A 72,089-nucleotide genomic window follows, 5' to 3' on the forward strand; every position below is an offset into this window, starting at 1 on the left:
CTTAGCCCGTTAGAGACGGAGCACTACTACATTTAATAGGCCATTGAAAGTAGTGACCACTGCCTTTCTTATTTTGTTCCATTTATGTTGCAATGTTCTTACAAACAAGGTCCAGCGACCAGGTCCGTTTCATATGGCTAAAAACCACTGATCTAGATATCATTCCATGTTGCACTTCGTGACATTTGACGTGTATTGATTTTTTAGGTCAATAATTTTTAGCTAAGGTTAACATCAGTGGTACGCCAGTAAAGAAGTTTTAACTTCTGTGTAATATAAAATGTCAACAGCATGATACTAAACGGGCACAGCTACCGTTGCTCAATCGAGGAGGCTGCGACCCATCGACAGCCTCATGCTGAGTGACTGGTTTCAAATAGCCCCGGGGTTGATTAGAAAAAGTGGCCACCTTCCAGAGCTTCATCGCCCAAGGCCTGCTGCTTGCATGCCGCCTGTCTTCGTGGTCCCCAAACCTCAGTTTATAAATATGGCTCAAGTATCGTTTGAAGGCACACTCATTTTTGTAGATAATCCTCTGAATTTCATGAATCTACCCGGAAAATATTTCAAATTTTAGCTTCAATCATAATCCGCCAAGTTGCTGTGGAATTTGAGTTACGCTAGTTTGTTCTCCCTTCTTCGGTCATAAAATATGGTATTAATAATACTGAAATTTTTACCAAGGAAACTTTGCTGATGGCATGAGTACTAATGTCAAATATCTCGGCAGCTGTATTAACAGAAGATCAGCTGCGACCTTCTTCCTTGAAATCTGTAATCTCGGTTTTTTTTTGCTATTTGCTTTACGTCACACCGACACAGATATGTCTTATGGCGACGATGGGATAGGAAAGGCCTAGGAATGGGAAGGAAGCGGCCGTGGCCTTAATTAAGGTACAGCCCCAGCATTTTCCTGGTGTGAAAATGGGAAACCACGGGAAACCATCTTTCAGGGCTGCCGACAGGGGGGCTCGAACCCACGATCTCCCGATTACTGGATACTGGCCGCACTTAAGCGACTACAGCTATCGAGTTCGGTAATCTGTAATCTCTTGAAGTATTTGTACTGTTCTTAATATTCCTATCTTTTTGGATGACATACTGTGCAAATAAGCTTTCTACAACAAGACAGAAAATGATCTTCATATCCAGATAGAAAACCTGCATACTGACGTGAAAAGTATAATTGAGCTAGTTTACGAGATAGAGACATTGTCAGTATGCTCTGTTATCTTGGAGAGTATGGCCTTTGCTGGTGAAACAAAGTGTTTACAGTGCACTGTGTCTTCTGGTTTGGGCTAGAACAATTTTTTTACCTATTGTCATTGACCTCTCTCCGTCTCAATCTTAGATTTGTCAACATAAAGCTGACTGAGGTATTAGTGATGCTGGTAATGCCACTCCTTTTGCAGCCAGTCCCTGCTATGAATGGTGTGAAAATGTCGCCCATGCATGGTGCATGCATTTCAGTGGGCATGGTTGTGTGACATGTAATAGCAACTTCTGGCTCAATGAGAAAAGCAACGGGAAACTACCGCACACACCATTTGCGTAATATGCCTCTTCAGTGATGTCTAAGCCATCTATGACAGCTGATTGTGGAGCTGTTGAGGACCCAATCAGCCTTCGGGCTGATTACTTACAATACTAGCTAGTTGCTACCAAGGTTTGTAGAAGTTCCAAGTCAAAACACGTAGACTTACAGTTTAGCAGGAATTCGTGTGTTTGTATGTAGCTGATGAGAGTTCAAAATATAACCAAAGAATCATGTTGTACTTACAGTATCGTATGGAGTATTATGATAATCACTTTTATCATCGTCCACTTCCGTAGCATAACGGTTAGTTGTTTTAGCTGTCATCCTCGGATCCTGTGTTCGATTCCCTGTACTGACAGGAATTTAAAGATGACAGGAGGGCTGTTATGTGATTGAAATGGTTCATGCAGCTCACCTTCATTGGGGTGTGTCTTGAAGAAGAGCTGCACCACCTCGGGATCAGGACAAGAGTTTATTTTTCTTTTATCGTCGACGTAAAATATCGTTGAAATGATTTATTTCTCAGTAGACATCCATACAATTGCAACTGAAAGCATAAAAGCAATAATTCAGAACCATTATCATGTTGTCTCCTTACACCTTCAACGTACTTTATAAGTTATATTTTTAATTTGAGTCGCATATAGGCTACTGTACTAATAATTTATACCGGTCATATTTTTTACAATCTCGCACGAGGATTTCAACACAATGATAAAGCTAGCAGCACATTCACCATGACAGCGAACGTCATAACTAATTGACACACTTAACTAACAGTCTATCTTATTTTTGTATCTGTAGTTGAAGTAGATAATCCACTAAAGTCATCTCTGTACAGGCTATGAAGGCCTTTGGAGAAGGGACGTTAGAAACCCTCACTATCCTTCACTTTAGAACAGAGTGGTCAGACGCCTTTGTCCCCATGAATTAACCTGGCACTCATTCTTGGTGTAGGCTGTGTGAACTTCAGGGCCATTGTACCTCTCCGGAAGTGGAAATATCGTTTCTACATTTTCAACTACATTACGGGGATTCGAACTCACGTCCCTCCAAGTGAAACGAGCACACCTTTACCGCCTCAGCTAGGGTTTGAAATAATGCATTGTCCCAACATTTTCGCGAATCTTGTGCAGGATGGTCATATTCAGAATATTTACCGAGGGCCGATGACCTTCGATGTTAGGCCCCTTTAAACAACCAGCAGCAACAATATTTACCGAATATCTCTTCACCCGTGGTTGAACCATCATACTTTGGTTTCGTGGCCCTCTCATGGTGAATGTCGCTATAATACACATATAAACACACAGCTTCACATCCAGTTGGCCTCAGTTCTATTCCTAGCTGTCAAGAATTTATGACTGGTTTACAGGCTTGGAATGGGATATGCCCTCAGCCTAAGGAAGGCAACTTAGCAGGACTGGTAGCTTAGTGCTGCTTTCTATACTCGAAATTGTGGGGTCGAATCTCATCCCAGTCGGTTGAAAGAGTGCTTAAATATGACAGACCTGTATCATTAGATTTATGAGCATGTTAAAGAACCAGTTTTCTGGATAAAATGTCAGCACTCCGGCGGCTTTTAAAATCTGTAGCAATCGAAGGGGCGTTAAACACATAAATAGCATTCTTGCTATTGATGTAGGCTTTAGCGATTAGTTGAGTAATCTCTAAACCAGGCTTTCAAGTTGTTAGGTCATGTCGATTTTTTTATGTATACTGAAATATTCCCACTAAGTGTGGCTGGCACCTTCGGAGTAAGTCATCCAGTTATTGGTTTTACGCCCCACCAACTACAATGTAAGGTTTCCGGAGATGCAGAGATGCCAGAGTGTGGTCCCGCAGGAGTCCTTTTATGTCCCAGTAAATCTGTCGACAAGAGGCTGACGTATTTGAGCACCTTCAAATACCACCGGACAGAGCCAAGATCGAATCTGCCAAGTTGGGCTAAGAAGTCGACCGGCTGAGCTAATCAGCCCGGCAACAACCCGAAAGTCGCTATAGAAGTACTATTATTATCATTGTTATTCTACAACTTGTTTTACGTCGCAGTGACACAGATAGGTCTTATGGCGACGATGGGATAGGAGAGGCCTAGGAGTGGGAAGGAAGCCGCCGTAGCCTTAATTAAAATAGGACATCATGGAAAAACATCATCAGGACTGGCGGCAGTGGAGTTCGAACCCACTATATCCCGGATGAAATCTCACAGCTCGCGCGCCCCCTAACTGCACGGCCAACTCGCCTGGTATTATTATTATTATTATTATTATTATTATTATTATTATTATTATTATTATTATTATTATTATTATTATTATTATTTACGACTGAGGAGACAAGAGAAACTTCCAGTTTCCGACTTTGTAGAAGTGGTTTATCGTGATTTCTCTGTTCGACTTCAACGTCAAGTTTTCATGAGAGCTTCTTTTCTGACGGAGCTCCAACACACTTGCACAGACATTACAACAACACAGGTTATCTGACAGACTTCACATTCATTAAGTCCATTTGGTTGGATAAATGATGTTTCAAGCTCTTTATATAAAGCAACTACAACAACAAACATAACAGTAAAATACCTTAACAAAAACAATAACTTTTTCTAGTACATATATTAGTGCACGCAGCCAGTAATATGACAGACAATTTAAGAAATATTAGAAAACGACTTATGTTCCACGGAGAAAACTAATAAGAGTTTGAAGAGCGACGGATTCGTAAGATGGATATTTCACCTTTGCGTTGTGCGGAAAGCATCTGGCTCTCAATATGAAGGTGAAGTAAGGAGATGGCAGTTACATTTTACGAAGTGGCTATTGTTAGAATTCACAAAATTACTTGCATCATGAGCAGCGAATGATTAACGAGTTACTACACAGATCACAAAAGACCGCTCTTCTGTCTAAATCAAAAAGTGTATTCCCGTAGAGTGGTAAAATGTTCAGGGCGATCATATTTGTATAGCGAGGTTATTGAATAAGCCGTCTTCAAGAGTGGTAACACATCTGCTTGTCTTAAATAATTTACCATACCGAAGGAGTCTCCTTTGATTTTGATGATGAGAACTTTTGTGATCAGTACATTCGCTGCTCGTGCTGTAATTTCGTTAATTCATTTCCCAGTGGATCAAATAATGCTTGCCAGTGTGTAGTAAGCCACAGCTTTAATGTTAGCAGCCATCAGGTTTTCCCTTCAACATGTGTTCCTCATCAAGGAGGAGACCAATAAGTGATCTGGCGCTATAGTAGTAATATTGAAATATGCGTTCTGACTGTTCTTAGAGAGGTTGGTCCGTTTACTGCCTGTCTGGGCTGGGAGAAGGGAGTATGGTTACCATGGAAACGTGGGCGGACCCACCGCAGTTGCCATGGAGATAGGCCTGTTGGTCGGCTGGTGTTGCTTGGTGTTGCCAAACTTCTCACTTCTGAGTTACGTACAACAGTACACAGTGGTCTGAACAAACAAACAAGTGAGCCGGAAGAGAAGGGAAGGATATGTCAACACCGTGCAATGGCAATGCTCCTCACTCCAGCTCTATCTGTCAAAACGCTTCTTTTAATATTACGGGTATACAACCTGTGACAATAAAGTTCGGTGAATAGTCCTGTACTATCAGTATAGATGAACAATGCACGACAGTGATCTTACTGTCCTTCGAAATAGTCCCTTCCCATAACTATGCACTGCTGAGATCGGCGATACATGTCCTGGAAACTTTGCAAGAAGGCTTCCTTTGGGATGGTGTTCAAAAGCCTCGTCACGTTTCGTTGGATGTCAGGAAAATCGTCAAATCTCTTTCCTTTCAAAGCGAGTTTGATGCGTGACTTTTCGGCTCTGACCTTTTTTCCGACGAGAGGATCCCGGAGAACGCCATTCCATGCTTTGCCATTTCGTTTCAGGGTCGTACCTGAGACACCAGGTTTCATCCTCAGTGACAATACAGTTCAAGAAATTTGGTGTCTCATCCGCAATTTCGACAAAATCCTGTGAAGCCTCTAAACGTGCCTGCTTCTGATCGCCAGTCAAGTGATGTGGCACAAGACGAGAACACGTTTTCCTCTTCCCTAACTTCTGGGTAACGATTTGTCGCACGGATTCACGGTTAATCTGCAGTTCATCCGCTAGCATGCGCACAGTTAATCGCCGATCGCTCGTGATTAATGTCCTCACCTTCTCAATGTTTTCCTCACTGACGGCTGTCGCCGGTCTTCCGATACGGGGGTTGTCAGAAACACTTTCCCGGCCTCCCCGAAAACGGGTGAACCACTCGTACACACAGTTCAAGGACAGTGCTTCATCTTCATAAACACGTACCAGCATCGCATGCGTTTCTTTCGGTGTCTTGCCAAGCTTAAAACAAAACTGTACATTAATTTTTTGGTCGTTCATGTTCCTGTTCGCAGTTCAGAACCAACGCACTAAACACGCACAGTTTCACAGGTCTTACACAGCACACACACGTTGCTTAACTGAACAACGTTGGGAGCAGGTGGTGAAAACCTGCTGCTATGCAGGTGCAGTGTTGTGTGTCGCCAGTGTAGCCGGCTCGACCGTTCTGACTTCATTTGCCAAACTTTATTGGCACAGGTTGTAGTAAGTCAACCGCTGTGGCAGAACCCATCCCTACTGTCTAGCATATTCCACACATTCGGGTTGATTTACAGCGTGAAACTCCCGTTTTTCAGAAGGACAAGTAATGTTCTTGTCTTCTTTCTTCCATATCTTCACACGGCCAGCTTTCTGTGAGACCCGGAGAGCTGCAATTCTTCTTGAAGTGCTGCTTCCAGACTCTGTCCGTGTCGGGCGGGTTGCTGGCCAAGAGATGTTGTCGTGGATGAGTTACTTTGCCGTTTTTTCTCAAATGCTACAGCTATGTCTTCGAACAGATACCAGAGCCGCCAGAGCGTTTCCGGTCAGAAGATAGATCCTCTGAAGTTTTGTTTGGTGACATCCAGACACACTCTTTGAAGTTCTATGTCCATCTCTTTAGCATGATAATAAGAAAGCTAAAATGGTGTTTCATATTCAGCAGTTGAGAAACATAGTCGAAGGGAATGGTGCAATTTAAAGGTCAGCTTTGCACATTTTGTGACCACTTTGGAAAATGTAACTTCCACCTTCCCCTATTCAGAGACATGCCCTATGGCTTCCTCCAGAGGTACAATTTTCGTCGTTCTTCTGTAATGTTTTCCATTAGCAGTTGATATTACACATGAGAACGAGATATTGTGTGGCGTACTCAACGATATCAACAACATTGTGCTTTCCTCACCTCGTAATCAACGGATCATCCCACCAAAAGTAGCAAAGTCATTTTGCAATACAAAAATGGTACTACGACGAAGATAAGGGAACAGAACTCAACCAGCGATGGTAACTAATGAAGCATGTGATCGATGAAAAATCGTCTTTTGCAGTTTTCATAATCGAACATCTAGGATTTAGACACTATTTTTTTTTTTTTTGTTAGGGGCTTTAAGTCGCACCGACACAGATTGGTCTTATGGCGACGATGGGATAGGAAAGGCCTAGGAATTGGAAGGAAGCGGCCGTGGCCTTAATTAAGGTACAGCCCCAGCATTTGCCTGGTGTGAAAATGGGAAACCACGGAAAACCATTTTCAGGGCTGCCGATAGTGGGATTCGAACCTACTATCTCCCGGATGCAAGCTCACAGCCGCGCGCCTCTACGCGCACGGCCAACTCGCCCGGTTTAGACACTATTATGAAATGTAGTAAGATTATAAATATCACTAACTGTATGCAATTATCGTCGGCCCTACGGTCTAGGGGTAGTTAGCCTGCATCTTACCACATATTGTCTCAAAATATCCGAGTCTTAACAAGCCAGTTTAACACCTGGATGACGAGTCTAAAAATATCCGAATTTCCAATGGTTTTAAGACACCCTGCAAGTATAGAATATTGTTCTAATAAACACGACGTAGTACAAAAAGTTTCATAACACCGGGACTGCGTGCCCTCTTCTAAAAATGGGACCACTGGGCGAGTTGGCCGTGCGGTTAGTGATGCGCAGCTGTGAGCTTGCATCCGGGAGATAGTGGATTCGAACCCCACTGTCGGCAGCCCTGAAGATGGTTTTCCGTGGTTTCCCATTTTCACACCAGGCAAATGTTGGGGCTGTACCTGAATTAAGGCCACGGCCGCTTCCTTCCCACTCCTAGGCCTTTCCTATCCCATCGCCGGCATAAGACCTATCTATGTCGGTGCGACGTGAAACAAATTGTAAAAAATAAAATTAAAAATGGGACCTCAGTCATGAGGTGTGTCTGCCGTATAGCCTCGCACAAACATAATATACGACACGGGGTCAGGAGAGCCACGGACGCCATGAACCCGCGCAAATTATGCCTAGTCCCGATTTCGCAGATGCACAATCTTGATCATTTACAAATTTTACTATGAAAATATTTACAATTGTTTACGGTGTTCGGAGACGCCGAGGTGCCGAAATTTTGTTCCGCAGGAGTTCTTTTAAGTGCCAGTAAATCTACCGACAGGAGACTGACGCGTTTCAGCACCTTCAAATACCACCGAACTGAGTCATGATCGAACCTGCCAAGTTGGGGTCTGAAGTCCAGCGCCTCAACCATCTGTGCCACTCAGCCCGGCATTCTCAAAGATAACCGATGTCTCCAGTTTCCTCATTTTTAGCTGTGTACGTTTTGATTCTTTCGTCTAACAAATGCAATATTTATTTCTTCTCATCGAACCATCGAGATTCATATCGACCATGGCTATATGAAAATCATATGTTTCAGCTTCTTTTTTTTCAAACAAGATACCAACACTTTTTTAATCAGACGACTGTCCTTAGAATTCCATCTTTCAATGGTATTGTTTGTTCGGTGCCGTTTTCCATGACAATTCCATAGCTCAAGCGGCATTTGGAGATTGTCCAGCCACTGGTCGTCGAAGAAGTCGAAAAATCTTTCAAATGAAGTGAATTTTAAAAAATTCATCCTCGCCGTAGCGAAATACGGGCACCCAACTAGGAAACTTAAGAACGGTTTGTTTTCAAAGCTCCTGTCACTTATGCAGCTACTTACAGTACTCGGACGTTTTGAGATTCATTACCTTAGTTATTTCGGCTACAAATTTCTTGCAGATATTTTAATACTGTTTTCTGTCAATTTCAAGTATGGATATTTTGGGACAGCACCCTCTAACCCATAGGCCGTGGGTTCGATTTTCAGCCAGGCTAAGGATTTTTACCCTATTCTGAGGGCTGGTTAGAAGATGGACGTGAGAACAACTGAGAAATTATCTGACGGTGAAAGAGCAACCTCAGTTTAGAAAGTCGAGAGGATTCGTTGCACTGAGCAAGTGTCACCTCGTAATATGCAGATCATTGGGATGAACAGTGGTCGCCTGGTAGGTCGTAGTGCCGTGGAATTTTACTTTATATGTAGTAAGCATTAATATTCATTAACAGGTACGTATATTGATTCTAAAAGCCACTGTCGTGTCGTACATTTGGTTTAGAATGAACTATTTTTCTCCCTCCACATTTTCCGGTATCTGAAACTAGAGAAATGTAGTATTCTGGCCTAGTGTTCTCTTTTAAGGCAGGTATTAAGCATGGTAATTGCTACAATAAGTCAAGAAGTGGCTCACTTCCCTTACAAAAATATTTCCTTCTATTTCCTTACTATTTGAACCTTAAGATCTCCTCAATGAAAACATATCTGTCCACTCTTCACGGTGGAGGATATGAACACGCTCTCACTGCTGGGAGGTAACTGTATGCGTACGACTGGGCTCGAACTGGAACACCAGTATCAGCTCGTAAAGTATAATTCTCAATTTGCCCCCGTAGTTTTCATTTAACTAGTGCACTGATATAATTCCCTTGAAGCCCTTGCATTGTATTGAACTGGTCTCATCCACACAGAGACACCTACATAATTATGTTTCGTGCTATTTCACGCATGTTTGATAAAGAGTCAAAAGACACGCTCTCTATAATTACGCTAACCCTGGAGGTGCGTTTTCTATGCACTGTTTATAATGAGGCTATTGGTGACGACTCGTCCGTGCTAAATGAATTACTCTCTGACACGACAGCTAGATCTAGATATTTGCAGTGAAGGGAACGGGGAGTCAGAAAAGAGAAGTGGTCTACGCCTCACCGATCAAGTCGTTTGCATCGTAATTGGTTTTTAATGATGATCAAAACTGGCTTTCGATATGCCATTAATGATGGGATGACACAAAAGTTTTCTTTTAATAATAATGTTCTGTTCCTATTCATCAGACCTTCTTGTGCTCATAGTGCCGGCTAATGCTTCTGATGAGTCAGCCATGCTGAAAACTAATCCCCCACTCTCCCAAACCTTCCGTATTGGATCAACGTTAACTGGAGTTATCTTTCCCAACTCGATCAAAAATGCGCACGTTAAAAGTTGCACACATATAACTAGCAAGGAGCAGGGCCGAATCAATACGTTTTTGGAATTCGGACGGAAAGATTTGACGTCCCCTCACACACTTCATAATGTTCAACAATAATAATAATAATAATAATAATAATAATAATAATAATAATAATAATAATAATAATAATAATAATACTGCAAAGCAAAGTCATCTCCGTACAGGCCATGAAGGCCCTTGGAGGGGTGGAAGGTAAAGGCTCCCAGTATCCGTAACCTCGGCACTTCATGGGGTAGAGTGGTTAGCTCTACGCACGGCCGCCTTTGCCCCCAGAAATTAACCTGATACTCATTTGTGGTGTAGGCTGAGTGAACCTCAGGGTCATGTGCACCTCCGGAAGCAGAAATCTCGTTTTTTAAATTTTACGACTTCCTGACGGGGATTCGAACCCACGTAGTTCCGGGCGAACCGAGCACGCCTTTACCGCCTCGGCCAGGCAGCCCCTCAATAATAATAATAATAATAATAATAATAATAATAATAATAATAATAATGCGGCAAAAAACAGTAGCTCACTGGAACGTTGATAAGGAGGGTAGTAAGTCAAGAGACTTGGTCTGATACACATCTACCCTTTGTTAATTATATTTATCAGAGTTGGAGGAAGAATGCCTCCGTGGCTCAGGTGGCAAATCCCGGTCGCTCCATGTGAGATTTATGCTGGACAAAGCGGAGGCGGGAAAGGTTTTTCTCCAGGTACTCCCATTTTCCCTGTCATCTTTCATTCCACCAACACTCTCCAATGTAATTTCATCTATCAGTCATTAATCATTGTCCCAGAGGAGTGCGACAGGCTTCGGCAGCTGGCAAATATTCGTTTAGGATTGGAACAACTTACCAAGGGAATGTTCAATAAATTTCCAATTTCTTTGGAATCATTTAAGAAAAGACTAAGAAAATAACAGATAGGGAATCTGCTACCTGGGCGACTGTCCTAAATGCAGATCAGTAGTGATTGATAAATGATTAATTTGGCTCGGGGACTGCATGTTTGTCAGGACTTCAACATTAGGAATCATCTTAGGTAGGGCCCAATCCTCGCAGACATACAGGTCTCGCAGACGTCGTCTACTAGAAAGAAGACCTACACTAGGCTTCTCCAGAGGCCGTACGCCATTATTATTGTTATAGTTTTAGGAGAATGCACATCGTGTTGCATTGCCTTCAGCGTGCCGACGCAAGTCACTTCGATTAACTGTTGGGACGTTTCTCTCCCCGCCCTGTTACACGAGAAGCACTCATCAACAGTCTGCCCGTAGACTGTAGTGCGACCGGGCGAGTTGGCAGTGCAGTTAGGCGTATACAGCTGTGATCTTGCATCCGAGGGATAGTGGGTTTGAACTCCACAGTCGGCAGTCCTGAAGATGGTATTCTGTGGTTTCCCATTTTCACACCAGGCAAATGCTGGGGACTGGACCTTAATTAAGGCCACGGCCGCTTCCTTTCCGTTTCTAGGCTTTTCATATCCCATTGTCACCATAAGATCTATCCGTGTCGGTGCATCGTAAAGCATATTGTTGTGATAAATAGGGAATGAGTAGTTTCCTACGACTTTCCTCACAGCGCCAGAAAAATTCTCAGAAGTACCTACTATAACCGGCTCTTTGAGTGACATCTCTTGACCATTCGTCACAAGGACGAATTATCTGCAAAATGAGTGAATAATGTAGTAAAATTCAATTTTACAACTTGCTTTACGTCGTACCGACACAGATAGGTCTTACACCGACGATGGGATATGAAAGGCCTAGGAGTGGGAAGGAATCGGCCGTGGCCTTAATTAAGGTACAGCCCCAACATTTGCCTGTTGTGAAAATGGGAAACCACCGAAAACCATCTTCAGGGCTGCCGACAGTAGGGCTAGAACCCACTATCTCCCGGATGCAAGCTCACAGCTGTGCGCCCCTAACCGCACGGCCAACTCCCCCGGTAAATTTTAATTGGGTAAACGTCTGTTCTTCTTACCCGGAGAAGACATCTAGTCAAAACCCTGACACGTTGAATGATTTCAATTCTAGTCTGAGGAATGAAATACGGTTCGCTCAGTCTCGTGAGTACAACTAAGAAGCTGTGTCTCATGAGAGGTGGTGGATCTGGTCATGAGTGCCATGCAATGGGCTGAGTCAGTCGTCGCGCCGACCGCGTATCTTTCTAATATAATAGCCTATGTAGGTCACCGTCGAGGTAATAATCACATCAGCCGGCTAAGGCCCATTGTAATATGAACGAGCCATGGGTTAAATTTTGGAAGGAAGAATCGTTACCTCTATTGATAAATCTCAAATACACCAGTGTCAGTCAAGTGGGTAGGGCACGTATAATGTGCTAATGAATGCTAAAGAGTTGCAGAGTGACGAAGTTAAAGCCATTGTTAAGATGAATCTCAGCCACGTTAGACGAAAGGCAACAGCATTCTTGTTATACTATAAAGAGGAATCATTCCCATTAAAACTGTTTAATTAGGAGAGGGGAAATTCTTAGAACCATCAATTTCACCTCACGAACTAAGATGTGGAGGAAGAACTTTATCATAAAACAAGTTAGCAAGTTTCTCTGCTACCATTCTACATTGGAGCCCGCTTGCTACTACCTTCCTCCGAGTCATGTTTTACCAAATTAAGGTAGTTCATTGCAAACACGGTTTTAAAGTCAAATATATTACTTTTATGACCTAATTAAGTGTTTTATGGCCATAAATATAATAGTTAAGGAAACGAAACCCTTCCATTTGATTATGATCATTATGGTGGTCGACTTTTATTTCTAGTAACTCAGTTTAGTCGCTCGTAATTCATAAGTTCAGCAAGTGAGGTGGTGGAGAGGACTGTCATTTTCTTACACGCAGCACATGGCTAATCGCCAGACACCCTCTAGCTCTCTTATGGGAACTACCGGCTGGTACTAATTGAACTCAGTAATGAGGAGTTACATGGACCTCGCTGAACGCTACAAGACATGTATAGAACCATACATAAAAACGTAATCAGCCGTCTGTGTCGTATGTAAAAAGATGGACGAAAAAATTCTCTGATTTGTATTTTCTTCATTATCATTTTTCCATTAATACATTAACAGGCTTCGGTGGTGTCATGTGAGGCGAATGGAGGAGGGTAGATTACCTAGGAAAATAATGGATTTTATTATGGAGGGTAACAGAGGTAGAGGGAGACCAGGACGGCGATGGTTAGACTCAGTTTCCAGCGATTTAAAGATAAGAGACATAGAACTAAACGAGGCCACAGTACTAGTTACAAATAGAAGATTGTGGCGGCGATTAGTAAATTCGCAGAGACTTGCAGACTGAACGCTGAAAGGTATAAGAGTCTATAGTGAAGATGTACGAGGTATGTATGTATGTATGTATGTATGTATGTATGTATGTATGTATGTATGTATGTATGTATGTATGTATGTATGTATGTATGTATGTATGTATGTATGTATGTATGTATTATCCGCACACTTTATCTTGGTGCATTTACACCCTAGTGCTGAATCGGTCGACCTCGGCGATCTTCGAGATTCGTACTGGCAACCTTTGAAACACAAACTATGAATCGCTTAAGCATCGTTGTGCGACATCTGGCGTACACTTTACGTACTAGTACTGTTGTTGTTTACACAACAAAGCGAAAGTATAGAATTCATGCTAGGAACAAGATTCGCATCGAGAAATGTTTTATAATGTTATATATTGTGTATGTGACATAGTTGTTGGCTTAAGATGATGACGGTTTAGAAATTTCATATCGATCGATCATATTCTCGATTCAATTCAGATTTCATTTTCATTCAGTTGGCAGCACCAGGCAGCACTATCGATACCGGGACAGCTCCCTCCTTACTCCTCACCCCCGTACACAAATGCACCAAGATAAAGTGTGCGGATAATATGTATGTATGTATGTATGTATGTATGTATGTATGTATGTATGTATGTATGTATGTATGTATGTATGTATGTATGTATGTATGTATGTATGTATGGGCTGCCTGGCCGAGGAGGTAAAGGCGTGCTCTGTTCGCCCGGAAGGACGTGGGTTTGAATCCCCGTCAGGAAGGCGTAAAATTTAAGAAACGAGATTTCCACTTCCGGAGGTGCATATGGCCCCGAGGTTCACTCAGCCTACACCAAAAATGATTCCTGGGAGCAAATGCGGCCGGGCGTAGAGCTAACCACTCTACCCCATCAAGTGCCGAGGTTACGAATGGTGGAAGCCTTTACCTTCCACCCCTTCAAGGGCCTTCGTGGCCTGCTCGGAGATGACTTTGCTTTGCTATGTATGTATGCATTAACTTAGTATGGTTTAGGCCACAGAGGGACTATGCGGTTCCTGCTAGTAAATCTACCGTCACGGGGTCTACCACTTTTAGGAATTCTTAAATGCCAGACTGCCCTGAGAATTGATCCAACAAACTTGAACACAGCAGTTGAGCGCGTAGCCAATGTCGGTGTATGAGATCCATCACACGATCTGTGTTACTGTCTGTTTTGTACTGTTTAAATGTGATAACTTCGTGTAGATCGCTTCTAGTACGTTAAGAAACCCTTGCCAAACGAAATGAATTGTCAATTGTTGATACCAAATAAGTCAAAATTTTCTAATTCATTTTCACACTAACGATGTTAAACAATTAACATCTATATTTAATGTTTCTTGAAAACTCATCTCTCTGGATTATAAATAACTTACTTGGCATGTGCTGCATCTCCTACTGGAGCAGGAATCTTCAACAGTGGGCGGATCCTGTTCTTGGCCAGTTTGTCAAGATCTTCTCAATGTTTCCCAATTTAATGGTCATGACGTTGTAGCATCTCATTTTCTTTACGATTTCAGCCAAAGGTCATTCTCGAATTAGTAGTGAGCTTTTCCTTCCATATTGTAATTTCTGTAATCAAATAATTGAGCCTCGAAGATGCAGGTTATTGGCCCACAGTCTCCATGGCATGGCGGAGAGGTTGCCCCCTCGGGACGTCCGTGCGCGCCCTCTGGCTGCTTCACGATTTAGCTTTCCACAATCACGGCTTCCTGAGATGGACTCTGATAAATTTAGAGCCTGGCCAGGTTACAGCCAGATTTCCTCCTCTCTCAAGAGGGTTTTGGATTGACTTTGTCAGAGGTCTAGAGCAAAAATTGGTTATGACAAGACAGAATCATCCATATTCATACATGTTAGATTCGTAGCTCACCTGGCATTTTATTATGATTCGTCGTAACATGATAGTTTATAAATTTGCGGCCATTAATGCAATATAATTATCTACATGCTTTGATCTTGAAAATGGTACTACCGAGCGACTTGGCTGCGCGTTTAGGGTCACACAGCTGTGAGCTTGCATTCGGGAGATGGTGGGTTCGAATCCCACCGTCGGCAGCCCTGAAGATGGTTTTCTGTGGTTTCCCATTTTCACCCAGGTAAATGTACCTTAATTAGGCCCACGGTCGCTACATTCCCAATCGTAGCTCTTTCCCATCCTTGCGTCGCCGAAATCCTTCGATGTGTTAATGTGACGTTAAACCACTAACAAAAATAAATTGAAAAGATACTTGCGATATTGCCAAAAAAATTAATAACAAGGCGAAGAGTAAAAGAAATATACATCAACCATTGTTTCAAACTTATAAACCCATTACGTCGCATGCGGTTCAAAAAATCTTGAATAATATTTTGTTGGAACGAATTGTTTGTGCGATACGTGTCAAGGACTGAAATGCTCACGATTTTATTCGCTACAAAATAACACAAACTTGAATTGCAACTTTAGTATGCGAGTCGCTGACCGACAGGAATATGCAGCTGCTCTAATGTACTACTGTACAATACACTGAGCAAGACCATTAGAAGTATCCAGCTCCGAGGTCAATTAGTTGGTACTCTTACCGTATGCCTTTGCTGACGAGAACTAGTGTTTACAGTGAACTGTGTCTTCTGGTATGGGTTAGCGTAATTTTGTTACGTTCATTGATCTGTCTCTGTCTTATCCTTGGCTTTGGCAATGCGAAAGTGGCTGAGGTATGAGCGATGCAAATAATGCCATTCCTTATGCAGCCAGTCCCTGCTATGAATGGTGTGAAAATGTCGCTCACAGGGTCGATTTGTGCATGCATTTCATTGGGTTTGGCAGACTGATATATAATAGCATATAATAGCAATTTCTGGTTCAGTGAGGAAATCAACGGGAAACTACCTCATTCCTCATTTGCATAGTACGCCTCTTCAGTGATGCCTAGGCCATCTATGGCAGCTAATGCAGAGCTGTTGAGGATCCAACCAGCCTTCGGGCTGAGGACTGAACATTGGTAGGCCTACATACTTACCTTCGGTCTAAGGGGTCCCGGAAAAATTTCCGGAGGGGTCAGGGATTTTAACCTACACTGGTATTTTCTCTGGCTCGGCGAATGGGTGTTTATGGCGTCTTCAGTATTAGTTTTCGTTCTAGATAAGGCCCCATCCTCATTTACGCGCAGGTCACCCAAAGACGTCAGTTCGAATAACCTGCTCCAGGTCTCTTCGGAGGCATACGTTGTTATTTCTTATAACATCGGAGCTGTCAACAACAATTTATTGGAGGAACTCGGAGATACTTTCAGTTCCATGGTCCAATTATGAGAGCTGAGATGTGTTCTCAAAGTCTGATTACGCAAACTCTGCAGCTACATTTAGTTAAATAACTTTTGGCTACTCCTCACTAATTCTATAAGAACATTATGGAATTAATAAATATTATTTTGGAACTCTGAGGCCGTATCATATAACGCAGTCAATTATAACAACGCTGCGGATAACCTGTTTAGAAACCCATTCTGTACAAAAACTGAACTCAGTTGCAACTAGAGGGTAAGACGCTATGCGTTAGATTTCGTTCGCAAGTAGGCTTCAGTACCCAAACTCTAGCTCAGACTTTGTCATAAGACTTATCTATGCGTACCTCGCTATTCACGAACGAAAATCTTTCTATTAATGACTGGCACCGTAACTCAGTTTGTTAGGCGATCGCTTTCTGCACTCGAAGTTTTAGAACCGAATAATAAAAAGACGAACTTGTAGTTTTACGTCATTCTTGTTATCGTTATTATAGCTTTGGGACCTCCGTTTTATGTGGATTTCGAACAACAGGGAAATGTTCTTTTTCTTTTCAGTAATCTGACATTCATTGGCCGGTATTCGAACTGCAACTCTCTTGGTGAGAAGGCAGTGGCTATGCCACTCGACTATTCACCCCCTAAAATCGAGTACTAGCGCAGTTATTTGGCGTGTAAGGGTGCATAAAGAAATTGTCACTATTGTTAATTAAACTGCAATGAGGCAGGCTCAGCAGAGCCGGCTCAGTGTGGTGGCATTTGAAGGTGTTCAGATCCGCCAGCATCGTGTCAGCGCGTAAGAGAACTTCCGTAGGACAAAATTCTGGCATCTTGTCGGCTCTGTAATCCGTGAACGTAGTTAGTGGAACCTAAAACCAGTAACATTAGAGGGGTAGGAAATATAATCATATAACCGTAAAACAGTGAGGCAGGGTTGCAATTAATTTCTTCCTTTCCACGTATTGGTAATCCGATTCAAATAGACATTTGGAAAGGGGATGACATTAAAATTATAAGATTTTCAGTGATAACATTGTAATCACCCATATGAAAATGAAATGACATCGAGTTACCTTTTGGTATTAGGGGCTGATTAGTATGGCTACAATCTCGGAGGAGGGACACGCGTAAATAATAAATTCGGAAACATAGTAGGGCCTAATGTAAATAAGTGTAGTAGATAGAAGTGAAACCAGGTAGTGTGCGAAAGACCACATAAGGAAAGAAAGAAAGATAGAAAGAAAGAAAGAAAGAAAGAAAGAAAGAAAGAAAGAAAGAAAGTTTCGTCGGAACTACGTAGCCCAGGGTGTATTTTGCTGCGTGGGTAGCAGAATAACCGTTGATGACAGAAACAAGAATGACACTCTGACCACAAATATAGATGCATGTGATCAGAAAGTCGTTTATGAAGACATCTGCGAAAAGCATGTCATTTTATCGCAGTGAACAATGACTTCTCCACATAGGAACAATACAAACCGCAAATATATGGCGTTACAGACGAATGTTGAACGTGGTATTGTTTGTGGGATCAGCATCCAACACTGATGTTTACAGGCGGTCGATTAGGCCGGAAGTAGTATTTTCAAAAGACATCAGTTAACAAACCGTGAATGACCACAAGGATTCTGAATTTTTAAAATTTAGACGATGATAATCGAAAATATTATAATTACGGAACCGAAAGGAAGCACTAAACGATATACCATTTAAGAGTAGTATAAGTAATGATTTAAAATAGTCACTGAATCGTTCAAAATTGCCACAACTTGACTTCCTCTTGGCCTTTTCTCAGTTAACTGGTGTCAACACATTTATGGATTCAGTCCAGTTTTACGGCCGGATGTCTTTGCTGATGCCAACCCTATGTGTAGAAATGTATTTATTATTGCGTGTTTCTCTGGTGGTTTGTAGTGTGATGTATGTAAATTAAGACGTGTATTGAGACGAACACAAACATGACCCCGAGCTGGAGGAATTAACTGACGAAGTTTAAACCACCGACCCGGCCGGGAATCGAACCCGGAGCCCTGTGAACCGAGGGAAACTACGATGATCATTCAGCCGAGAAGCCGTACCCAGAAGAAAAGACTGACTGTTGGATTATTTATTATTATTATTATTATTATTATTATTATTATTATTATTATTATTATTATTATTATTATTATTATTATTATTATTGACAAATACATCGCAATTGGGAAATATCCCGGTGGCAATGGTCTCTTAGAGTAGTGTGATTAAAAATAAAGTTAAAACATAATTAACCAACAACAACAACAAAAGTACAACAAGCAGTTCCATGGAAAAAGAATATTACAATAAATGCTATTAGTTCAACGCGGGGGCAAAAATCTTTCTAGATCGACGCCCCGAGCATATAGCATTAAAAAAATCTAGTTCAACATTCTAAATCCAGCATCATCGTATACAAATTCACACACAACGTATGTACTTCCAGTGCTTAACATTACGGCTTACCATACTATTGGTTGAGCCTACTACTAGCTTCACATTACAAAGGGCACTAGGAAAGTTTTGCAATGTGAGTGAACGCTTTAGACTTTTTCAAAATAATTTCCACCACACTCAATACACTTCTCCATACGTCGAAACCAGTCACTGAACCAACTCTGCCACTTTTCTTCGGTTACATTTTCACACTTTTGATCCCATGCTTCCAGAAGTTCCTCGTCGGATGCAATACGCCGCCCTCTGAGCTTCATCAACACTTCTGGGAAGAGTGCGAAGTCACATGGGGTAAGATCAGGACTGTATGGAGGGTGATCAAGCACAGTCAACCCTGATCTGGCAAGAAAATCCATTGTTACATTGGCACGATGTGCTGGAAAATTGTCGTGGTGCAAGAGGCAAGTGTTGAGTCGTGACCTTGGACGGAGCTGCTTGAGAGCCTGGATGACCTGAGGCAGACAAGTCTCACTGTACCACTTCGCAGTAAATGACCTTTGTCAGAATGCCCCGTTCAGTGAAGAATACTGTAATCAATCTTTTCTTCACTGACCTTGACCTTCTCACAGTCACAGGAGTACCCTCATCTTCAAACAGCCTCACCTGTTTCTGGGATTTTGTTGGGACATCGTAAAAATAAAGCCAAGTTTCGTCACCTGTAACGATGCTATTGACTTTACGCGAAATCCCATTTTCAAACTGTTTTAGCATTTCTCGGGACCATTTCACTCGATGTGCCCTTTGTTTCTCTGAAAGTGAATGGGGCGCCCAAAGGGAACAAACCATTCTAACATGGAGATGGTCATGTAGAATTGAATGAATAGCTGGTGCAGGGATGTGGAGGATCTCTTCTACCTGCCGATATGTCAACTGCCTCTCTTGCTGCAACATTTTCCTCACACCTTCAATGTTTTCCTCAGTCACTGATTTAGACGGTCGCCCAGAACGAAGATCGTCTTCAACCCCAAAATTTCCCCTCTGGAACTCCTTGTACCAGTCGAACATTGTTGTCCGATGTGGACAGTCTCTCCCCAGCACAGGAGTCATTTCCTCCGGGCGTTAGTCAACAGTTAATCCACGAGCAAAATTGTAGGGGATAATTGCGCGATATTCACCTTTAGACCACTTAACTTGCTTTCAGTCCCACTGCTTGGTAACAACTGGTATGTAGGTCGCGCCTTGCTGTCTTCTAGACCAGTTTTCACCTCTCTTTTCATCCCTCAGCATAACAGGGGTGTCCAGCCGTTTTGCGTATTGCAAAACTTTCCTAGTGCCCTTTGTACAAGTGACAACAAAGTTAAGTTAAAACCTAACTACCCAACAACACCGCTACAACAACAAGATAACAACAAGCAATTCCGTGCAAAGAAAATACGACATAAACTATACTAGTTTAACATTCCAAATCCAGCATAATCATATACAATTTCACACACAACTTAAGTATTTCCAGTGCTAAACACTACGGCTAACAATACTATAGGTTGAGCTTACTACTAGCTTAACACTACAAGTGATAATAAAGTAAAGTTAAAACATAATTACGCAACAACGTCCGGCTCCATGGCTAAATGGTTGGAGTGCTGGCCTTTGGTCACAGGGGTCCCGGGTTCCATTCCCGGCAGGGTCGGGAATTTCAATCATAATTGGTTAATTCCGCTGTCACGGGGACTTGGTATATGTGTCGTCTTCATAATCATTTCATCCTCATCACTACGCACAGGTCGCCTACGGGCGTCCAATCAAAAGACCTGCATCTGGCGAGCCGAACTAGTGTTCGGACACTCCCGGCTCTAAAAGCCAGGTGCCATTTTATTTCATTTACCAACAACAACAACAACAACAACAACGACAAGAAGAGTACAACCAGCACTTCAATGGAAAGAAAATATTAAAAGAAGTACTACTAACTTAACATTCGAAATCCAGCATCATCAGTAGTATAATAGACGGGTTCGGCGGCCTCCTCCTCCTCCGGCTCTCGGAAGAGGCCTCCTCCTCAGCCAGTGGCCTCCTCCTCCTCCTCAGCCAGTGGCCTCCCAGTGGCCACCTCCTCCTCCTCCTCAGCCAGTGGCCTCCCAGTGGCCTCCTCCACCTCAGCCAGAGGCCTCTTCCAGTGCTGCCAACTTAACCTAACTAGCGCGAGATAAACAAAGCCACGTGCTTTTTGACAGACAACAACGCACCGCTAACCTCAGTACTGCCATCTTGACGGGCCTAAACCTCAGTAGTGCCAACTTAACCTCACAAGCGCGAGGTAAACAAAGCCACGTGCTTTTTGACAGCCACGTGCTTTTTGACAGATTTGTAAACAAAGCCACGTGCTTTTTGACAGCTGTCATCGACAACAACGCATCGCAAACCTCAGTACTACCATCTTGACGGGCCTAAACCCCAGTAGTGCCAACTTAACCTAACTAGCATGAGGTAAACAAAGCCACGTGTTTTTTGACAGCCACGTGCTTTTTGACAGATTTGTAAACAAAGCCACGTGCTTTTTGACAGACAACAACGCATCGCTAACCTCAGTACTGCCATCTTGACGGGAATAAACCTCGGTGGTACCAACTTAACCTAACTAGCGAGAGGTAAACAAAGCCACGTGCTTTTTGACAGCCACGTGCTTTTTGACAGCTGTCATCCGCCATCTTTAAACTACAGAGCGCTGTGCTGCCCTCTTGCGTCACCTGTCATCGGCAGTGCTGCCATCTTGGCGGGCCTAAACCTTAGTGCTACCAACTTAACCTCACTAGCTCGAGATAAACAAATCCACGTGCTTTTTGACAGCCACGTGCTTTTTTGACAGCTGTCATCCACCATCTTTAATCCATAGAGCACAGTGCTGCCCTCTTTAGCTACTTACCTTTGAAATGTGGTGGCGGATAATTTGAAAAATGCTTTTTGACAGCAGCCATCTTGCATCGCAAACCTCAGTGCTGCCCTCTTTAGCTAGATACCTGTGGTAGCAGACAATTCCACGTGACAGCAGCCATCTTTAATCAAGAGAGCACCGTGCTGCCCTCTATGTGGTGGCGGCAAATTGAAAAATTCCACGTGCTCTTGTTTGGAAACAAACTCACGTGCTTTTTTGACAGCTACCATCCACCATCTTTAATCAACAGAGCGCAGTGCTGTACTCTTTAGCTAGATACCTTTGAAATGTGGTGGCGGCAATTTGAAAAATTCTATGTGCTCTTGTTGGGAAACAAAGCCACGTGCTTTTTTTTGACAGCTGTCATCCGCCATCTTTAATCAATAGAGCACCGTGCTGCTATCATGCGGGCAATTTCATCACCTATCACCCGCCATCTTTAATCTACAGAATACCGTGCTGCCCTCTTTATGGCTACTACCTTAAGCATGTAGTAGCGGGCAATTTGAAAAGTTCTGTTAGCTATCATCCGCCATCTTTAATCAAGAGAGCACCGTGCTGCCATCTTTAGCTAGATACCTTTGAAATGTGGTGGCGGCAAATTGAAAAATTCCACATGCTCTTGTTTGGAAACAAACTCACGTGCTTTTTGACAGCTACCATCCGCCATCTTTAATCAACAGAGCATAGTGCTGCCCTCTTTAGTTTGAAATGTGGTGGCGGCAAATTCCACATGCTCTTGTTTGGTAAACATAGCCACGTGCGGCTATCATCCGCCATCTTTAATCCAGAGAGCACCGTGCTGCCCTCTTTATCGCAGTAGATGTAAATTCGTCACCTGTCATACGCAGTGCTGCTATCTTTAGCTAGATACCTTTGAAATGTGGTGGTGGATAATTTAAAAAGAAAAATTCTACAGCAGTCCTCTCTCGACGCTAATTGCATAAGATGGCGGCTATACATGACTCCTTAAGGGTGCTTACGCAAGATGGCTGCTATACACAGGTTCTTATGAGACGCCCTTGGGATGCTTGCGCAAGATGGTGGTTATACAAGGCTCCTTATGAGACACCCTAGTGATGCTTGCGCAAGATGGCGGTTGCTCTTATGAGGCGGCTTAAGGGTCCTTGCACAAGATGGCTAGAGACGCCCTAAGGATGCTTGCGCAAGATGGCGGACACAAGATGGCGGCTATACACGTCTCCTTATGAGACGCCCTTAAGGGCGTGGCGGTTGCTCTTATGAGGCGGCTTAAGGGTCCTTGCACAAGATGGCTAGAGACGCCCTAAGGATGCTTGCGCAAGATGGTGGACACAAGATGGCGGCTATACGTGTCGTGCTAGTTCGATTCATTAAATTTAGGGCTTAAATGCAAAATGTTAAATATCTCGAAAGCAGTGCACCGTAGAGCAAAACGGACAAAATTTTTCTGCCTAATACCTAGGTTCGCAGTATGAGGAACAAGAAAATCATAGTCTAATGATGGGATCAACGGTTCGGTTCCTACTTAGGCCCTTTGGCATTTGCTCTGTTTTAGCTTGTATTGAAGCGAGTCTTCGTAACATGATCAGGTTTAGCTATGGTAGAGAGTATAACGTGCCGTGCAGGTTCGATTCATTAAATTTGGAGGCTTAAATGCAAAATGTTAAATATCTCGAAAACGATGCATCGTAGAGCAAAACGGACAAAATTTTTTTCGCCTAATACGTAGGTTCGTAGTATCAGGAACAAGAAAAAACATAGTCTAATGATGAGATCAACGGTTCGATTCCTACTTAAGCCCTTTGCCATTCGCAGCTATCTATTTCTACAAGATGGTGGCTGCTCTTATGAGAAACAAGATGCCTTGAGACGTCCTAGGGATGCTTACGCAAGATGGCAGACACAAAATGGTGACTATACATAGCTCCTTATGAGACGGCCTAGGGGTGCTCGCACAAGATGGTGGCTACTCTTATGAAGAAGCTAACTTAGAGGCTACTGCGCAAGATAACAGCTGCTGTTATGCATGTGGTGGAGGGCAATTTGAAATTCTATGTGCTTAATCAACAGAGCACCCTGCTGCCCTCTTTAGCTGAAATGTGGTGGTGGATAATTTGAAAAATTCTTTTGACAGCTATCATCTTTAAACAAAGGCGACTATACATAGGCTGTTAAGGCCTTATCATTCTCCTCCTCCTCCTCCTCCTCCTCCTCCTCCTCCTCCTCCTCCTCCTCCTCTACCTCCTCCTCCGCCTCTTATGTCAAGGCATAGCTTTATATCGAACAAGTTTAAACCTGCATCGCGAAGGCAAGCGTGTGCAGCGATAACATTATTGTGCATGTTTAGACTTTCGAAACATAAGAAGAGTAGAATCAAACGCTGTACTCGATACGACATGTGATCAGAACATTGATTGATGCGTTCAGAAAACAAAATAAGTGATCAAGACTAGAATCGAACAATGTACTCAATACATCATGTGTTTAGAATATGTCATCGCTTGTTCTAAGAAGATCAGATTGAAACATAACAAGACTAGAATAGAACACTGTAATCGATGTTGTTAACTTCAACATGTGATCAGAACATTGATTGATGTGTTCAGAACACAAAATAAGTGATCATGACTAGAATCGAACACTGTACTCGATACAACATGTGATCAGAACATTGATCGATGTGTTCAGAACACGAAATAAGTGATCAAGACTAGAATCGAACGCTGTACTCAATACAACATGTGTTTAGAACATGTTAGGGGGTACCCTCGTTCTAAGAAGATCAGAATGAAACATAACAAGACTAGAATCGAACACTGTAATCGATGTAGTTAACCTCAACATATGATCAGAACATTGTTTGATGTGTTCAGAGCAAAAGTACAATTTTGATGATTTGCGCAGCTAACTCGCTCGGTAAACGATATAGCCAAAGTATAACTTCAAATTATTTACCTTCCATCATTCGTCTTGTGTGTAAAAATCAGTCGAACAAGTTATCGCATAAACATGGCTGAAAAAAAATCGTGATAGGGTATGGGACCCAGGGGTTACATCTTATCAGAAGGGCAAAAAGGATGAAAGGACTCTTCCTCCTCCTTACCGCACATTCCTTGGCTAAAGGGCTAATGGGCTAAAGGGCTAATGGGCTAAAGGGCTAAAGGGCTAAAGGGCTAAAGGTGCAACAACCTCATCGATCGCTATCAGCAAGAACGCTTGTACTTTGTTAAGTGTAGAAAATTAATCTTTATTGGTAAATGGTTTTATGTTCAGAACAAGGAATGGAACCTAGGGGTTACGTCTTACCTAATAAAATCCCCGAGGTGCGATGAGTTACGTTTTTCGAACTAGTGTTTGGAACACTGAACTTTTCAAGATGGCAAGAGTGAGGTTAGCAATGTTTTGTTGTTGGATTTTAAATTCCGCGCTACAACATGCATAAGGTGGCAGCCCTTGAGGTTTACTCCCGTAAAGAGGGCAAGAGTGAGGTTAGCAATGTTCCGTTGTTGGATTTTTAAAATTCCCCGCTATAACATGCAAAAGGTGGCAGCCTTGAGGTTTACCGCCGTAAAGATGGCAGCAGTGAGGTTAGCGACGCTCTATTGTCCTTCAAAGTGAGGTTAGGGTTCGTCAAGAAGACAGCTGTCAAAAAAGCACGTGGCTATGTTTACCAAACAAGAGCACGTGGTCGTGACGTCACGGTCGCGTAATCAATCCTTAGCTCGACGTCGCTAAGAGCAGCATTAGGATTAGCTATTCTTAAAAGTCTTGTGAACAGAGCAGCAGTATGAATTGCTATGTTTCAAAGCGTGTACACATTACCTATCGATTTTGCATGCAACAAATATTGTACTAAACTTCTCCCGCTAGATTGTGCTGCTATCTTAGCATAACCTGTACGCATGTACTTAAAGTACAAAGAATAGCCATGTTTCAAAGCGTGTACACATTACTTATTGATTTTGCATGTATCGACTCTCGTACTAAACTTCTGCAGGTAGATTGTGCTGCTATCTTAGCATAACTTATACGCATGAACTTAAAGTACAGAGAATAGCTATGTCTCAAAGCGTGTACACATTACTTATTGATTTTGCATGCATTGACTCTCGTACTAAACTTCTTCCTCTAGATTGTACTGCTATCTTAGCATAACTTATACACATGAACTTAAAAGTAGAAAGAATAGCCATGTTTCAAAGCGTGTACACATTACTTATTGATTTTGCATGCATCAAATATCGTACTAAACTCCTTCCGCTAGATTGTGCTGCTATCTTAACACAACCTATACGCATGACCTTAAAGTAAAAAGAATAGCCATGTTTCAAAGTGTGTACACATCACCTATCGATTTGCATGTATTGACTCTCGTACTAAACTCCTTCCGCTAGATCGTGCTGCTATCTTAGCATAACCAATACGCATGACCTTAAAGTAAAAAAGAATATCCATGTTTCAAAGTGTGTACACATTACCTATCGACTTTGCATGCAACAAATATTGTACTAAACTCCTTCCGCTAGGTTGTGCTGCTATCTTAGCATAACCTGTACGCATGTACTTAAAGTACAAAGAATAGCCATGTTTCAAAGCGTGTACACATTACTTATTGATTTTGCATGCATCAAATCTCGTACTAAATTTATTCCGCTAGATTGTGCTGCTATTTTAGCATAACCTATACCAATGAACTTAAAGTACAATGATTAGTCATGTTTCAAAGCGTGTACACATCAACTATCGAATTTGCATGTATCGACTCTCGTACTAAACTTCTGCAGGTAGATTGTGCTGCTATCTTAGCATAACTAAGACGCATGAACTTAAAGTACAAAGAATAGCTATGTCTCAAAGCATGTACACATTACCTATCGATTTTACAAGCATCGACTCTCGTACTAAACTTCTTCCGCTAGATTGTGCTGGTATCTTAGCATAACCTATACGCATGGCCTTAAGGTACAAAGAATAGCCATGTTTCAAAGCGTGTACACATTACCTATCGATTTTGCATGCATTGACTCTCGTACTAAACTTCTTCCGCTAGATTGTGCTGGCATCTTAGCATAACTTATACACATGAACTTAAAAGTACAAAGAATAGTCATGTTTCAAAGCATGTACACATTACCTATGGATTTTGCATGCATTGACTCTCGTACTAATCTCCTCCCGCTAGATTGTGCTGCTATCCTAGCATAACCTATACGCATGACCTTAAAGTAAAAAGAATAGCCATGTTTCAAAGTGTGTACACATCACCTATCGATTTGCATGCAACAAATATCGTACTAAACTTCTTCCGCTAGATTGTGCTGCTATCTTAGCATAACTAAGATGCATGAACTGAAAGTACGAAGAATAACCATGTTTTAAAGTGTGTACTCATTACTTATCGATTTTACATACATCGACTCTCGTACTAAACTTCTTGCGCTAGATTGTGCCGCTATCTTAGCATAACCTGTATGCATGAACTTAAAGTACAAAGAATAGCCTTGTTTCGAAGCGTTTACACATTACCTAATGATTTTGCACGAAACGACTATCATACTAAACATTTCCCACTAGATTGTGCTAAAATCATGTAAGTGTGCTGCTATCTTAGCATAACCTATCGATTTTACATGCATCTACTATCGTACTAGACTTCTTCCGCTAGAGCATGTAGCAATCGCTTTTGAGTATCCCTAACCCATGTGCATGAACTTAAAGCATAAAGATGAGCTATGTTCTAAAGCGTGTACACATCACCTATCGATAATGTATGTATCGAATATCGTACTAAACTTCTCCTGCTAGAGCGTACGAGTATCGCTTGTGCGTGCACGAACTTAAAGCATAAAGAATAGCAATGTATAAAAATCTTGTAAACAAAGCAGCAGCATTACGTATAGTTAAGATTAAATGCGTGCACACATCATGTATCCATGACGCACACAGTACTAAACTTATTCCATTAGAATGTACAAAGTTCGCATGTGTTTGTGCTGCTACCTTAGCATAGCCTATGTGAATGAACTTAAAGCTTAAAGAATAGTGATGTATAAAAATCTTGTGAACATAGCAGAGTGTTAACTACGTAGGTGTAGACATTGAACTTTACATGCTGAGGCAGCATACTACGTGACCGTGACGTCACGACTACGTGCTCTTGTTTGGTAAACATAGCCACGTGCTTTTTTGACAGCTGTCTTCTTGACGAACCCTAACCTCACTTTGAAGGACAATGGAGCGTCGCTAACCTCACTGCTGCCATCTTTACGGCGGTAAACCTCAAGGCTGCCACCTTATGCATGTTATAGCGCGGAATTTAAAATCCAACAACAGAACATTGTTAACCTCACTCTTGCCATCTTTACGGCGGTAAACCTCAAGGCTGCCACCTTATGCATGCTGTAGCGCGGAATTTAAAATCCAACAACAGAACATTGCTAAACTCTCTGCTATCATCTTGAAAAGTTCAGTGTTCCAAACACTAGTTCGAAAAACGTAACTCATCGCACCTCGGGGATTTTATTACGTTAAGACGTAACCCCTAGGTTCCATTCCTTGTTCTGAACATGAAACCATTTACAAATAAAGATTAATTTTCTACAAAGTACAAGCGTTCTTGCTGATAGCGATCGATGAGGTTGTTGCACCTTTAGCCCTTTAGCCCTTTAGCCCTTTAGCCCATTAGCCCTTTAGCCCATTAGCCCTTTAGCCAAGGAATGTGCGGTAAGGAGGAGGAAGAGTCCTTTCATCCTTTTTGCCCTTCTGATAAGATGTAACCCCTGGGTTCCATACCCTATCACGATTTTTTTTCAGCCATGTTTATGCGATAACTTGTTCGACTGATTTTTACACACAAGACGAATGATGGAAGGTAAATAATTTGAAGTTATACTTTGGCTATATCGTTTACCGAGCGAGTTAGCTGCGCAAATCATCAAAATTGTACTTTTGCTCTGAACACATCAAACAATGTTCTGATCATATGTTGAGGTTAACTACATCGATTACAGTGTTCGATTCTAGTCTTGTTATGTTTCATTCTGATCTTCTTAGAACGAGGGTACCCCCTAACATGTTCTAAACACATGTTGTATTGAGTACAGCGTTCGATTCTAGTCTTGATCACTTATTTCGTGTTCTGAACACATCGATCAATGTTCTGATCACATGTTGTATCGAGTACAGTGTTCGATTCTAGTCATGATCACTTATTTTGTGTTCTGAACACATCAATCAATGTTCTGATCACATGTTGAAGTTAACAACATCGATTACAGTGTTCTATTCTAGTCTTGTTATGTTTCAATCTGATCTTCTTAGAACAAGCGATGACATATTCTAAACACATGATGTATTGAGTACATTGTTCGATTCTAGTCTTGATCACTTATTTTGTTTTCTGAACGCATCAATCAATGTTCTGATCACATGTCGTATCGAGTACAGCGTTTGATTCTACTCTTCTTATGTTTCGAAAGTCTAAACATGCACAATAATGTTATCGCTGCACACGCTTGCCTTCGCGATGCAGGTTTAAACTTGTTCGATATAAAGCTATGCCTTGACATAAGAGGCGGAGGAGGAGGTAGAGGAGGAGGAGGAGGAGGAGGAGGAGGAGGAGGAGGAGGAGGAGGAGAATGATAAGGCCTTAACAGCCTATGTATAGTCGCCTTTGTTTAAAGATGATAGCTGTCAAAAGAATTTTTCAAATTATCCACCACCACATTTCAGCTAAAGAGGGCAGCAGGGTGCTCTGTTGATTAAGCACATAGAATTTCAAATTGCCCTCCACCACATGCATAACAGCAGCTGTTATCTTGCGCAGTAGCCTCTAAGTTAGCTTTCTTCATAAGAGTAGCCACCATCTTGTGCGAGCACCCCTAGGCCGTCTCATAAGGAGCTATGTATAGTCACCATTTTGTGTCTGCCATCTTGCGTAAGCATCCCTAGGACGTCTCAAGGCATCTTGTTTCTCATAAGAGCAGCCACCATCTTGTAGAAATAGATAGCTGCGAATGGCAAAGGGCTTAAGTAGGAATCGAACCGTTGATCTCATCATTAGACTATGTTTTTTCTTGTTCCTGATACTACGAACCTACGTATTAGGCGAAAAAAATTTTGTCCGTTTTGCTCTACGATGCATCGTTTTCGAGATATTTAACATTTTGCATTTAAGCCTCCAAATTTAATGAATCGAACCTGCACGGCACGTTATACTCTCTACCATAGCTAAACCTGATCATGTTACGAAGACTCGCTTCAATACAAGCTAAAACAGAGCAAATGCCAAAGGGCCTAAGTAGGAACCGAACCGTTGATCCCATCATTAGACTATGATTTTCTTGTTCCTCATACTGCGAACCTAGGTATTAGGCAGAAAAATTTTGTCCGTTTTGCTCTACGGTGCACTGCTTTCGAGATATTTAACATTTTGCATTTAAGCCCTAAATTTAATGAATCGAACTAGCACGACACGTATAGCCGCCATCTTGTGTCCACCATCTTGCGCAAGCATCCTTAGGGCGTCTCTAGCCATCTTGTGCAAGGACCCTTAAGCCGCCTCATAAGAGCAACCGCCACGCCCTTAAGGGCGTCTCATAAGGAGACGTGTATAGCCGCCATCTTGTGTCCGCCATCTTGCGCAAGCATCCTTAGGGCGTCTCTAGCCATCTTGTGCAAGGACCCTTAAGCCGCCTCATAAGAGCAACCGCCATCTTGCGCAAGCATCACTAGGGTGTCTCATAAGGAGCCTTGTATAACCACCATCTTGCGCAAGCATCCCAAGGGCGTCTCATAAGAACCTGTGTATAGCAGCCATCTTGCGTAAGCACCCTTAAGGAGTCATGTATAGCCGCCATCTTATGCAATTAGCGTCGAGAGAGGACTGCTGTAGAATTTTTCTTTTTAAATTATCCACCACCACATTTCAAAGGTATCTAGCTAAAGATAGCAGCACTGCGTATGACAGGTGACGAATTTACATCTACTGCGATAAAGAGGGCAGCACGGTGCTCTCTGGATTAAAGATGGCGGATGATAGCCGCACGTGGCTATGTTTACCAAACAAGAGCATGTGGAATTTGCCGCCACCACATTTCAAACTAAAGAGGGCAGCACTATGCTCTGTTGATTAAAGATGGCGGATGGTAGCTGTCAAAAAGCACGTGAGTTTGTTTCCAAACAAGAGCATGTGGAATTTTTCAATTTGCCGCCACCACATTTCAAAGGTATCTAGCTAAAGATGGCAGCACGGTGCTCTCTTGATTAAAGATGGCGGATGATAGCTAACAGAACTTTTCAAATTGCCCGCTACTACATGCTTAAGGTAGTAGCCATAAAGAGGGCAGCACGGTATTCTGTAGATTAAAGATGGCGGGTGATAGGTGATGAAATTGCCCGCATGATAGCAGCACGGTGCTCTATTGATTAAAGATGGCGGATGACAGCTGTCAAAAAAAAGCACGTGGCTTTGTTTCCCAACAAGAGCACATAGAATTTTTCAAATTGCCGCCACCACATTTCAAAGGTATCTAGCTAAAGAGTACAGCACTGCGCTCTGTTGATTAAAGATGGTGGATGGTAGCTGTCAAAAAAGCACGTGAGTTTGTTTCCAAACAAGAGCACGTGGAATTTTTCAATTTGCCGCCACCACATAGAGGGCAGCACGGTGCTCTCTTGATTAAAGATGGCTGCTGTCACGTGGAATTGTCTGCTACCACAGGTATCTAGCTAAAGAGGGCAGCACTGAGGTTTGCGATGCAAGATGGCTGCTGTCAAAAAGCATTTTTCAAATTATCCGCCACCACATTTCAAAGGTAAGTAGCTAAAGAGGGCAGCACTGTGCTCTATGGATTAAAGATGGCGGATGACAGCTGTCAAAAAAGCACGTGGCTGTCAAAAAGCACGTGGATTTGTTTATCTCGAGCTAGTGAGGTTAAGTTGGTAGCACTAAGGTTTAGGCCCGCCAAGATGGCAGCACTGCCGATGACAGGTGACGCAAGAGGGCAGCACAGCGCTCTGTAGTTTAAAGATGGCGGATGACAGCTGTCAAAAAGCACGTGGCTGTCAAAAAGCACGTGGCTTTGTTTACCTCTCGCTAGTTAGGTTAAGTTGGTACCACCGAGGTTTATTCCCGTCAAGATGGCAGTACTGAGGTTAGCGATGCGTTGTTGTCTGTCAAAAAGCACGTGGCTTTGTTTACAAATCTGTCAAAAAGCACGTGGCTGTCAAAAAACACGTGGCTTTGTTTACCTCATGCTAGTTAGGTTAAGTTGGCACTACTGGGGTTTAGGCCCGTCAAGATGGTAGTACTGAGGTTTGCGATGCGTTGTTGTCGATGACAGCTGTCAAAAAGCACGTGGCTTTGTTTACAAATCTGTCAAAAAGCACGTGGCTGTCAAAAAGCACGTGGCTTTGTTTACCTCGCGCTTGTGAGGTTAAGTTGGCACTACTGAGGTTTAGGCCCGTCAAGATGGCAGTACTGAGGTTAGCGGTGCGTTGTTGTCTGTCAAAAAGCACGTGGCTTTGTTTATCTCGCGCTAGTTAGGTTAAGTTGGCAGCACTGGAAGAGGCCTCTGGCTGAGGTGGAGGAGGCCACTGGGAGGCCACTGGCTGAGGAGGAGGAGGAGGTGGCCACTGGGAGGCCACTGGCTGAGGAGGAGGAGGAGGCCACTGGCTGAGGAGGAGGCCTCTTCCGAGAGCCGGAGGAGGAGGAGGCCGCCGAACCCGTCTATTATACTACTATCATCACATAAGATACAATTTCATACAGAACTTAAGTATTTCCAGTGCTTAACACTACAGCTTACAATACTATAGGTTGAGCTTACACATAGCATAACATTACAAGTGATGATAAAGTAAAGTTTAAAACATAATATCATCTAGAGACATCCAGAACTCGTTCAGTTGGTTCTGGAGAGAAGTATTAAGGATTTACGGGAGGCTTTGACATGTATGTAACATTTGAATAAGATTTAGAGTACTGGAGAGGTTGGCATGGAGGATGCATCAAACCAGTCTGCAGACTGATAATCCAAACAACACCAACAGCAGGCTTAATTACAGTTGTTATCTCTCTCTCTATGCACGCGCCATCCGGTGGCAGGTGCTGGCTTTGTGGAAACAGCTCTCCATTTAGCGTAAACAGTAGCGCGAGTTGACAGGAAGTTCCAGAAAGTCTCGCTGGTTACACAGTCATGGTACCCTCAGACTCCCTTCCCGCTGATATTAACCCCTCATCAACCAAGAGGAGAGTAGGGACGAAAAAGTGAATCCTCACTATTATAATATTACAAGAACTGCTTATTTAACATTCGAAATCCATCATCATCACATAAGATGCAGTTTCATGCACAACTGAATTATTTCCAATGCTTAACACTACAGCTTACAATACTATAGATTGAGCTTTCAAATAGGTTAACATTATAAGTGATGATATAGTAGCGTTAAAGACAAAATTACATCTAGAGACATCCGGAACTCGTTCAGTTGGTACTGGAGAGAATTATTATTATTATTATTATTATTATTATTATTATTATTATTATTATTATTATTGACAAATACATCGTACATACAGGATAGTATTTAACTCTGCTCCTCTTTCAATTACATGTGGCTATCAAGTTAGAAAGAACATTCTTAAGGTTAAAACTATCTTAATGGAATTATATTTGTTGGGTTGTCCGAGAAATTCTGAACATTTCCTGAAATTAAATTGAAAACATTTGTACTCTTCGGAGTACTCTCCGTTTGTTCTCCATAATTTCAGTCATTCTTCCTGGCAAATTTAACACTAATAACTAATATCATCCAAATACTCTTTGACAGCGTGGAAATCTCCAAATAATTTTCTGTTCAAAGAATTCTTCATTGACAGAAACAAGTCTTCCTCCCCTTTCACGTACGGAGTATTCAACTTCCGCTCATCCGTTTTACAAATTTGATAGTGTTTTGATTCATCTGTACTGTAATGATCGTATCTGAAGTAAATGAAGTACGGTATCAAATTTATATGAAAACGAAATAAATGGCAAACTATAATTTGCAAGAGGTGCACTGGGTGATTATGGATGAATTTCAGCAGATGAGATATCTGTTCGACGGTTCCACATTCACCTATCGTAGAAGTGACGTAGAAACCCGCATCATCAGTTTGGTTCTGCGCCTGTAAAACACTGGAGTCATGCAGTGTACAGTGAATGTATTGGGAGTGATAGGATATCTCGGTCGATGATGTGCAACATTCAGTGTGTGACCAAAAGTATCTGAAACCTCTTTTTGTCATGGAAGAACTCAACAGGCTTAATTTGTCTAATTGGTTGCTGTTCGTATGTGAATTTATTGTCTGATAGTGGGAGTAGCTCGTAAGGAATTCTTCTCATATCTCACAAGATATTCAAAAGTAGACCTAATCAGCAAATTAGTTCTAAAAGATTGATTCGCTAGCATCACTCTTTCCATACCTCTTAACAAAAGTTTTCTCTGTGCAACTCTTTCTCTGAATAAAAGTATCATGCACCTTCCGCTGATCAATTATACAAATTTAAGAACTAATTGTGAAGGATCTTTACATCTGTTTAGGACACATACTGTACTACCGGCATGTTTTCTAAGAGTATGAAAGTTCACGAAATGCTCGAAGAAAACTGACAGTCACTCGACGATTGACGTCGTAATACGACGGGTTAAAATATAGCAATTAAATTTTAACTTTATTTTTAGAAGAGATTCTAGTAACAATGTATTTTCTCTCTCAAACGAGTGACAAATGCTGATTAATTATGGCGCACTCATTAAGTTAGGCAGAAAAACACTTGCAATTTCATACTGAGTACTCTAGACCAGATCCTGTAGTATGGGAGGATTGCACTACTACAGTGCCTTGTTACATCATAAGAATGAAGCGGTCGCTGCTCATGTATTTGTAAATTTATTTTCTAACACTTTATTTAATGCATTTAATGATCCAGCAGCCGAATGTGATATGCGAAAATCTCATCTTTGGCACGTATCTTTCTCTTGCCAAGTCCAAAAAATCTGCCCCAAAACTAGTGATGTTTATACACACTGATTGTGCTATTATAAACATGGAACCTATGACAGTATTCTACTAACACTAAACACATACCAACCTCAATTTTCTGCTCTTAGTGTGGAGCTTTTATGAAAGATGATGTTTCTGTAAACACCGCTATCTACTGTTGAAAATGATCGGATGTTCTTCAACTAAGCCTCGAACTGTGCGAGGAAAACAAACACTGTGAATCAATGAAATGTCCCTTCACAGAATAACCCCCAGGTATGTTATTTCTGACTTAGGAACATGAATATGCTTAAAAGCATGTACGGTAGGTTTTGAGGTGTAATTGACGTATAACATATCTTGAGGGAAATGGAGATTTCAGGGAGTATTTCGCAAAAAACATACGAAAATAAGGTTTCCTTTTAGGATATGTGTTGCTATTCTATTCACTATTTACTCATTCTAATCTTACAGTTTTATAGTTTTGCAGAGGTCTTCGTCTCAGTTCATGTTGCATTCTTAAACATTCTGATTATCATTGATATGGACACGATGTATTTCCTACGGACGTTGGTGAACTGATTTGACTCCATCAGTCAAGTCTTATTAGGGGCATCCTGAGCTGGAGTTTACTTGCGGTAGGTGTTGCTTATCTTGGAGAACTCGCGGGATCCGGTGCTGCAGTGAGCGGAGCCGTTGATACGACGTACATATCGTGTTAAATGTTTGCCGAAGCTCTCACCTTGTGTTAACCAAGGACGTAAACTGAAGTTAGCTGACTGTATGTGTGTGTCAGTGTGTAATGTCACTCCAATAGTGATCCATAGTAATCCGCAGTTAATGCTGTGACTCATTTGGAAACTACTACTAATTAGTAAAAAGGAACCACTTTAGTGATCTCTCTGGTGTCGGTTTAAAGATAATGGTGAAGGATTCCCAACCACATCATCGGCCTTATCGTTACAGTCAGAGGTTTCAATCCTTAGTTAGTCACTTCAATTCTACATAACATTTGCAATTCATGGTTATGTAGCGCATACCTATCTACGAAATGTCACTGTGATATTTGTCCCAAATGGTACACAAATGAAGTGAAAAATCTGCTGTAAACTAAGAAATGCCGTCGTTACTAGAGAAAAACTAGAGAAATATGTATACGTACTTACGGGCTGTAGAAAGGACTCCCTTATGTTGTATTCCGATGCTCTTGCCGTCTTTTATATCTTTCTTGGTGTTCAGGGCTAGCACCGGCGAGTGGGAGTGCCATGTCTGTGAATTCTCATTATCTTTGTCCATACGACTAGCGCGGGCAGTTCAAACAGCAAAATAGCATGATCCCTGGACCACTAAATATATTACCGGTACTGTTTTGTTGAAAGGAAAATAGCATTGTTGAAAGGAAAATAGCATTGTTGAAAGGAAAATAGCATGATCCCTGGACAAATAAATATATCATTTAATGAATGAGTTAGGGCACAAAACGAATGAGCAAGGTGAAGAAAACGACACCTAATTAATGTAAACAACTTCGGTGAGCAAAGACATCACACACGAAAGTGTTAGACAAGCAAAACACATAAGGAAGCGCTGCGACGTAGCAGGAAAAAAAATAGTTGTAAGGTAGTAAAGTATGTATCCATATCATTCTCTGCAAATAAAATATTTCGTACTATTTCTTAATTTACCGCATATTTTCGACTTTAATTGTGTAAAAGCAATTATTATGTTCCATTTAGGACAAATGTTACGATGACACTTCCTAGACAGGTATGCGCTACGTAACCGCAGTTCATAGTTTTCAATATGTTCTTGCAATAAGACATTCTTGATCATCCTCTCTTTTCCCACCTGCTCTTCCTTCAAAGATGTTACGAAGGAAGTTGTTGTGACGCGGAGTGTGACCGAGGTACTTTACTTTCCTTTCCTCGATAATGCTTATGAGTAGGGCTCGTAAGTTGAAATCCTAAAGATTGCCTAGAAAGACCTGTAAAAAGAACTCAAAATATCCAAATAAAAGGACCTAAAACTGGCAAAAAGGACGCGAAAATGCGATCCAAATGCATCCATAATTTTCATTGCATATTTAATATTTTTAAATGTAAAATTTTGGTGGTACGCAACATACAGAAAAGGGAATTCCGTGTTTGTTAAAACAATGTACTTGCAGAATTTAGAATGAAGTGCCACTTCCACCTAGAATTAATTCAGTGACTCCATAATGGACATCCTGGAGAAAGAAATTGAAATTAGTATAACTGGAATCATATTTAGCTTAACCACACTAGGGTTACAGAAATTGGAATTCGGAAACCTTACCTCAGTTGGCTTTGCAGTATGTCACAATAGTCATCTCCAGGTTCTCAGGTGTAAAGGATCATCGGGTTTCAGGCAGCACGTTGCAAAACATCAAGAAACTTCTCTCCATATCAACGGATGTTAAGGGTTCAAACTTGAATCAAGTCAGATCTTCCTCTTCAAAAAACACATCAACATTTTCTCCTTTCATTATTTGACTTACCTTGCACATAATTTCATACACCTGGTTTTTTTGCACTTCTGTTGTTTCATTTTTCATTTCATTTTTTCTCTTACTACAGAAAATATGTTTATGAGGTGATGGATTAACTATTGGTGATTCGAATTAAGAATGGGTGGTACAAATGTAGTCGAAAGAAGGTGAAGTTGCAAAAAAAAGCCGTTAAGACCTTAAAAAAGCTAAAAAGGACCTATAAGCCAAAACCCGCCTAGAAAGGCAAAAAAGGACAAATAAAACCTACCATTACAAAGGGCAGGCACCTAATCAACGTGAGCTTATGACTCGCACTTACTGGGAATTCCTCGTTCATGGGGAACAATTGCAAGCCCCAATCCCTAGCACAAAGGAGGTTCAACGGGTTGCCCGGTCCTTTCGGACTGGGAGGACACGCTGATTCCTTCAGTGTGGCGCACGTGCGGCTCAAAACATCTATGGGCATCACAGACCTGTTATTGTTCACTCTCGTCCGGATAGAAGCCGCCTGTCGCTCTAAGAAGATGCGTTGTCGCCGGTAGCACGAACGGATACCGGATACGACTATTTAGCAGGCTAGAATCTCGTTCGTTATCGGATTTAACCAGACAAATCGCTCCACCAACTAAGAACGCCCATGCACCACCACCCATCGTATCAAGAAAGAGCTCTCAATCTGTCAATCATTCCGGTGTCCGAGCCTGGTGAGGTTTCCCGTGTTGAGTCAAATTAAGCCGCAGGCTCCACTCCCTTTGGTGCCCTTCCGTCAACTCCTTCAAGTTTCAGCTTTGCAACCATACTTCCCCCTGAACCCAAAAGCTTTGGTTTCCCGGGAGCTGCCCGCCGAGTTATCGGAGGAACTTCGGCGGTTCGCTAGTTGGCATCGTTTATGGTTAGAAGTAGGGCGGTATCTGATCGCCTTCGAAACTCTAACTTTCGTTCTTGATTAATGAAAACATACTTGGCAAATGCTTTCACTTTGGTCCGTCTTGCGACGATCCAAGTATTTCACCTCTAACGTAGCAATACGAATGCCACCGTCTGTGGCTATTAATCATTACCTCGGGTTCCGAAAACTACAATATTGGGCCTCTTCTTCGGACACTCGAGAAAAAAAGGACTTTTCCTCAACTTCCGAACCCTACTTATGAGACTCCTCCCTCTTTACATCTACCTCTCTCAGTACTTCATGATTACTTTTGATTTCCCTATACACTTTAATAGTGGGCAGTATTGTTTTAGAGAGTGTTTCATGTACCTACTCCACTAAAGGCCCCCGTACACTATCAAGCCATTTGCGCAACAAAGTGTTCTGCACAAAAATTTTGATGGTGTATGGCACGGATTGACTTGTTGCAAAACTGTTTGAAACAAATCGGGAGAGACCGAAATAATTTGCGCAACAATCTTTGCTTGACAAGCGGTTTGAACGTCTATGGCAGTATTTGACGACAGTTGGCCGTGTTAAGACGCTTTCCTGTACCTACCTGAGTCCTGTTTAGTATGGCGTCAACAAAAAAATGATAATAAAGAATTCAGATGAGAGTTCATCTCAGTTTATCGCTATTTGCCTGAACTGTGGAAAGTGAACAGTGAGGTGTATAAAAATAGGAAGGTACGGTATCTCAAAGTGGCTAATATTCTCTGTTATGCCGATATTGGTTCCCTTGTGACTTTACTTCTTTTTTCAATGAAAGGTGTGATCATTTCTAGCAGCTCACCAAACGTATTTGCATTCATTCGAAGATAGTTTTTGTAGTCTACTGCAGAAATGATTTTTACCTTTGCTACTAAACGGTCATGGCTTAAGCCACTCCCCTTCTTCAACCATTCCTTCATCCATATTCTCTTCTTTGTTTTTCGCTTTGTTGTTTTCTTTGCCGTCAAACAAGCAATAACTATCGCGGCGCAAGCAGCTTCTGTGTCGGACATCCTCTCCTCTTCAAAAATGATCTGAGGTTTGCACAAACCATTGCAACGTGTATGTACAAAAGTTTGCGCAAATAGGACGTTGCACAAACCCTTTCTTGCTAAAATTGTTTAATCGCGTATGGGGACCTTTAGACAACAATTATCCTTCTAGATAGGTTATATCTGAGCAACTCCTGACACAAGGGATGTCTGTGTAGCACTCTCTCCCACCGTTTATTGTTCACACGTATATAATGTATAAAAAATGGAAAGGAACTCATCCTAAACTTGAAAGGGACTGGGTGTGCACATTCGTCTGAAGAGAAAGAAGTGGGAGGTCAGTAGCCACGGATTTCGTCTGTTTACCACGTGATCCTCCGTCGGAATCTGCTTAGGATGTTTTATTTAAAAGTAATTCTTGAAGTGTATCCCACAGAAGATGAATTGAGTGTTAATGCTCTCTGCTATAGATTGTCCAATTCATTAGTCATTAATCATTCAAAACTTTTTTGGTAACAACAGAATGTCGTAAATGTATTATAACAATTTGTGCATGTATAATAATATGATGGTTTTAGCTTTATTTAAGGAATTGGAGCGATCATGAAGGTGATGATTGCCATCCAGATTACTGCTATTCATTGTGCATTTTACCTGGCGGTACAGTTGGTCAAATTGTGTTGGCACTTTTGGATGCATAATGACATATTGTTGAATTCAGTCCTCTAAGAACCCGATGTGGAAAAAGACTAGGGACCATGAAGGTCACAGTATGCCTGGAAGAGCATGTTGATTTGCTGCGGTGTGTAGACGGGTGTTATCCTGCTGAAAAACGACACCACACTTTCGTTTTAGGAATGGCAGCAGAACGTGTTGTACAACATTCTTTTTTGCTAGGGGCTTTACGTCGCACCGACACAGATAGGTCTTATGGCGACGATGGGATAGGAAAGGCCTAGTAGTTGGAAGGAAGCGGCCGTGGCCTTAATTAAGGTACAGCCCCAGCATTTGCCTGGTGTGAAAATGGAAAACCACGGAAAACCATCTTCAGGGCTGCCGATAGTGGGATTCGAGCCTACTATCTCCCGGATGCAAGCTCACAGCCGCGCGCCTCTACGCACACGGCCAACTCGCCCGGTACAACATTCTTAATGTTACTTCTGGCAAAATATACCTTCCTCTTTAACAAACGCTGGTGTATGGAACTCCTGATTAACGTAAACTCAGAGCCTCTGGTGGATTCATGCCGGAGTATTACGCCCATCTGACCTTCATGAGACCCATAAATGACCGTCACTATTTCCAAGAATTTATGTCAATCTCCTTCACTAAACGCGAATGAATTCATTTCTTTCTCCTGGTGATTTCTTCTCTCGATATCACTAAAGGCCTAAAACAGAGTTCCTCAAATTTTTCGACTGAGGGGTCCCCTTTCTGTTACATTACATTCATATGCCCCCCGAAGTGCTTAGGTGTGCTTTATAAAAAATACACCTAAGGTATCACTACAAAATCAAATGTATTTGAAATTAATACATGTTTTAAAATGTATTTTGTAAAATCATTTTCACAAGTTGCTTTACGTCGCACCGGCACAGATAGGTTTTATGGCGACGATGGAACAGGAAAAGGCTAGGAGTGGGAAGGAAGTGGCCGTGGCCTTAATTAGGATACAGCCCCAGCATTTACCTGGTGTGAAAATGGGAAACCGCGGAAAACCATCTTCAGGGCTGCCGACAGTGGGGTTCGAGCCCACTATCTCCCGAATACTGGATACTGGCTCCACTTAAGCGACTGCGGCCATCGAGCTCGGTGACGCATGTTCACATGATGATAAAGGAAACGCTTAACATGTATTACAGACGTAGGCCTTATGTGATATTTGTTTCTCCAATCCTTGTACAAGTAGGGTATGTCAGTCCTCGGTTTCAATGCTTTTTATTCAAACGTAGGCGCAGAGTTTCTCAGGCTTTGTAGCCTCAGCCGATTCCTCTTCTTTGGATATAATGTACTGAATCCACTGCCGAAGAGTTCGCCTTGCATAACCAGGTAGTTGGGAATGGAAGAAGCTTTTATCACTGCCTCTCTGCTGAGCGAAGGAATACTTTCTGCACGTGCCATTACATAGTTCTTACTTTTCGTTGTTAATATAATTAAGAGAAATATGTAGGTTTAAAGTTAAATTAAACATACATTTGCCTGAAAAATCAAAAGGTTGCAAAAGAATATCTGAATTTTTATTAGCGTTAAATTTGCGTCTTGGAATTGTTAAAATAGCATTTTAGGAACTTTGACAGTTCCCTATTTACTGCATTAAAGACACCCAAGGTGCCGCGGCCTCCTGGTTACAGCACAAAGCTGTTGTGTTGGTAGAACTCTATTAAGAAGCTACCTAGCTGCCGTCAAACAATATGAGCCGTGGATTGAAATAGATTCTCCCTCACACACATGGCGCTACAGCACTGATGGGCCTTGGTCTACCAAGGCACTGCTTCTCAGCCCAGAGTTCTGCAGATTACGAGGTGATGCATGGTCAGTTCGATGAATCATCTCGGCCGTTATTCTTGGTCTTCCAGAACACATAGATTCTCCGGCGTCTAGAAGAAGGTGTGAGGAATATGAAAAAAGTGGGGAAAGTCAGGATTGTGATCTCGATGTTTGGCCCCTAAATCAGCAATAATAATAATAATAATAATAATAATAATAATAATAATAATAATAATAATAATAATAATAATAATAATAATAATCACCATCACCATCATCTCAACGTTCAGGATGGACGCTGCCAGTGCTGGGTTTTGAATCAGTACTCGGAATGGTGTAGATTCTTCGTCCTATGGAGCATGATTTAACTTGCTCTAGTAAGAATTTGTGTCCTCAATTTAAGTTCACTTCCTGCACTACTGTAACCTTGGTGGTCACTGCTTCTTGAAACGACCACATTATCGCGTACGATTAAGGATATCAGGACTTTTTTCTGTGTTCTTCATCAGGAGGATCCAAAACTTTCTGTTTTCGATCTTTCGTCAATTTATATTGTACCCAAAAGTGTTATGGGTGCAATATGTTGGTATGCATAAAGTGTGAACATGTTTCTTCAAAATAGAGCCCTTAAAGGCACAAGTTCAGAAAGGAGACGTCAGTAGGAAGCACTGTTTCACTACCCAATACGTTGTACGTTTTGAAATGCTTCTTCCCGTTTCACGGGTCATTTCAAATATGCAATTTCCCTTAGTTTTCACAGCTTACGAATAAAGTACCTGCGCTTTCCGTACTCTGTGCAGATTACTGGCACAGTTAAATCTTTCTTTAGGGAGGCCTAGTAGCTGAGCAACTCTGTCACTGACATCTCACCTAGGTGTTAAATGAACTTATATTATCGAAATAGAACCTCACGTCTCAGTTGTTCAGATTCCTAGTAAAGCTATATGACTTGTGGTTTATGTCCTAACACTGCCGTAAACTTTCTTGCCTTGATGTTCTTGCTTACTAGAACAGCAGCCTCGAAGGATCTTGGAATTCCTCTTATCCTCAGTAGTTTCTGCACACGTGCAAGGGGCAGAACCAATATTACGATAGCCATCAGGATTTCCTTGTATGTGCCTGCATTATAAATTAGAGCTGAAGTTGAGACCACAAATCGTCTTAGAGCCAGCTCGTTATACTTGGATGCATGTGGACCACAAGACTCCTGACGTGAAAACTGGCGGCGCTTGTCGTTGATGAACAACTGGAGCAAGACACCCAGTGGTGCGTGAAGTAAAGCCAGCTCACTCTATAGATTGCGTTTTATTCCTTTTTTTACAACGACTTTTTATATTTTTTTATTACAATTCAAGTGGTGTGCTTGAGGGTTTTTCCTCGTATAGGAATAAATATAGATGTCGCATCAAAAGATGGGTTAAATTCCATGTACTTTTGTTTTCCTGTCTGTCTTTCATGTCCGTATTATTTCTGTAACTGTATAAATATTCATCACACAATGAGGCAGTGAAACAGGAGGAAGATTGTGAGCATATCCTCATACCCTCGAGCGAGGACTGTTTCTCCCCTGCAGGGCTCTAGCACGTGCTCTTCTAGTGCCCATCAATCTGTCCCGCTGGCCCCCTCCATTCCCTCCCGCGTTCGCTCTCTCATCCATCCACCTCCTGACTTCCTAACAAATGTTGCGTGAATCAAACTCAACGGGCAAAAAAAGGAATATAATAAAACCAAGCCATGTGATATGCATGTCATTTTTAAACCCTTCCCTAAAATGCCCGAGTGATTTACCCTTAAAAATTATCCTGTCAGTTAAAAAATATCTTTTCCGAAATAGGAATTTGAACTATGTATATTTCTACCTGAGGGAATATTCATTCGGATGAGATTTCAAAACCGTGTATGATGTACAGCGAAGCTCGGGTCAGTCAATAAAACTGCTACAGGCGCATCGTGAAAGTCAGAAAGGTTATGCTGTGCTTATTCCAGCGGGTCGGGCCTGTTAATAGCATCGGAAATGTTCTTATGACACGATCAATCCATAAGAGTAGTCCCTGCGGCGGGCCGAGGGAGTCAGAGAGAGAAAGAGAAGCGATCTGTTGGCTTGTTACTTTCATTCCAAAGTCAATGTTGTTATCTCTCAGATAATGGAAGTTAGTATGTACTTCCAAATAAGTCAGGGGTAAAAGTAGGGCTTATCGCAGTGCTTTTAAACCTGTAGTGATGAAGGAATGGGATTTTGTTCTCGTAAGTTACAACTGTATCAGACCGATTGATCTCTGTTTTGGGAATATATATATATATAAACATATCGAAATTCTGATACACAGTCGGATATGAGTAAAATTAAGTTCTTGGAATTTCTTTGGTTAACCACGAGAAATGCAAAATAATTCAATTTGTAAACGTCCCATCAATTGCTAAATACAGGGTGGTCGGAACAACGTGAGCGTTAGAGCGTTGGTGATACTGTACTGATAGGTAATTTGAAAAAAAATTACGCCGATATCTCGTGCCGTTGTCATTTTATCAACTGATGAAGTTAACCAATCAGATCGCTTCGCGGGTGATTTCAAATGGGCTTTACGAGGCGGTGTTGCTAAATCTGACGTGGCTTGGTCAGATTTCAGAGCCATGCCGATGAATGATCATCAAACGCTAACACACCGTGGGTTTCAGCAATTGCCACCGTAGTGTGCTTACTATGGGGCAAGCGTATCAGCGGGGAGGTCCTTGTTCAAAAATCTCCCCTGGAGAAGTTCATTTATTCTATTGGCGCTCTCAAGCCAGTCAAAAAGCCACGTGCAGATTTAGCAACATCGCCTCGCAAAGCCCATCTGAAGTCGCCCGTGAGGCGATCTGATTGGCGAACTACAACGGTGTGAGATGTCTAACTTTTTTCCCAATTATTTATCTGTATGTCCAACATTCTAACACTCGTGTATCTGGTTCACGCTGTTCCTGACCACCCTGCAGTTTAGAAGATACTAAGGCTTCGGAGTGTTGTTTCAAATACCAATACAAATATCAAGCTGTATCGGACCGATTAATCTGTTTTTTTGTTGTTTTTTTTGGGGGGGGGGGGAGAGATCTCTTGTGATTTCATACAATACTTAAACATATCGAGATTCTGATACACAATCAAATATGAGTAAAAGTAAATTCACAGTCCGTTTACCGTGGTTTTCCGTTTTCATACCAGGCAAATGCCAGGGCTGTACATTAATTAAGGCTACGGCCGCTACCTTCGCAATCCCCTTTCCCGTCCTTGCGTCGCCGCAAATCTCCGATGTGTTAGTGCGACGTTAAACCACTACAAAAAAGTAAACTTTTGGAATTTCTTCGATTTACCACAAAAACTACGATATAATGTAATTTTTTTAACGTGCCTTCACTTGATAAAGATGTTAGGTAACAACAAGGCGTCGGAATTTGCTTTCAAATACCAATGTCTTCAGCCAGAATCGAACTCGCTTTCTTAAAAATAATCGTGTGTGTACTGACTGACTACACCACTAAGGTCAGTTAAAGGTGCATTACACCTATCGTTTGCCATCGCTAATAATGAATGTTCTATCTGTTGGACCCATAGTTTCTAGAGAATTTCTTGGGGCCTTCGTCTAGCTTAGTCACAATACCAGTATCAGATTATCCACACTCCATTTTCCAGCACATCACCTACACATATAGCGTCCACATTCTTAAGGATTATCCACATCTACAGTTGCCAGTGCGTCAGAGGTCATTTACAGTAGTTGCCACCGGTACCGTTACTGAGATCTCTATCTGCAAACGAACTTCTGTGAATAAATTGTAATGTGCATTACTCATACAGACAATCCTTACCGAAACTCTCGACATTCAGAAACTGTAAAACTAATCGAAGCTCTGTTGTGACTGATTCATGATACGTAATGAATTCCCCGTGGGTTTAGTTCTCACATGAGTCTTCGCATGTGCTGTTATTGGATGAAAGTACATTCAGTGTGTTTCGTTACACTAGTGGAGTAGGGGAGAGCGGTTTTAGCTATCCCTTGTAAATTAGCATGAGCTTGATGAGTATAATGCACAAGGGGAGAGGAGCTTATTTCAGAATAAGACTACAACAGTCCTCTTCGTGGATAGAAGATTGCAATGTTGACTTGCTAACTGTGAGAATTATTATTATTATTATTATTATTATTATTATTATTATTATTATTATTATTGCTATTTTGATTTACGTCGCACCGACACAGATAGGTCTTATGGCGACGATGGGATAGGAAAGGGCTAGGACTTGGAAGGAAGCGGCCGTGGCCTTAATTAAGGTACAGCCCCAGCATTTGCCTGGTATGAAAATTGGAAACCACATTATTATTATTATTATTATTATTATTATTATTATTATTATTATTATTATTATTATTATTATTATTAACAAAAACATCGAAAATGGGAAATATGCCGGTCGCAGTGGTCACTTACAGTAGTGTAATAATAAAGTAAACGTAAATACCCTACAACAACAACAACAACAACAACAAACAACAAGAGTACAACAAGCAATTCCATGGAAGGAAAATATTACAAGAAATAATACTACTAGTTTAACATTCTAAATCCACCATAATCATATACAAATTCACACACAACTTTTAGTATTTCCAGTGCTTAACACTACGGCTTACAATACTATAGGTTGAACTTACTACTAGCTTAACATTACAAGTGATAACACTGCGAAATTAAACCATAATTACCCTACAACAACAACAACAAGAGTACAGCAAGCAATCCAAACATCTTTCAATCGGTCGAACAAAATTTAAAAATAAAAATAAAGACAAAAACAGGATAAAATAGTTCACTGCAGAATGTCATGTTTCCTTCCAATGAAATGAACATCTTCAGATTCTTCAAGTGACTTCTCTTCTTCTTTTTTCCGAATGTGTTCAACGTCACGCTAAAACAGAAAGATTTTTGGCGACGTTGGGGTAGAGAAAGACTAGGATTTGAAAGGACGTGACTGTGAGATACAGCCCCAACATTTTCCTGGTATAAAAATATAAAACCACGGAAAATCATGTTGAGGGCTCTCGATGGTGGGCTTGGACCCCACTATCTCTCGAATGAAGCTTACAGTTGCACGGCCTACACTACGCAGTAATCTCGTTCGGTAATCACCTACAAAATACCCTTGAAAATATGTGTATACAAATGCAATATGCGATTGTGCTACTTGAGGAGCGGCAGTCTAGCCGGGGCGGGAAAGGTGTGTTTGGTTCACCTGTAAGAACGTGGACTCGATTCCAAGTCAGAATGTCAAGAAATTTAGAAAATGGCTTTCCCTTTCTGGAGAGGGACGTGGCCCTGAGATTCGAATACCGGACAGTTGGTACCAGGGACATTCCGTGCCACCGAACATTACGAACCACTTGACCGGCTGACTACCAGCCAAGTGTCAGCTAATGACTAAAATATTTGGGATAGGACAATCCGTACTTCTTGAAAGAATGAGAAGGGGTATACACCGTAGGGGTGTAGTGAGTGCAATTACGATTTACCGCTGACGAGATCTCGAAGACGGGCAGATTTACTGCTCTATTGAGTGGTTTTTCATTGGATAGAAGGCGAAAGATGCGTCAAGCTGCTATTCAGAGGTATATTTGCGGATTACCGTTGTAGGTTACAGTCGTCTGCTAATGCATGTAACAAACGTTTAAGAATATGTTCGCCATAAGAATTATCTGTGTCGGAGTGACGTAAAGCAACTAGCAAAAAAACAATATGTTATTTCCGTTCCTTTATACCATATACGTATTTATCGTATGACGGATAATAACGGAGATGCTTACGAAAAATTGGATTTTTAGTCAAAGTCCCGTGGGACACTTCGTCCATGTCATCGATGGGGCAAATATTAAGGAAGATATCATCAACATCAGAGTGCAGAAGCAGGGAGGTACAATAAATTCATTTTTTTTACAAGTTGCTTTACGTCGCACAGACACAGATATGTCTTATGGCGACGATGGGATAGGAAGGGTATAGGAGTGGGAAGGAAATGGCCGAGGCCTTAATTAAGGTACAGCCCCAGCATCCCTGTAAAACCTATGTGTGTCGGTGCAACGTAAAACCACAAGCAAAAAAAAAAGAACAGGAAGAAAAGTAACTCCTCCTCAGCACTGCTTCTTCTGGAATAGCATGTGTCGTCTACTACAACATGAAGTCTTTGAAGTTCGCATTTTTCACCTTATTGAGAAGAATTTTGGCCGCTACCATCATCTCGCAGAGGTCTTTTGATAATTCAAAAACTTTGGACGATGAAACATTAGCTACATCGAAGATGAGCAGATTGCTAACTTGCATTCTTTTTGTGCCTAGCAGTATCACGATGCTGCTGGACACCCATTTTAGGCCAATGTGTTATATACGACCCACAGTGCTTGGATTTTATTTCTCTCGTACAATGCCATTTTTCCACATTAATGATCACTCAGTAATATAAAAGGGACATCCCGGAATGGATCTAAATATTTTCAAGAAATGGCCCCATGCATGTAGGGTTTGGAAAGTGCAATATAAAACATGTTTTGAGGTTACTGGAAGACTTTTGAAATTAATTCCAGTTAGAATATAATATTAACAGCAATTTTATTCTTCTTCTTGAATAGCGACGAATTATCAGTGCCTTGGAAGCGATATTTAATGCGTAGTTATGTCGGTAAACTTCAAATTAATGCTGGGGTCGAAAACGACCCATGCTGTAAATACTACACTCTCAATTATTTTCGAAATTCGTTTTTATTTGCAATATATTACCCTTAAATGAATGTATAGTAACAAAAATACATGTAGTTTGTAATTATTTCTAACTTCCCCTAAAACGCTTTATTATAATAGAATTTAATGCAGCCAATGGCCAAGAAATAAATACTATATCGTACATTGCTCATTCACTACAAAATGAGGTCAACGACGTTGTTCTTTCCGTACACTCTCAAAGATGGTACCGATCGCATTGTTTCTTGCACAATTTGCAAGTACAGTCATTAGTAGGGTCGTGATGTCTTGTCTTGTGGCATATTTTGTGATGGAATCCATGCACATCCAATCGCGTCATGATATGTCGCAGGTCGTAATTTGGACGTTGCCAATCTTGAATCATCATAGCATCCGTGGTGTAAAACGTGCTTCTTGTCGTGTAGTTCTTTTAACGCACTCTGATACACAGGTGTAGAATGTAATAGCATCCATTCTCGAAGATCCTCTATAAAGAACCTTTCTCTCACCAGCTCATATACTAACCGTGAGGGGGTTAATTTAGATACGCTGAGTACTCTTCTTAGATAAATTGCCTTGATCTTTGCCAATTCCAGAAGATTGCTCTTAGAAAGAGAGATGTAATCCGTAACTCGCAATAGGCGAGATCTTCACTCTGCATAGCTTTATCGCTGTATCCACTGAGAGGCTCCTTATGTGTAAGATGTCGTGCATTGCTATTATCGCAGTTGCGACCTTGTCCTTGATGTGAAGTCTGAATGTGGTTCCTGTAGTCTGTAGCGTCATTCCGATGTATTTAAAGGATGCGACCGTCGTTAATCTTTCGTTCTTGTAATAAATTGTGTCATGTGATGCAATTCTTCCCCCTCGTCTGAATGTCATAACTACTGTCTTATATGCATTCAGCTGTAGGTCGTTTCTGCCGGCCCATTCCACTAATCTATTGAAGGCTGCTTGCAGATCTGCATGAGATGATGACGCAATCGCCATGTCATCCGCGTAAACATATATTTTTACATTACTGGAATGTACTGCTGTTATTGCGTCCATGGTCGCTATGTTAAACAGGATCGGACTCATTGGGTCCCCGTGAAGCACTCCAGTCGTTTGCTCTATTTGGATAGATTTTGTCAGATTGTCATCAATCTGCACGTAGTTTTCTGCGAGTATGTTTCGTATCAGAACTAAGAGAGATGTATCACTTTCCAAGACATGCTCCAGTCTGTCCAAGAGTAACATTCTATTGATTGAGTCAAAGGACTTTTTAAAGTCTGCACGGCATGTGCGCATTTTTCAATAATAATAAAAAAGTCTATGAAAGCTACATGTAATTTTCCTTTTGGGTTTCTCGTCGTTTCCTGTATGTCATCTTGTAGACACTTAACTGCTTGCCCTTGCGAAACCCAAATTCCTCCTCAGGTATTTTACAGTCCACGAGGTTAGTTAATCTATTTGTGAGTCAGTATCTTGAATGGAATGCATTCTAAAGCGATACCCCGATAAGCATCGGGGTCTCCAGTATTTCCTTTCCCCTTGTAAAACGTTTTTAGAATGGCGTACCTCCATCTGTCAGGGATGGTGTGGCTACTCCAACCACTACTCTTATACCTTCATATCTTCCACACAATATAAATAACATTTGTTTGAGCGCCAGTTGCTTTTTTAAGAAAAACAACAAAATTCGGTAGAGCATACCTCTTATATCAATTATCTCAAGGCGTGAGGTGATAAACTCGCATATTTGGCAATATACAGGGATATGGATCAGGAAAATATTAAATTACTGTTGCATTTCCACAATTGAGGATTGTACATGGAACTGGAATCACTTATTATAATTAAAATAAAACTGAGTTTATGACTAAATTTACGTCACAATGAACAATCATTGACGTCTTTAATTTAACAAAAGAAATATATCGTGAGATTTGCGGTACTAATAAAAGGAAAATTTAATTTAAACAAAAAAAGCTATTGGCATGAACTTGAAGTGAGATGTGATATCGCCGCTGGTTACATTCTTCTTCATGTTATGAATGCATAACATGTCTGATGCTTTAATTACCTGATGTCGGCATACACCGCTGTTGAACTTGAAATTCTTGGGAAAACCTCTGAGCTGAAGTCGGGAGCCGTCTGCTGTTATCTTCTTATATAACAAGGAGTTGGCCTACATACCATGTACGCGTGTAGGGAGCTCCAATGTAATTACGTCCACTCAATATATAATAAGAAATTGGAAAATATTATTGAAACACATTGTGAAGTCCATCCTCACAAGAAGATGATGTTTCTTTATCAGCATAGTACCCGTCTCTGCTCGGATACAACCACCACTTGTAGACCTCCTCGATTATTACTTCTTCAAACACAACTCTTAGCTCTGACCATCACACTAAGACCACTTCTTCCATTTGATACCTCTGACTGTTTCATATGATCTGCACAATATGAACTGAACGATATGATCTGAATAATATGAACTGAACGATATGATCTGAATAATATGAACTGAATACCTCTCCCCACCGTTGCATCAACTTATATCACCTCGCGATGACGACTCATCTCCCTAATCACTGTTCATCCCTTCCACTTCCACATACAGTAGCTGGCGAATACTGACACTTGGTCGCAATCACGTGCCCACGCACTGATGTCATCAGTCATGTGTCGTCTAAGCGTACCCAAGCGGATTGAGAATGACTATGCTGAATGCGTCACCGGGAAATCTACTTGCACAGTTAAACATAGCCTCGATTGCAAAATACTATGCCAGCTCATCTAGCCAGAGTTACAAGCCACAGCATGACAATGTGAAACCAACAAATCTCACTTACTACAATACAGAATAATTACAAACAAATTTCACTTAACCTATGATTAAATACAATAATATACGTGATACCTAATTATTACAGTCTAAATGATGAGAAACAGAATATATAAAATCTAATGAATCGGGTTAATAATAATAATAATAATAATAATAATAATAATAATAATAATAATAAATACTGAATGGAATCTGTAACCCTGTTGTACGGTTACAGAACGCCTCCCTCATGAAATAATCGATTAATTGAATCGATTGATTCATGAAATATATACATAATCACCTGAAATCCAGTACACCATATATACATGTATAAAAATGCCCTTTACAAATTGGGTACATAGTATCATCCATCTGGATGTTCGTTGTTACACATATAAAACATTGATCAATTATCATTTTCACTTTGATTATACAGTATTATTTACAGACAGATTACATTTCGTTCTCACTTCTGTCGTTTCAAACGTTCATTGAGTGTTCAAAAGTAATTCTCGAAGACATTTCATTATATACACTGTCTCCAAGCACTGGAGTTTATTGCACTGCCGTGCTCACTTAATATCACAACACACGCTAATTTCACTGAAGTCCTGTTCGCAATGCCAGCTTCATAAAACATGGTGAATTAACATAATAATGAAAATTAATCAACAAACTCACATGATATATTTCTTAACATTTCTTATATTGTATGTGCCTACGATATTTCCTCCCTTGTCTTCTAATGAATAAGCACATTTCCCAATCCGTTTCACTACGGTGAAGTATCCCTGATATAACAAGAAAAACTTAGAAAATTGACCAGCTTCTGCTGATGACGGGAGTGGCACTCTGAGTAAAACCTTGTCACCAAGTTCAAATTCATCCAAAGTAGTCTTACAAAAATTATCATGCACCATCTTACCGTGTTATCCTTCTTAGGTATAATAACAAGTGGATTTAAATTAGGACTACATGATGGTTCAATTATATTATAATCTAGCATAATATCAATCTGCTCTTCAACAGCGCTAGCGTATTTTAACGGAATGGGATATTTCGGTCCTACAAAAGTTAAGTTATCAAGAACATTAAATTTGTATTCGTAAAGATGTGTTCTACCAGGCCGGTCACTAAAAACATCACTATGTGATATCAATAATTCACACAATTCGTCCCTCTGACTCTCCGCTAAATTACATTTCTCTACTGTCTCATACAATTCATCTCTAGAATCTCTCTGTATAGACACATGACAGACATCAATATTTTTCCTAATATTAGGAATTTCACAAGGCCCTTCCGTACTAGAACACACTTTATTCGCACTAATTTCTGACAAAACATCATATGGTAAACTGACTTCCCTGCTACTCTTTCACCAAATAAGATTGACAATACACAGATCAAAATTTAATTTAGCCTTGTGACACGTTAACCAGTCGGTACCTAAAATAACGGCATAAACTAAATTAGGCACAACTAAGCATGGTTGGAAAATACATTCTCCACTTATATCAATGGGGACAGCTATTTGTTTATTCACTCTTTGAGACTTGTTTCCAACAGCTGTTACGATGAACGTATTCCTCACTGGAATTTCCGCTACTTCATACTTCTCTCTCAAAACTTCCTCATACAGCTTGGAATTTACACATGACTTCTCACTACCAGAGTCCAACAAAATCTTAACTTTTCTGCCCCATATCAGCAGTTCAATCGTCGGTGTAACAGTAACACTACTTAAATTATCCTCATTACATAATATAAGATCACTTAACAAATCTTGCCTTATATCTAAATTTAAATTACACTTATAAAATTTATTGTCTACGATTAAGTCGTCACTTAAAACATTTGAATTATTGCTACTTAGGTCACAATCATGTTCACTTACAACTATAGGCTGGTCGACATTAACATACTTATCTACCTTATACGTGAACTCACCATTTACGGACTGTCTCAGTGACCTGTTTATACAGTCCGTTGCGCGTTTAAAGTACTTGATTCGGTTACGACTTGTTGGTTACACACCTCAGTCGGCCTCCCCTGTTGCCTATTTCCTCTAGCGTCATTATTATTATTATTATTATGGCCTGTATTCTCCCGCCTCCCAGCTTCTGGTTGATTACCATAATCACGCCTCCCAGTCCTGAAATTTTCCGAACTATTTTGATAATTTCTCTCCCTGTGGAAATTATTATTAGGTCTCTCCTGATATTCTCTTCTGTAGTTACGATTATTCATAGGCCTGTCCTGATTATTAGATTGGTTACCCCTTCCTTCTACATTCCTATTTAGTGTCCTACTATTATTCAAGCTACTACCTAAAGCATCAAAACTTTCCAACAAAATTTCCATTTCCTTAATAGTCTCCACTCTTTGCATACAAACAGCTTCTCTTATTCTATCGGGATAGTGCTTAGCCATAAGTCTAACTATCTCAGCCTCAGGTCCAATACATTCTAAATTTCTCCACACCAAAACATGAGCCAAAAAGTATTCAGTCATTCTAACACCCTCGTTAGAATTATACCTGCCAAACATTACTCTCTCTCTCTCTCTCTCTCTACTCTGAACACCTTCACTCCAAAATTTAGCCATGAATTTCTCCTTAAATTCAGTTAGACTAGACATCGAGCTTTTATATACTTGAAACCAAGACTTAGTCTCTCCTACGAAAGCATTAGATAAGATCTCCAATACAGTTTCCCAGCTAATAATATTGTCTCTTAATTGAACAGCAAATTTCTTCTCTACTACTCTCATAAATTCCATCGGGTTAAATTCCTTCCCAGAAAACTTAGGTATATCATGATCTCTGGTGATTAAACCATTATTTACAATTATCTCACGTACATTCTTACTATCACGTACTTCTTTCTGGAGTACTCTCTGGCAACTCAGAAATTTTTGTTCCACTGTTTCCTCAGCCTTTTCTTGAATTTTTCTTAATTCCTCCTGCAACTTTTCTTCCGATTCTCTCACCTTCTGTGATAATGATTTTTGTTCACTCTCTAGATCACCTACTTCTCCAAGTTTTCTTTCCACATGTTCTACCCTACTAATACATTTCCTAGTTTCTTGCCCCACTGTGTTGCTTATCTTTTCAAACCTTTCTTCCACTAACTCATTGATTTCCCCCTTTTTAGACTCGATCTTGGCGCCTAATTCATCAATCTTATGCCCTTGTTTGATGCATGTCTCACTAACTTGCTCTATTTCAGTATGGAGATTGCTCCGACCCAATTCCATCTCAGCTCTGATGTCACTACACTCCCTATTTACCTTACTTTCTAAATTATTAATTTGCTTACTGATTTCTAACACCTTATGATCTATCTTATTACTAACATCATCAATCTTCTTATTAATACTACTTATGACATTACTCTGAGCTTCAATTTTCCCACTCATAATATTATTCTGAGATTCAATTTTCTCACTCATAATATTATTCTGAGATTCAATTTTCTCACTCATAATATTATTCTGAGATTCAATTTTCTCACTAATGACCGCTTCAATTTTCTCACTCATAATATTATTCTGAGATTCAATTTTCTCACTCATAATATTATTCTGAGATTCAATTTTCTCACTAATGGCATTATTCTGCTCAGTCATTTTGGACATCAGCAAATTAAATAAACCCAGGTCAATCACCCCTTTACTTTGATCTTGCGTGACAGCGTTTTCCTCAGTTTCTACTATTTTCTGACTTTCAGCAGGTCCCACCTTAGTCACCAACTTCCTATTTATGTTACCACCTTGGATTACCTTGGACACAATAACCTCAGCCTCATCACCTGACTGCATATTGCTATCCTTGTCCATCTTCGGTTTCCTACTAATTTTTCGCGATCTCAAAGTTATTTCCCCTTGCACTTCCTCTGACATTACCCCTTAAATACAAACTTCAACAAAATGACCTTCCTAACATTACTCGGTGAATTTAACATGTGCATACTCATTAAAAAAACTGATCCATGTATATTGCCATTCAGAAAGACTTTTTCTGAACCTTTCGAGTCCCACGTTGCTGGCGACACGTTGTGGCTACTCCAACCACTACTCTTATACCTTCATATCTTCCACACAATATAAATAACATTTGTTTGAGCGCCAGTTGCTTTTTTAAGAAAAACAACAAAATTCGGTAGAGCATACCTCTTATATCAATTATCTCAAGGCGTGAGGTGATAAACTCACATATTTGGCAATATACAGGGATATGGATCAGGAAAATATTAAATTACTGTTGCATTTCCACAATTGAGGATTGTACATGGAACTGGAATCACTTATTATAATTAAAATAAAACTGAGTTTATGACTATAATTTACGTCACAATGAACAATCATTGACGTCTTTAATTTAACAAAAGAAATATATCGTGAGATTTGCGGTACTAATAAAAGGAAAATTTAATTTAAACAAAAAAAGCTATTGGCATGAACTTGAAGTGAGATGTGATATCGCCGCTGGTTACATTCTTCTTCATGTTATGAATGCATAACATGTCTGATGCTTTAATTACCTGATGTCGGCATACACCGCTGTTGAACTTGAAATTCTTGGGAAAACCTCTGAGCTGAAGTCGGGAGCCGTCTGCTGTTATCTTCTTATATAACAAGGAGTTGGCCTACATACCATGTACGCGTGTAGGGAGCTCCAATGTAATTACGTCCACTCAATATATAATAAGAAATTGGAAAATATTATTGAAACACATTGTGAAGTCCATCCTCACAAGAAGATGATGTTTCTTTATCAGCATAGTACCCGTCTCTGCTCGGATACAACCACCACTTGTAGACCTCCTCGATTATTACTTCTTCAAACACAACTCTTAGCTCTGACCATCACACTAAGACCACTTCTTCCATTTGATACCTCTGACTGTTTCATATGATCTGCACAATATGAACTGAACGATATGATCTGAATAATATGAACTGAACGATATGATCTGAATAATATGAACTGAATACCTCTCCCCACCGTTGCATCAACTTATATCACCTCGCGATGACGACTCATCTCCCTACTCACTGTTCATCCCTTCCACTTCCACATACAGTAGCTGGCGAATACTGACACTTGGTCGCAATCACGTGCCCACGCACTGATGTCATCAGTCATGTGTCGTCTAAGCGTACCCAAGCGGATTGAGAATGACTATGCTGAATGCGTCACCGGGAAATCTACTTGCACAGTTAAACATAGCCTCGATTGCAAAATACTATGCCAGCTCATCTAGCCAGAGTTACAAGCCACAGCATGACAATGTGAAACCAACAAATCTCACTTACTACAATACAGAATAATTACAAACAAATTTCACTTAACCTATGATTAAATACAATAATATACGTGATACCTAATTATTACAGTCTAAATGATGAGAAACAGAATATATAAAATCTAATGAATCGGGTTAATAATAATAATAATAATAATAATAATAATAATAATAATAATAATAATAATAATAATAATAATAATAATAATAATAATAATAATAATAAATACTGAATGGAATCTGTAACCCTGTTGTACGGTTACAATGGCTCCTCGTATGAGGCATTGATTCATGATGGCTGTCCAAACCGCTTTGAACACTGTTAAGGTTTGTTTAAGATGTTCATTGAAGATGTTATCTGGACCACAAGCCTTTCCATCTTTACTCTGCAGAATGGCCGCTTCTACTTCGTCCTCTGTGAACAACTCGATATTTAAATGTTTCATTAGTATTTCTCTTAATCGGTCGGCAGTCCCTAGCTTGCAGTACCTTGCCAAAATGTGATGTCCATGTTTCCATTGCCACGTGCCTAGGAAATTTCGGTTGCCTCGGTTGCAGAGCCTTATATGGGTTTTCTTCTGCCTTTTCTACCAATTTGATTTCCATTTGACGCTGATACACTTCCTTACCTTTCTTAACTATCTTCTTGTAAAATCTCCCTAATGTCGAATAATTCTGTACGTTTGTGCCAGTTTTTGTACGAGTCACTGCATGAAGAGCATGGATGGCATTTCTTCTTGCCTCAAAGCAAGTAGCATTAAACCATGGTTTAGCTCTGCGTTTATGTGATCTTGCCAATTCCTTTAAATTTTCTAAGAAGTTTTCCATTGTACGTATTACTTCGTTCAAATCTCCATGTCTTATCATGTTTAGTACATCCGGTGCTTTTGCTATTTCCTCTACTAGACGGTCACTATTAATCGTCCTGTCATTTGTATCTCGTTGTGTGTGGAAGTCTACATTGTTTCTTACGTCTGTGATGAAAGTCGTCTCGACTGGTAAGTGCTTTCTGATAATTACATCTTGAAGTAATATCTGTTTCATGAAGTAAAGTGCCTTCATGTTTGAAAAGACAAGATCTATTGTACTGCTCCCATTATGTGAGAAGTATGTGTGTTTGTCTGAATCATCGAGAAGTAATGAACCCTCTTCTTCCAGAAAATCCAGTACGAGTTTCTTCTTTGTGGACTCACGATCTATCCTGCAGTTCATATCACCGGCTAGTATGAGAGGCTCATTCTTGTTTATATTAAGGAAGGCGGTGCTGCACTCCTCTAAAATAATCCTGTCATGGGTGTCTGGTGGAAAGTAAACCCCCATTATGGTGCACTGTGTAGTTTTAGCAACTAATACATTGTCTGCTTTATAAGTCAGTTCGAACGGTGATATACTTGGGCTTATAAGGCAGATATTCCTCCGTTTGGGCGCCCCAATAATCCTTGCGTCGCCAACACATGTGCCGCATAATGGTCTGGTGGAGTCCATTCTTGTGTTAAGAACGTTTCTAGCAATATCACGATATCATATGTCTTTAGTCTATCCTGACTTAATGAGTTCGCATTCTCCAACCCTTCTATATTCCATGTTATGCATCGAAGCTTCTGGTAAGGTGGTACATTCCCGCCTCTCTTTTGGCTCAGTCTGCTGATGTTCTTAGGGAAGCAATCGTGCACCCTCTGTTGTCCTCCGAAAAGGATGTATGAACCGTCTGACTAGTACTCCTTTCGGCCAGTACTGCGGTTGGTTAACAACATCCAACATCTCTAACGGTATTCCTATCTTAAATGCCTTACTATTGCCCCGTGTTGGTAACTCGCCACACACAATTCTTCCTGCTTCAATGCAGCTCTCTTTAAGAAACATTACCAGTTCTTCCTTATTCGTAGAACGATATAAACGTCCCTCATAAAGCCATGCGTTTCGGGCACTCGCTTTAAGCGTATTTCCTTCTGCTACTTTCGTGCCTATTACGCTTTATTGCACGTACTTTAACTTCGCACACTTTTGCAGATGGGGATTCTTCCGCCGATGGAGAAACATTCTTTCTCGAACCCTTCAACGTCTTTCTTTCTTTCTTCTTAATCCGTTTACCCTCCAGGGTTAGTTTTTTCCTCGGACTCTGCGAGGAATTACACCTCTACGGCCTCAAGGGAAGTGTCCTGGAGTCTGAGACTTTGAGTCGGGGGATACAAGTGGGGAGGTGGAGCAGTACCTCGCCCAGGCGGTCTAACCTGCTATGCTTAACATTGGCGTTGTGCGGGGGATGGGAAGATTGGAAGGGATAGACAAGGAAAAGGGAAGGAAGCGCCCGTGACCTTAAGTTAGGTACCATCCCGGCATTTGCCTGGAGGAGAAGTTGGAAACCATTGAAAACCACTTCGAGGATGGTTGACGTGGAAATCGAATCCACCTCTACTCAGTTGACCTCCCGAGGCTGAGTGGAGCCCGTTCCAGCTCTCGTACCACTTTTCGTGGAATCGAACTTGGGCCGCTGGCGTTGGCAGCTAATCACACCACAGAGGCGGCTACTCTTCTCCGTAGTTTCTTAATTTAACACTTTCACAACACTTTCCTTTACGCATCCTGAAGTTAACTCTACCATGTTAATGTAACTGTGAAGCCATGGAAATTGTATCTATTGAAATTTGTTAGAAGGATGAGAGGCGAAAGGTGATTTAGGCGCTGAAGTGGTCACGAGCCACAAATGCAGAGGCCTCGTGCTATTTCCTTGTATCTCAACGAGGGTGACATTCCAGTGAACGTAAAGACCCGAGCTACTGTTTTTCTGTCCCTCAGACATATGTAATTTTCTTAACTCTTCCGCCGAAGGTCCTTAAAGTCTTGGACCTCTCCCTTCTCTTTTTCAGCGAGATGTTCCGTGGCTATGAAAGTTGTTTCTCGGGTGCGACTCTCATTACCGCAATTTTGATCCTATATAGACCGATCTTTGCTGTATCCCTCCCCCCCCCCTTTCTTTTAGTGCCCCTCCTTGATTGGCACTCGGGTGTGAGAATTTCTCCCAGGTATTTCAATTTCTGAACATGATGAATTATTATTATTATTATTATTATTATTATTATTATTATTATTATTATTATTATTATTATTATTATTATTATTATTATAGCCCTGGTATAACTCCTTGGCTGAATAGTCTATGTCGGAGCCTTCGATTCAGAGGGTCCCGTCTTCGATTCCCGGTCTGGTCGAAACACGCAATAGACAATACATTCCTCCACATAGAGTTGGCATCAGGAAAGTCATCCGACCGTAAAACAGGGCGAAAATCATATGCGCAACAGAGTTTACTCCCACCAAACTACCAAGATGTGGAATAAGCGGAAGAAAATAAAAGATTATTAAAGCTCCGTTTGTACGTATGGAATGAACATACGCCAGATCTGATGATTCTGCAGCACGAAGAATGCATAGTTTCTTTTACAGGTCATTCTGAGTATCTTATATCCTCAGGCTAATTGGATCATGCTTTGCTACCAAATAACGTAAATACAGTGCGTGGAATTTTTTTAATACTTTGCCCTTTCACTTGAGAATGATCGTGACACTTGGTAGAGCACGAGTACTTCAGCTATGGCAGTACAATAATGAGTTTATCAGTCTTGGGAAATGGTGGCCTTTCCTGTAGCCTTAGGGAAGGATGAAACAGCAAACTCGTGTGGGAGATGAAGAGTGCTATTTTAGTAGTGGCGGCTCCTTTAACCATCCAAGTTTACATAAGTCCCAAGTATGCAACATTTGTGTCTCAGGTCCTCCTCTCTGCCTATTGTTAGGATACTACCGCTCCCTCGGGCAACAACGTCAACCAGTTCTATGAAGCTGTCCTAGCAATGCTCTGGTACTGTAATTGCAAAATGATCAGAACTTCACTTTCATAGCCATTTGGTATTTGCGAGAAGAAATAAAAGGGACAGCGAATTAATTTGAAAAACATTCACTTGAAATTTAATCTTCTTCGTATCACACGCTCCAGTTTCGATTAATAGAAAGGCTTAATATTCATTTCGATAGTAAATAACAGTAAACTAGCCTACATGAAGAAATATATCTGATATTATTTTAATACTGTTTTTCAGCCACAGAGATTGGCGAATATTTAAACATTTCTGGTCGTAGGTTTTCTACTTTCCCTTTATCCCCCTCCCCTTCTAGAAAAAAAAGGACAATTGAAGTGTATACTGTATATAAGAAGCTGAATAAACTTAAATACTTAAGAACGTTCCACTTGTGCTTATTTAAAATTTAAAATCACGTTTCATATTTTTTCCAAAAGTGCTACTGTTTTTTTTAATTTGCTGCCGTACTTCTGCGTAGTCATTCATTAGATCACTCATTCATTCTGCTTATGTTAACATAGTTGGCTCAATTTTCAGTACAACTATCACCGTCCAAGAAGTACGGATTATGGCCTAAACGCTAGGAGCCCGTAAAACTACGGTATTTATCAACAACATTACAGTATCTTACTTCTGTTAATTTACGTGCGCACTATCTGTTCTGATGCCACTAATCTACGTTAGTTGGGATTACGAATATAAGTGGATCAAAACTAACCAGTCAGTTACAGCAGCTGATATATCAATAAAATGTTGGTGGGAAACCGGACGTGTTTAATTCACTTATTTACACGAGGATAAATTATTTAAAAGACTCACGTACTGAGCTGTAGATTTTAAGAGATGCAGTAGGGGTATGAATAACAAAATCTAAAAATCGCCAAAATGTCCTAAATTAAAAATACGCGTTAGACCTTAAGTTTTTCTAATTAGGCCTATGCTTACTACTACTACTACTACTACTACTACTACTACTATTGAAATGTTCTCATCCCCCTGAAGGGGAAGGTGGGCCTCTTAGACGGTGACGCTGTCTTTCAGGCCAAGAGATTTGTAGCGGAGAAGACGAGAGGGTTGGCGGCCGTGGCGTATACTTTCCCGGCATTCGACTTAGTGCAGGACAATGGAAAACCACGGAAAACCATTCTCAGGACAGTTGACGGTGGGGACACGTCCCTCTCTGTCTCCCGAATACAGAGGCGTCGGCCTCGGTAGAGCCATGGCCACCCCTCCTCTGGCTTATGCTTTAAAACATAAACATATGCCTGTAGCGCTTTCGTTGATCAATCACGGGTGAAAAAGCATTGAAAAATGACGTGAAACGATGCCTGAAGTAGCGTAGAGGAAGGAACCTTCCTTTTTGCTTGCCAGGGACCCACCAACCAGCCGCTAGAATTAAAACGAAGACTGTATAAGTCTGAGAAATACGATCATTTTCTGCGTTGCTCATCTGTGATGAAGACAAGTTTCGTATTGTTTCTGATAGAGCTCAGATAATGTCTAACCTTAAGGCTACCACGTTCTCTAAAAATACGAAAACCGTGTAGTTTGAATTAGTCATGGCGTGCGCTGGATAACCTTACCTTTTGTCACTTTGTAATTCTTGTCAGTCCCTTGGACTATACTCCAAGGGATGTAAGGGGCCTTACACCTTATGTCCAGACCATATCCTCTTCTCTTCATTCTCCGACGTCGTCCGAGTCGCTCCATGTTGAATCTCTAACCTATCTTTCGAAAATGGTCAACGGAAGTTTTTACCGTTTGCCTTAAGATATAACCTATACAAATTACTAATGAAATATACTTTGTCGTATAATTCACATAATTATGCTATGAGTAAGAAATGTAATAGAAACAATAGAAATGTGGGACAGCTGGTCTCATTTCCACCTCGGGCTAGTAGGCGCTAAAGCAGAGAACACTACTTCTAAGGAAACCAACGAATTCAGTGAACTTTCAGTATTTGAACTGCTAGCCTCAGAGAGAGAACTAAATAGTTATTCATGGCTTTCTAGTCCGGGGCCGCTATCTTGACATCAGATATCTCTTCAATTGTCCTCACGTAGGCTAAGTGGATCTCGAACCAGCCCTCAGATCAAGGCTTAAGTCCCAGAACTGGACGGGAATCGAACCCGAGGCCTGTGGACACATGTTCGTTACAACTCTCTTCATATATTTCGCTTTTTTGCATATATATTCCTTTATAAATTACTATCGTCCAATAAACACTTCTAAATTCTGAAGAGAATGGATATGACTATTAGTGCCGGTAGTGTCCGAGGAGATGTTCGGCTCACCAGATGCATGACTTTTAATTTGGCGCCCATAGGTGACCTGTGCATCGTGATGAGGATGAAATGACGATGATGAAGACGACACGTACACCCAGCCCCCATGCCAGCGAAATTAACCAACTATGGTTAAAATTCCCGACCCCGCCTGGAATCGAACCCTGGACCCCTGTGACCAACGGACAGCACGCTAACCGTTTAACCATGGAGCCGGACAGCACTTCTAAAGAAGACATACTACTACTGCAAATTGCAACTGTCGGGGCTCAAATACGTTGCAGACGCTTACATTGCTTTTCTGGCTGTTAGTGGTGGCTGAGGAGCGAGGCTGGCGGTGATGTGCGCGAATGACCCGTGGAATCGCGAGAATCGGTTCTTGTGATTCCGAGCCCGAACTCATTGTCGCTTGCGAGTAATCGGTTCGAATAAGGCTCTATAGTCTTTAGAGAGCCCTAGGTTCGACGAAGACGTCACCAGTGTACGCTGTGCGCACTGAGTCGCCTATATAAGCGAGGTTAATTCGAACGTGCAATGCGTGCTATTTTACACAGCCAATGTTTGTATTTTTAAATTTATATTGGAATAACGTTTATTTCCCGAAATGGAGGCATCCAGGTGCGAGAAGAGTTGTACACATTAGGGACCTTAACCCCATGTCAGTTAAACGTATTACTGGTTGTTTGAATGAACAATGCCACACAAGGAAGTAAAAATTAAAAATGTTAGTCTGGAAACAACATTACACACTTCGACATTGAATGAAGCATTGAACATTATTATTTATGCTTATATTCTGCGTCCTATTGGATTTTTGAAATATCACTTAGAAGTTGTTTGTGGAAATAATTCATAGGCCTATAAGCACAATTTATTTTGTACCTATCTTCCGTAATATTTTATTTGCAACGAGCATTTCATACCAGTACTAGGTAAATATGATTATGAGTTAAAGTTATATTTAGTCCGACTCGTTGTCTGAATGGTCAGCGTACTGGCCTTCGGTTCAGAGGGTCCCGGGTTCGATTCCCGGCCGGGTCGGGGATTTTAATCGTTTCTAATTAATTCTTCTGGCTCGGGGACTGGGAGTATGTGTCCGTCCCAACACTTTCCTCATCATATTCAGACAACATACTACACTACCAACGACCACGGAAACACGCAATAGTGATTAGTGATTACATCCCATCATATAGAGTTGGCGTCAGGAAGGGCATCCGGTCGTAAAACGGGGCCAGGTCTACATGTGCTACAAAGTTAGCATCCGCGATCCCACTGATGTGGGAAAAAGCGGTAACAAAAGAATAAGAAGAAGAAGTTACAGTAATATTTACTATTTTGTTGTTATCAGTGTTTAGCAGTATAAGTACTAAAATTGTATTTTGTAGAAATGGTGGTATTACATAGGATGGCATAATCCCTGTACAGTCCGCCTCCGTAGTGTAACGGTTAGCATTATTAGCTGCCTCCTCGGTTCCCCGGGTTCGATTCCCGGTACTGCCAGAAATATAAGGATGGCAGGAGGGCTGGTATGTGCAACATGCAGGTCACCTCCATTGGGGGGTGTTCCTGAAAAGAGATCCATCACCTCGATGTAAGGGCATGAGTTTAGTCCGGCTCCATGGCTAAATGGTTAGCGTGCTGGCCTTTGGTCCAGTGGGTCCCGGGTTCGATTCCCGGCCGGGTCGGTTAATTCCGATGGCTCGGGGGCTGGGTGTGTGTCGTCTTCAGCATTAGAATCCATCATTGATAGGGCACCATCCTCATAGACACGCAGGTCTCCTATAAGGAGTCAGCTCGAAAGACCTGTACCAGGTCTCTTCGGAGGGAACACACCATGATGATGATTATTATTATTATTATTATTATTATTATTATTATTATTATTATTATTATTATCACTGTGCAAGTTTTCATTTACTAACAATCAACAAAATTTGTTCAATTTGCAACGGAGAATCAGTATAGGGCCTACTCAAGTGAGAGCATGATTGACTTGGATAAAACCAAAGAGCTAAGAAGAGTCTTCTTTCTAGCTCATTCCGCGGGGATATTGAATCGATTCTCCGCAATTTCATTCGCAACCCATCACCAGATTATACTGTAGCTGGCTGGGACTGAGCACTGAAGAAACGTACTGATATCGAGTGATGGAGCGACAAACATGAATAACCTTAACTGAAGTTTAGTATCAATTCTTTAAAAAAAAGAAAAAGCAAAGGATTCAACTCCTCCATCGTGCATTAGCTCTTTATAGAATCACCTTCAATGAGTCGTATGTCCTATGAAGATTTTATCATACTGTTCAGGTGGTCAGATTAAAAGTGACAGTTGGAGGTTTCGAATAGAACACAGTGAAGAAGGTGAACAGGCATCAACGACAGTCTTCCAAATCTGTTTTCATACAAACCTGATGAATGAAAATTTTACTTTAGTGGCACAAAAAGGTAACTAATACATATCAGATTAATGGAATAGCTCAGTACTTTGGTCGGGACAATTTAATTATATTTGAGTCATTTACGCCCTGTGTTTTTTTTTTTCATTTTTGATCGTAGTTAATAACAATTTCAAGAAAACGCCATTTAGAAAACAAATGTTTTACTTTTTTTATTACAACTGCGGTAAGCACATTACACATCGCACGCCAGTGTTCAAATCCTATTCAGTCTAGTACTCTACTCTGGACCATGTTTACTTATGACTTCTTTCTACAATACTCTATGGGTAGTTGGTAAACAGACGAGTCAGTCGTCAAGAATTTTGCGTCTTCTTATACGTGATATTCTCCCCTACCAGGAGACATTGGTTTTTTTTTTCATCTGGTGATTATTAAAGTTCAAGGGCATTGAAGATTATGTGGATCCATTATTTACACACACACACACACACACACACATGCTCGCGCGCATGCATATCTTGGTAGAATTATATCATCGATCTACAATACTACAAAGGACGCTTACGTATGTACCTAATCATACTGGATATATTATTAGGTAGCAATCATAAAGAAATTTGTATACCTGCCTTCGGAGCCCATTAAGTCAAGCTGCACATCAGAACTTGGAATAGGTCCGAGAATTGAATTCTGACGCTAACACCGGTTTCCCTTAATTTTAATTTTCTTTGATGTTTCCGCAATCGCTGCAGACAGACAAACGAATAATAATTGATATCAAGTTTCATGGCACGAAATTCTATTCTTACCTAAATTTACTCATACTCGCCAGATCCCATAATAGCACAGGTTAACACAGAGTTTCTATATAGGCCTATGTACTGTAGTCATGACAGAAGGTGTCGTAAGCCACTAGGATAAATGCTATTAATGGAAGTAATACTCTTCTTATGCTTCTTCTCGTCTTTTCGCCAGTTTATTGGGGCCAGCATTTGATGTGGATTTAATATAGTTTTATGGCGAGTTACCCTTCCTAACGCCAATCTAATGTGGAGAGATGTATTCACTATTGCGCGTTTTGTTGGTGCTGGTAGTGTGGTGTGTTGTACTAAATGTAGATGATGAGGGATGTGTGAACACAAGTACAAACACCCAGTCTCCGAACTATAGGAATTAATTCCTCGGCCCGCCCGGGAATCGAACAAGGGGCCCTCTGAACCGAAAAATAGTAGGCCGAACGTTCTGCCAAACAGCCGGACAATAATAATAATAATAATAATAATAATAATAATAATAATAATAATAATAATAATGTCATCATCATCATCATGACCAACAGTAAAACAATTTTGAACGGGAGGTGATCGTAGACAATGTATCGTGAAATACGATGGTGAACTCTTGTTACAACACAAAGGTAGCAATTGCTCAATTGCAGAAGGTAATCTTTATGAGACTATATGCCTGGCACAAGCCATTGTGTTGTCCAGCCCACGATTTGTTCGTGTTCTCGTGAAACGTTTTGCTTATATAGACGTTCCCAAATTACACATTTTATGCTTCAGTGCTCGCGTCCAGTCCTTCAAGTTCCCTGTAATGCATTACCTGTGCGGAGATTTAAACTCCAACAAGAAGTAAAAATTCCGTCATGAATGGAGATCTTCGTTGTAATAGCATTGTAAGCATCCTGCAATGAGGTAACCATTTCATAATATATTTTCTACACTGGTCACACTAAAACACACAAAGCTACTGCTATGTAGGATGAAATGGAATTTGTCTTATGAAACGAAGTAGTTTTATTGTTGTAGATTTTATCTAGTGAAGAAATCTTGTATGTTTACAAGGACAAGCTTGAAGAATTTCTTCTCCACCGTTCCACATCTATTTCCCCGGAGACGTATGCCAACAGGATGGGGTTAAGTTTTATAAAAAGAATGTATACTTGGTCATGTTATTTTTGCGCAAAGAAGAACAGGGAGTGGAGAAAAGTGGAACTGTCCACTTTATCATGCTACGTGTAGAGTAGTTCCACCTCCACAGTCAGTAACGCTCAAATTGTGTAGCTAAAACATTACCTTGCCGTGCTTCCGTGTTTGGTCGAGCAAAGAGAGCGAGAGAGTTGGAAAGGGAGAGAGAGAGCTCGTCGCTCTCCATAGAGGTCACGACACCGAAGTCCAAAGTCGGTTCAAGATGTCGTCATGAATCACGGCCGGAGAAAAGGTCAGTGGACACGACAGGAGAAAACGCCTCTAGGGGATTGTTGGCATTCATGAATATTACTTTACAGTGGTATGTACATGGCCAAAAAAAAAGAGAACAAGATGAAAGACCTCCCGAGGTAGAAAAAAAGTTTAAAAAAGGGTCTGCAGGCAGGCAAGACTCAGAGCCGAGCGTGTGCTTTACGGTATGGCTTGGCACGCCGCACCGGCCACTCCCAGAGGCCATGACAGGACTACTCCACCCAACATCAGCTCGTTCTGGCTTGCTCCACAGCCTCTTCACTGTCCCATGTAATGTACTTGTCATTGTATTCTTAACACAGTTATTTTCTTTTGATTATCGCAAATAATCTCACTTTACTGTGATACGAAATTAGCCCATTTTCAAAACCGGTTGTATCCCAGCCCCAGTCATTGATAAATGTATTCGAAAGTTAGGACACGGTGCCCAATAAATGTCAGCAATATTCATCCTATTATCTGTTAAGGGAAATACCAGTGAACATAAATCATCAGATCATTTCAAATGTGGTACATCTCAACGTAGTACTGTACTACATTGTTTTAATTAGGATCTACAGTAGGGATAAGATGGTCATCATGTCCGGATATAGTGCTCCTGAAACTTATTTGGTGACCTGCGCTGTTAATGGTGTATATCTGAAATGTAGGCTAGGAAGCTGCCATGATCCATGATAATGGCATTATCCAAGCATTTGTATTTACTTGAAATGGCTAATCATGAAAATAGTCTTCGCAGACAGCCGGAGATGAAATTCGAACACATCTCTTTCCAATTTTCGGATATTTGCATCGTGTCAACACCGAACAAATAAGTTCCAGTAAATGACTTTGAACGGTCCATGGGGGTGGTGATAGGTGACTTTATTGATGCTAACAGGTCCAAAAACGTCGTTTAAAATTTAACATTCCTTTTATGTCGTTAAGCCGGATTAGAGAGCACAACAGCCCACATTTTGTACAGTTCCAAGCACGATGTATTCAGTTTATCAAAGGAGAAGTATTTCTTCCACTTATGATAAATGTTGTTCTCAAATTCGATGGATTGCGTATCGGGATATCTACTTACAGTCTCTGCTATTTCACGTGTGATAAACTGTTATCCTGTACAATAATGAATTCTATGGTTTTCCGATGTCTCACCATGCTACCTTCAGGTTTATTTAAGACGAGCCTATCATTACTTTTTTCCGCCTTCTTGATGGAAAGGCTCATGGAATCATCATTTTATAAATTCTTTCCGAAAAGTAACATGTAACATTTTACATCTAATATCGACCAAGTACGTTCTTTCGTTGATGTAGGTAACTAGATTATTTTTAAAATTTTAAAATTACTCTACGGTATTAATCAGTATAGACTGTTGCTTGATGCAAAGATAGGACCAAGTACAGTATGCGCCAAAATATACAGTACTAGAAATTATGTTAGTCTCATTGTCATTATCTTACTTATCGAGATGATAGTGTAAATGTTCAAAATGTGCTCCATTGCACTGTAGGCAGTGTTCATAACGATCACGCAGATTTTCTAACATATCCTGGAACATAGGTTGCTGCAGAGTCTCGAAGAACGAGACGATCTTCTGACGTAATGCAGGCACAGTTTTGGGTGGATCTGGACAATTGAAAATTTGTCCTTTAACATTCCCCACACGTAAGCATCAGGTGGTGTGAGATCGGGGGAATGTGATGGATAGGGGACCTCAGCCCCGCGGGAAATTACTCGTCCTGGAAAGGTTTCTTGCCGCATAGCCGTAGTCTGTCGAGCGGTGCGGCAGGTCGCCCCGTCTTGTTGGAACCACTGTCTATTCATCTGCATGTTCCTGGCACAACAAAACCTTAGATCCTGAATAAATGGCCTGATCACCATTTTCCTCTAGCATTCCTGGTTAGCAGTAAGAGGTGCACCATCATTCTCTATGAAATACGGACCTAGCACATCGTTTCCTGACACTGCACACCAAATCGTCACACGCACACTATGTAGCAGTTTCTGGACTATAGTGTCTGGCCTCTCAAAACCAAGAAAGCGAGTTGTTTGGCGATTGATAAAACCGTCCAAGTGAATGTGACTTTCGTCGGAGAACCACACGTTGAGCAAGAAATCTGGATCCTCGTACACCATGGCCAAAAATCGTGCACAATATTCCACCCTGACATGCCTATCGTGCTCCGTCAATCGTTGCCCAACCCGTATTCGGTACGGAAATTCACCTATGTCTTTAAACACTCGTCGAAGTGATGTAGGGCTGATGTTTAATTTCAGGGCTGTTCGCCGAAGACTTCGCTTTGGAGATTGCAGCACTTGATTGAGGACACGTCCATGATTTTCATTTGTGGACACAGTTACTGACTGGCCTACCAGACCTTCCCTTGCGCTGACACAATACACTACCCGTACGACGAAATTTCTTAACAATAGATAGCATAACTGTGTTGCTAGGTGCTGGCTTATTGAAGTGTTCACGATATTGTTCCGCCACTAACTTTAAACTCGGCCGAAGTTGATAACGGCTTCCTTACGAGCGAAAATAATACTCCACTATAAACACTTTTTCCTCCGTCGCGAGACCCATTGTCACTTCCAATCACAGAGCACAACGTTCTTTACACAACTAACAATTCATCATGGCGATGTAACAACACGCGGACGCTCAGGCATACGCATGCGCACTGCGCGAATATGAGTGCTGTATATTTTGGCCCATACCGTATATTACATGAGTTATTCAGATCTGCTATTTGCTTTACGTCGTACCGACACAGATATGTCTTATAGCGACGATGGGATGGGAAAGGCCTGAGAATGGGAAGGAAGCGGCCGTGGTGTTAATTAAGGCACAGTCTCAGCATTTTCCTGGTGTGAAAATGGGAAACCACGGAAAACCATCTTCAGGGCTGCCGACAGTGGGGTTCGAACCTACTATCTCTCGAGTACTGAATACTGGCCGCACTTAAGCGACTGCAGCTATCCAGCTCGGTATTGTTCAGATCAATTTGGAGTACTCATTGCGCCGTACAAGAAATTATAGAGCTTAATACTGTACATTTGTTAAACGCTGAAAAACAGTTCGAAAAGGCTATTATGTATAACGACACTTGAAGAACATATATTGAATATTTTTGTGAACTCTATGGGTGATCGCTTAGGTTAATTTAGGTTATCAGTGGGAGGTCACTTTGACCTTGCACTTCGACCAATTAGATCTATTGTGTTTTCCCAACATTAGTCTCTCTGTATAATTCCAAATTTAGTGATAAATACTGTGAGTCTACAAAAACGGACGATAGAGATTTCACTTAAATAAAAAGGTGACTCCCAAGAGTGTCATTTCTTAGCATGGCTAAGGATCCACATTCACAATGTCGTGTTAAGCAGTTCCGTCTGTTTTGACATCCAGCACAAGAGGGGTTCGTAGCCATTCCAGTCTTGTATAGATGTCCCTCCAGTGAGCAGATCAGTATCCATTTCAATATTCTTTTGCTCATGTGAAGTATTTTATTAGCCTTACTCTTACTTCCATGTAGCTTGATCTCCAACACGGTTCTTTGTATGACTGTAGAGCATCCATTCTTTTCCCTTTGCCTCAATTGGTCCGTATACTGGTTAAGGTCCAGTGAATAAGCTCTGAGAGCTCTGCTTGGCCAACCTGCCAGCCCATTGATTGTCCTGAAGTCTTTCATGTCCCTGCACCCACGCCATCTTTACTGAATCGATGATCGCTTTATAAATATTTAACCCCCATCTCCTGTAGACCATCTTCGTTTACAGTGATAGATGCTTTTAGCTTCACACAAGGGTAAATTTTTCATCAATGCCGGGCTGAGTGGCTCAGACGGTTAAGGCGCTGGCCTTCTAACCCCAACTTGGCAGGTTCGATCCTGGCTCAGTCCGGTGGTATTTGAAGGTGCTCAAATACGACAGCCCCGTGTCGGTAGATTTACTGGCACGTAAAAGAACTCCTGCGGGACTAAATTCCGGCACCTCGGCGTTTCCGAAGACCTTAAAAAGTAGTTAGTGGGACGTAAAACAAATAACATTAATTAATTAATTATTTTTCATCAATCAGTCACTACTGATCTGCATTTAGGGCAGTCGCCCAGGTAGCAGGTTACCTATCTGTTGTTTTTCCAGTCTTTTTTTTTAAATGATTGCAAAGAAATTGGAAAATTATTGAATACCTCCCTTAGTAAGTTATTCCAATCCCTACTACCCTTCCTATAAACGAATATTTGCCCCAATTTGTCCACCTGAATTCCAACTTTATCTTCATATAGTGATCTTTCCTACGTTTAAAGACATCACTCAAACTTATTCGTCTACTGATGTCATTCCACGCCATCTCTTCAACTGACAGCTCGAAACATACCACTTAGTCGAGCAACTCGTCTCCTTTCTTCCAAGTCTTCCCAGCTCAAACTTTGCAACATTTTTGTAGCGCTACTCTTTTGTTGAAAATCACCCAGAACAAATCGAGCTGCTTTTCTTTGGATTTTTTCCAGTTCTTGAATCAAGTAATCCTGGTGAGGGTCCCATACACGGGAACCATACACTTGTTGGGGTCTTAC

This window comes from Anabrus simplex, chromosome 2, assembly GCF_040414725.1.
Source record: "Anabrus simplex isolate iqAnaSimp1 chromosome 2, ASM4041472v1, whole genome shotgun sequence".
Lineage (NCBI taxonomy): Eukaryota > Metazoa > Arthropoda > Insecta > Orthoptera > Tettigoniidae > Anabrus > Anabrus simplex.